At 46.9% G+C, this 71,730-nt stretch overlaps 1 long non-coding RNA gene across 1 annotated transcript; it reads left to right on the top strand.

The window, feature by feature from the left end:
• The first annotated feature begins 29,856 nt into the window (after positions 1-29,856).
• LOC130295466 (uncharacterized) lies at positions 29,857-64,239 on the top strand. Its single transcript, XR_008848843.1, has 3 exons — positions 29,857-30,129; positions 63,371-63,611; positions 64,078-64,239. It is a non-coding gene; the product is annotated as an uncharacterized LOC130295466 (long non-coding RNA).
• Positions 64,240-71,730: the final 7,491 nt, after the last annotated feature.

The following is a 71,730-nucleotide window of genomic DNA, read 5'->3' as shown; positions in this document are numbered from 1 at the left end:
TCAGTTAGTATACTATATCCTGCCTGGTATATCTGTTAGTATACTATATCCTGCCTGGTATATCTGTTAGTATTCTATATCCTGCCTGGTATATCTGTTAGTATACTATATCCTGCCTGGTATATCTGTTAGTATGTTATATCCTGCCTGGTATATCTGTTAGTATGTTATATCCTGTGTTACGCCGAGCGCTCCGGGTCCCCGCTCCTCCCCGGAGCGCTCGCTACACTCCTCTCACTGCAGCGCTCCGGTCGGTTCCACGGACCCGGGGCGCTGCGATACCGCCTCTGGCCGGGATGCGATTCGCGATGCGGGTAGCGCCCGCTCGCGATGCGCACCCCGGCTCCCGTACCTGACTCGCTCTCCGTCAGTTCTGTCCCGGCGCGCGCGGCCCCGCTCCCTAGGGCGCGCGCGCGCCGGGTCTTTGCGATTTAAAGGGCCACTGCGCCGCTGATTGGCGCAGTGGTTCCAATTAGTGTTTACACCTGTGCACTTCCCTATATCACCTCACTTCCCCTTCACTCCCTCGCCGGATCTTGTTGCCTTAGTGCCAGTGAAAGCGTTTCCTTGTGTGTTCCTAGCCTGTGTTCCAGACCTCCTGCCGTTGCCCCTGACTACGATCCTTGCTGCCTGCCCCGACCTTCTGCTACGTCCGACCTTGCTTCTGTCTACTCCCTTGTACCGCGCCTATCTTCAGCAGCCAGAGAGGTTGAGCCGTTGCTAGGGGATACGACCTGGTCACTACCGCCGCAGCAAGACCATCCCGCTTTGCGGCGGGCTCTGGTGAAAACCAGTAGTGACTTAGAACCGATCCTCTAGCACGGTCCACGCCAATCCCTCTCTGGCACAGAGGATCCACTACCTGCCAGCCGGCATCGTGACAGTAGATCCGGCCATGGATCCCGCTGAAGTTCCTCTGCCAGTTGTCGCTGACCTCACCACGGTGGTCGCCCAGCAGTCACAACAGATTGCGCAACAAGGCCAACAGCTGTCTCAACTGACTGTTATGCTACAACAGTTACTACCACAGCTCCAGCAACCATCTCCTCCGCCAGCTCCTGTACCTCCCCCGCAGCGAGTGGCCGCTTCTGGACTACGACTATCCTTGCCGGATAAATTTGATGGGGACTCTAAGTTTTGCCGTGGCTTCCTTTCCCAATGTTCATTACACTTGGAGATGATGTCGGACCAGTTCCCCACTGAAAGGTCTAAGGTGGCTTTCGTAGTCAGCCTGCTGTCTGGAAAAGCCCTGGCTTGGGCCACACCGCTCTGGGACCGCAATGACCCCGTCACTGCCTCTGTACACTCCTTCTTCTCGGAAATTCGAAGTGTCTTTGAGGAACCTGCCCGAGCCTCTTCTGCTGAGACTGCCCTGTTGAACCTGGTCCAGGGTAATTCTTCCGTTGGCGAGTATGCCGTACAATTCCGTACTCTTGCTTCTGAATTATCCTGGAACAATGAGGCCCTCTGCGCGACCTTTAAAAAAGGCCTATCCAGCAACATTAAAGATGTTCTGGCCGCACGAGAAATGCCTGCTAATCTTCATGAACTTATTCACCTAGCCACTCGCATTGACATGCGTTTTTCCGAAAGGCGTCAGGAGCTCCGCCAAGATATGGACTCTGTTCGCACGAGGCGTTTCTTCTCCTCGGCTCCTCTCTCCTCTGGTTCCCTGCAATCTGTTCCTGTGCCTCCCGCCGTGGAGGCTATGCAGGTCGACCGGTCTCGCCTGACATCTCAAGAGAGGACACGACGCCGCATGGAGAACCTCTGCCTGTACTGTGCTAGTACCGAACACTTCCTGAGGGATTGTCCTATCCGCCCTCCCCGCCTGGAAAGACGTACCCTGACTCCGCACAAAGGTGAGACAATCCTTGATGTCCACTCTGCTTCTCCACGTCTTACTGTGCCTGTGCGGATGTCTGCCTCTGCCTTCTCCTTCTCTTCTGTGGCCTTCTTGGACTCTGGATCTGCAGGAAATTTTATTTTGGCCTCTCTCGTCAACAGGTTCAACATCCCAGTGACCAGTCTCACCAGACCCCTTTACATCAATTGTATAAACAATGAAAGATTGGACTGTTCCATACGTTTCCGCACGGAGCCCCTTCTAATGAGCATCGGATCTCATCACGAGAGGATTGAACTTTTGGTCCTCCCCAATTGCACCTCGGAAATTCTCCTTGGACTTCCCTGGCTTCAACTTCATTCCCCAACCCTGGATTGGTCCACTGGGGAGATCAAGAGTTGGGGGCCCTCTTGTTCCAAGGACTGTCTAAAACCGGTTCCCAGTAACCCTTGCCGTAACTCTCTGCTTCCTCCAGTAACCGGTCTCCCTAAGGCCTATATGGACTTCGCGGATGTTTTCTGCAAAAAACAAGCGGAGACTCTACCTCCTCACAGGCCTTATGATTGTCCTATCGACCTCCTCCCGGGCACTACTCCACCCCGGGGCAGAATTTATCCTCTCTCTGCCCCAGAGACTCTTGCCATGTCTGAATACGTCCAGGAGAATCTAAAAAAGGGCTTTATCCGTAAATCCTCCTCTCCTGCCGGAGCCGGATTTTTCTTTGTGTCCAAAAAAGATGGCTCTCTACGTCCTTGCATTGACTACCGCGGACTTAATAAAATCACGGTTAAGAACCGCTACCCCTTACCCCTCATCTCTGAACTCTTTGATCGCCTCCAAGGTGCCCACATCTTTACTAAATTGGACTTAAGAGGCGCCTATAACCTCATCCGCATCAGAGAGGGGGATGAGTGGAAAACAGCATTTAACACCAGAGATGGACACTTTGAGTATCTGGTCATGCCCTTTGGCCTGTGCAACGCCCCTGCTGTCTTCCAAGACTTTGTTAATGAGATTTTTCGTGATCTGTTATACTCCTGTGTTGTTGTATATCTTGATGATATCCTAATTTTTTCGGCCAATCTAGAAGAACACCGCCAGCATGTCCGTATGGTTCTTCAGAGACTTCGTGACAATCAACTCTATGCTAAAATTGAGAAATGTCTGTTTGAATGCCAATCTCTTCCTTTTCTAGGATACTTGGTCTCTGGCCAGGGACTACAAATGGATCCAGATAAACTCTCTGCCGTCTTAGATTGGCCACGCCCCTCCGGACTCCGTGCCATCCAACGTTTTTTGGGGTTCGCCAATTATTACAGGCAATTTATTCCACATTTTTCTACCATTGTGGCTCCTATTGTGGCTTTAACCAAAAAAAATGCCGATCCCAAGTCTTGGCCTCCTCAAGCGGAAGACGCCTTTAAACGACTCAAGTCTGCCTTCTCTTCGGCTCCCGTGCTCTCCAGACCTGACCCATCTAAACCCTTCCTATTGGAGGTTGATGCCTCCTCAGTGGGAGCTGGAGCTGTCCTTCTACAAAAAAACTCTTCCGGGCATGCTGTTACTTGTGGGTTTTTTTCTAGGACCTTCTCTCCGGCGGAGAGGAACTACTCCATCGGGGATCGAGAGCTTCTAGCCATTAAATTAGCACTTGAGGAATGGAGGCATCTGCTGGAGGGATCAAGATTTCCAGTTATTATTTACACCGATCACAAGAACCTCTCATACCTTGAGTCTGCCCAACGGCTGAATCCTCGTCAGGCCAGGTGGTCTCTGTTCTTTGCCCGATTTAATTTTGAAATTCACTTTCGGCCTGCTGATAAGAACATTAGGGCCGATGCTCTCTCTCGTTCCTCAGATGCTTCTGAAATTGAACTCTCTCCTCAACACATCATTCCTCCTGACTGCCTGATTTCCACTTCTCCAGCCTCCATCAGGCAAACTCCTCCAGGAAAGACCTTTGTTTCTCCACGCCAACGCCTCGGAATCCTCAAATGGGGTCACTCCTCCCATCTCGCAGGTCATGCGGGCATCAAGAAATCTGTGCAACTCATCTCTCGCTTCTATTGGTGGCCGACTCTAGAGACTGATGTGGTGGACTTTGTGCGAGCCTGCACTATCTGTGCCCGGGATAAGACTCCTCGCCAGAAGCCCGCTGGTTTTCTTCTTCCTCTGCCTGTTCCCGAACAACCTTGGTCTCTGATTGGTATGGATTTTATTACTGACTTACCCCCATCCCATGGCAACACTGTTATTTGGGTGGTCGTTGATCGATTCTCCAAAATGGCACATTTCATCCCTCTTCCTGGTCTTCCTTCAGCGCCTCAGTTGGCTAAACAATTTTTTGTACACATTTTTCGTCTTCACGGGTTGCCTACGCAGATCGTCTCGGATAGAGGCGTCCAATTTGTGTCTAAATTCTGGAGGGCTCTCTGTAAACAACTCAAGATTAAATTAAATTTTTCTTCTGCATACCATCCTCAATCCAATGGACAAGTAGAAAGAATTAACCAGATCTTGGGTGACTATTTACGACATTTTGTTTCCTCCCGCCAGGATGACTGGGCAGATCTTCTACCTTGGGCCGAATTCTCGTATAATTTCAGAATCTCTGAATCTTCCTCCAAATCCCCGTTTTTCGTGGTGTACGGCCGTCACCCTCTTCCCCCCCTCCCTACCCCCTTGCCCTCTGGTCTGCCCGCTGTGGATGAAATTTCTCGTGATCTTTCCATCATATGGAGAGAGACCCAAAATTCTCTCTTACAGGCTTCTTCACGCATGAAGAGATTCGCGGATAAGAAAAGAAGAGCTCCTCCCATTTTTTCCCCTGGAGACAAGGTATGGCTCTCCGCCAAATATGTCCGCTTCCGTGTCCCTAGCTATAAGTTGGGACCACGCTATCTTGGTCCTTTCAAGATTTTGCGCCAGATTAATCCTGTCTCTTACAAACTTCTTCTTCCTCCTTCTCTTCGTATTCCTAATGCCTTTCATGTTTCTCTTCTTAAACCACTTATCATTAACCGTTTCTCTCCCAAATCTGTTCCCCCCACTCCTGTCTCCGGCTCCTCGGACATCTTCTCCGTCAAAGAAATTTTAGCATCTAAAAAGGTCAGAGGGAAAACCTTCTTTTTAGTGGATTGGGAGGGTTGTGGTCCTGAAGAGAGGTCCTGGGAACCTGAGGACAATATCCTGGACAAAAGTCTGGTCCTCAGGTTCTCAGGCTCCAAGAAGAGGGGGAGACCCAAGGGGGGGGGTACTGTTACGCCGAGCGCTCCGGGTCCCCGCTCCTCCCCGGAGCGCTCGCTACACTCCTCTCACTGCAGCGCTCCGGTCGGTTCCACGGACCCGGGGCGCTGCGATACCGCCTCTGGCCGGGATGCGATTCGCGATGCGGGTAGCGCCCGCTCGCGATGCGCACCCCGGCTCCCGTACCTGACTCGCTCTCCGTCAGTTCTGTCCCGGCGCGCGCGGCCCCGCTCCCTAGGGCGCGCGCGCGCCGGGTCTTTGCGATTTAAAGGGCCACTGCGCCGCTGATTGGCGCAGTGGTTCCAATTAGTGTTTACACCTGTGCACTTCCCTATATCACCTCACTTCCCCTTCACTCCCTCGCCGGATCTTGTTGCCTTAGTGCCAGTGAAAGCGTTTCCTTGTGTGTTCCTAGCCTGTGTTCCAGACCTCCTGCCGTTGCCCCTGACTACGATCCTTGCTGCCTGCCCCGACCTTCTGCTACGTCCGACCTTGCTTCTGTCTACTCCCTTGTACCGCGCCTATCTTCAGCAGCCAGAGAGGTTGAGCCGTTGCTAGGGGATACGACCTGGTCACTACCGCCGCAGCAAGACCATCCCGCTTTGCGGCGGGCTCTGGTGAAAACCAGTAGTGACTTAGAACCGATCCTCTAGCACGGTCCACGCCAATCCCTCTCTGGCACAGAGGATCCACTACCTGCCAGCCGGCATCGTGACATCCTGCCTGGTATATCTGTTAGTATTCTATATCCTGCCTGGTATATCTGTTAGTATACTATATCCTGCCTGGTATATCTGTTAGTATACTATATCCTGCTTGGTATATATGTTAGTATACTATATCCTGCCTGGTATATCTGTTAGTATGTTATATCCTGTCTGGTATATCTGTTAGTATTCTATATCCTGCCTGGTATATCTGTTAGTATACTATATCCTGCCTGGTATATCTGTTAGTATGTTATATCCTGCCTGGTATATCTGTTAGTATTCTATATCCTGCTTGGTATATCTGTTAGTATGTTATATCCTGCCTGGTATATCTGTTAGTATTCTATATCCTGCCTGGTATATCTGTTAGTATACTATATCCTGCCTGGTATATCTGTTAGTATACTATATCCTGCCTGGTATATCTGTTAGTATGTTATATCCTGCCTGGTATATCTGTTAGTATACTATATTCTGCCTGGTATATCTGTTAGTATACTATATCCTGTCTGGTATATCTGTTAGTATACTATATCCTGCCTGGTATATCTGTTAGTATGTTATATCCTGTCTGGTATATCTGTTAGTATGTTATATCCTGCCTGGTATATATGTTAATATACTATATCCTGCCTGGTATATCTGTTAGTATGTTATATCCTGCCTGGTATATCTGTTAGTATACTATATTCTGCCTGGTATATATGTTAGTATACTATATCCTGCCTGGTATATCTGTTAGTATACTATATCCTGCTTGGTATATCTGTTAGTATGTTATATCCTGCCTGGTATATCTGTTAGTATTCTATATCCTGCCTGGTATATATGTTAATATACTATATCCGGCCTGGTATATCTGTTAGTATACTATATCCTGCCTGGTATATCTGTTAGTATACTATATTCTGCCTGGTATATCTGTTAGTATACTATATTCTGCCTGGTATATCTGTTAGTATACTATATCCTGCCTGGTATATCTGTTAGTATGTTATATCCTGCCTGGTATATATCTGTTAGTATACTATATCCTGCCTGGTATATCTGTTAGTATACTATATTCTGCCTGGTATATCTGTTAGTATGTTATATCCTGCCTGGTATATCTGTTAGTATGTTATATCCTGCCTGGTATATCTGTTAGTATACTATATCCTGCCTGGTATATATATGTTAGTATACTATATCATGCCTGGTATATCTGTTAGTATGTTATATTCTGCCTGGTATATATGTTAGTATACTATATCCTGCTTGGTATATCTGTTAGTATACTATATCCTGCCTGGTATATCTGTTAGTATACTATATCCTGCCTGGTATATCTGTTAGTATTATATATCCTGCCTGGTATATCTGTTAGTATGTTATATCCTGCCTGGTATATCTGTTAGTATACTATATCCTGCCTGGTATATCTGTTAGTATACTATATCCTGCCTGGTATATCTGTTAGTATGTTATATCCTGCCTGGTATATCTGTTAGTATACTATATCCTGCCTGGTATATCTGTTAGTATACTATATCCTGCCTGGTATATCTGTTAGTATTCTATATCCTGCCTGGTATATCTGTTAGTATACTATATCCTGCTTGGTATATCTGTTAGTATGTTATATCCTGCCTGGTATATCTGTTAGTATTCTATATCCTGCCTGGTATATATGTTAATATACTATATCCTGCCTGGTATATCTGTTAGTATACTATATCCTGCCTGGTATATCTGTTAGTATGTTATATCCTGCCTGGTATATATGTTAGTATACTATATTCTGCCTGGTATATCTGTTAGTATGCTATATCCTGCCTGGTATATATGTTTGTAGCTTTGTGGTATTCCTGTTATGTTCTTGACTTGTTCCCCAACATTTACAGTTTTGTTTGTTTTGTTTGACTCTGACGCTCCAGCACTGTAGCGAAGTATAGGGTCCGTCCTCATGGTTGTCGATCCGTCGCTTAGGGCAGATGGGCAATAGGTAGGGACAGCAGTTGTAGGGACAGTTAGGGTTCACTACTCCCTGCTCCCCTTTCATGACAATTGTCCTGTATATTTCTTGTATCTTCCTGTATATTTCTTGTATCTTCCTGTATATTTCTTATCATTTCCTTTCTGTTTCTTGTATCTTCCTGTATATTTCTTATCATTTCCTTTCTGTTTCTTGTATCTTCCTGTGTATTTCTTGTATTTTGCTTTCTGTACACTTCTTGTATCTTCTTGTATATTTCTTGTATCTTCCTGTATATTTCTTGTGTCTTATTGTATATTTCTTGTATCTTCCTGTATATTTCTTGTGTCTTATTGTATATTTCTTGTATCTTCCTGTATATTTCTTGTGTCTTATTGTATATTTCTTGTATCTTCCTGTATATTTCTTGTGTCTTATTGTATATTTCTTGTATCTTCCTGTATATTTCTTGTGTCTTATTGTATATTTCTTGTATCTTCTTGTATATTTCTTGTGTCTTCTTGTATATTTATTGTATCTTCCTGTATATTTCTTGTGTCTTATTGTATATTTCTTGTATCTTCTTGTATATTTCTTGTGTCTTATTGTATATTTCTTGTATCTTCCTGTATATTTCTTGTGTCTTATTGTATATTTCTTGTATCTTCCTGTATATTTCTTGTGTCTTATTGTATATTTCTTGTATCTTCCTGTATATTTCTTGTGTCTTATTGTATATTTCTTGTATCTTCTTGTATATTTCTTGTATCTTCCTGTATATTTCCCCCCCATATTGGAGGAGCTGACCCCTCACCTCATACATTACACATGTTGCTCCTCCAGTCGGTGGAGTCCGGTGGTGGAGGCGATTGGGGGCGGCTGAGGACACCCCGCTCCATCAGCGGCTGAGATGCTGCCTAATGTTTATTACTCCACTGTCCCAATGATTCATCCTGCAAATGAGAAGGAATAAATTAAGATTTGAGACAAAACCCTAATCAATCGTCGGCTGCACTGGAAAGTGACCCGGGATGGGACGCTCCGAGGGCGGAAGATGGATCGTCATCCGTTGTGATATATGAAACGGTCCCAGATTCATAAAGTGTTATATTAACAAACAGCATCTGGGCGATACATGAGGATTCGTCATCCAAACAGATCAGCAGATGAGGCCATCACTCACTGTCACAGCAGCTTTGTTACAATGTGTCATTCTGTAAAGAGCTGAGAAAACAATGTAAGTCTGGAGTATAATACAGGATATAACTCAGGATCAGTACAGGATAAGTAATGTAATGTATGTACACAGTGACCTCACCAGCAGAATAGTGAGTACAGCTCTGGAGTATAATACAGGATATAACTCAGGATCAGTACAGGATAAGTAATGTAATGTATATACACAGTGACCTCACCAGCAGAATAGTGAGTACAGCTCTGGAGTATAATACAGGATATAACTCAGGATCAGTACAGGATAAGTAATGTAATGTATGTACACAGTGACCTCACCAGCAGAATAGTGAGTACAGCTATGGAGTATAATACAGGATATAACTCAGGATCAGTACAGGATAAGTAATGTAATGTATGTACACAGTGACCTCACCAGCAGAATAGTGAGTACAGCTCTGGAGTATAACACAGGATATAACTCAGGATCAGTACAGGATAAGTAATGTAATGTATGTACACAGTGACCTCACCAGCAGAATAGTGAGTACAGCTCTGGTGTATAATACTGGATATAACTCAGGATCAGTACAGGATAAGTAATGTAATGTATGTACACAGTGATCTCACCAGCAGAATAGTGAGTACAGCTCTGGAGTATAACACAGGATATAACTCAGGATCAGTACAGGATAAGTAATGTAATGTATGTACACAGTGACCTCACCAGCAGAATAGTGAGTACAGCGCTGGTGTATAATACAGGATATAACTCTGGATCAGTACAGGATATAACTCTGGATCAGTACAGGATAACTAATATAATGTATGTACACAGTGACCTCACCAGCAGAATAGTGAGTACAGCTCTGGGGTATAATACAGGATATAACTCAGGATCAGTACAGGATAAGTAATGTAATGTTTGTGCACAGTGATCCCACCAGCAGAATAGTGAGTACAGCTCTGGAGTATAATACAGGATATAACTCAGGATCAGTACAGGATAAGTAATGTATGTACACAGTGACCTCACCAGCAGAATAGTGAGTGCAGTTCTGGAGTATAATACAGGATATAAGTCAGGATCAGTAAGTAACATAATGTATGTGTCACGATGCCGGCTGGCAGGTAGTGGATCCTCTGTGCCAGAGAGGGATTGGCGTGGACCGTGCTAGTGGATCGGTTCTAAGTCACTACTGGTTTTCACCAGAGCCCGCCGCAAAGCGGGATGGTCTTGCTGCGGCGGTAGTGACCAGGTCGTATCCACTAGCAACGGCTCAACCTCTCTGACTGCTGAAGATAGGCGCGGTACAAGGGAGTAGACAGAAGCAAGGTCGGACGTAGCAGAAGGTCGGGGCAGGCAGCAAGGATCGTAGTCGGGGGCAACGGCAGGAGGTCTGGAACACAGGCTAGGAACACACAAGGAAACGCTTTCACTGGCACAATGGCAACAAGATCCGGCGAGGGAGTGAAGGGGAAGTGAGGTATAAATAGGGAGTGCACAGGTGAACACACTAATTGGAACCACTGCGCCAATCAGCGGCGCAGTGGCCCTTTAAATCGCAGAGACCCGGCGCGCGCGCGCCCTAGGGAGCGGGGCCGCACGCGCCGGGACAGGACAGACGGAGAGCGAGTCAGGTACGGGAGCCGGGATGCGCATCGCGAGCGGGCGCCACCCGCATCGCGAATCGCATCCCGGCTGGAGACGGTATCGCAGCGCACCGGGTCAGTGGAGCTGCCCGGAGCGCTGCGGTAGCGAGAGAGAAGCGAGCGCTCCGGGGAGGAGCGGGGACCCGGAGCGCTCGGCGTAACAGTATGCAGGCGGTTCCTTCCTATCTATGGGGATTACCCATATGTAATGAAATGTATGTACAAAGTGACCTCAGCAGCAGAATAGTGAGTACAGCTCTGGAGTATAATACAGGATCAGTAGAGGATCAGTAATCTAATGTATATACACAGTGACTATCTTAATTCCATATATATGTGACTTGGCCCTGTTCACCTGCAGCCCAGTCATATAATATTCCATGTAGTAACTAATATATGATACATTCTGTATATTGCTGCTATATACAATGACATGTTCTGCTGGTAGACATTACATTCTCCCGCACTCTTCCCGGCTCTTCTCTCCTGTAGACATCTGCTCGGCCGGGATCGGGTTTTTTGTCTTCCGAGTTTTGGGATTTTTCTGCTCCTTGGTTATTAGTTAATAGCAGTTAATTCCACTTTTTGGCCCTTTGGCCGCTGGGCAGGATGAGGTCATGTCTCTCGGAGTCACTAATCCCACCAAGCGGAGCCATGCGCTCAGGTTACTCTGCGGGGCGATGACGTAGGTGGGAAGCTGGCATCCTGCAGATCTATGGGCGCAGTCACCATGTGAGGACCATGTCCCCGCGCTGTTATACTGGAGAGATCTGATTCCGGGGATTAACAGGTTCTGTGATCCAGAAAGATAACAGAAGCATTTACAGTAACAGTGCACGTCATATACAGTAGAGGCTAAACTAGTGGTATACAACAAGTCCAGTACAGGGCATGGTGGGGGACGGAGTTTTGCTATAAATGGAGAACCTCAGGGTGCAGACGATTGGGCTCGGCCTCTAAAGGGCCAGATTTCTCACAGTGATACATTTGGTGCTTTTGTGAATTGTCTAGTGTAAGTACAGATCAACTATTATTTGGCTTCACTTTACTTTTAAACTTTCAGCAAAATGTTGCTGCATTTTTTGCTGCATAAGTAGATATGTATCCATTCTAGACAATACTCTGTGAGCTAAACATCCTGGACCCCAGACTGATACATTGTACATAGCTAGTCCTGCTCTCAGCTGAGAAGTGATACAATTGTATCCAGTCTAGACAATGCTCTGTGAGCTAAACATCCTGGTCCCCAGACTGATACATTGTACATAGCTAGTCCTGCTCTCAGCTGAGAAGTGATACAATTGTATCCAGTCTAGACAATGCTCTGTGAGCTAAACATCCTGGACCCCAGACTGATACATTGTACATAGCTAGTCCTGCTCTCAGCTGAGAAGTGATACAATTGTATCCAGTCTAGACAATGCTCTGTGAGCTAAACATCCTGGACTCCAGACTGATACATTGTACATAGCTAGTCCTGCTCTCAGCTGAGAAGTGATACAATTGTATCCATTCTAGACAATACTCTGTGAGCTAAACATCCTGGACCCCAGACTGATACATTGTACATAGCTAGTCCTGCTCTCAGCTGAGAAGTGATACAATTGTATCCAGTCTAGACAATGCTCTGTGAGCTAAACATCCTGGTCCCCAGACTGATACATTGTACATAGCTAGTCCTGCTCTCAGCTGAGAAGTGATACAATTGTATCCAGTCTAGACAATGCTCTGTGAGCTAAACATCCTGGACCCCAGACTGATACATTGTACATAGCTAGTCCTGCTCTCAGCTGAGAAGTGATACAATTGTATCCAGTCTAGACAATGCTCTGTGAGCTAAACATCCTGGACTCCAGACTGATACATTGTACATAGCTAGTCCTGCTCTCAGCTGAGAAGTGATACAATTATATCCAGTCTAGACAATGCTCTGTGAGCTAAACATCCTGGACCCCAGACTGATACATTGTACATAGCTAGTCCTGCTCTCAGCTGAGAAGTATATACAATTGTATCCAGTCTATACAATGCTCTGTGAGCTAAACATCCTGGACTCCAGACTGATACATTGTACATAGCTAGTCCTGCTCTCAGCTGAGAAGTGATGCAATTGTATCCAGTCTAGACAATGCTCTGTGAGCTAAACATCCTGGACTCCAGACTGATACATTGTACATAGCTAGTCCTGCCCTCAGCTGAGAAGTGATACAATTGTATACAGTCTAGACAATGCTCTGTGAGCTAAACATCCTGGACTCCAGACTGATACATTGTACATAGCTAGTCCTGCTCTCAGCTGAGAAGTGACACAATTGTATCCAGTCTAGACAATACTCTGTGAGCTAATCATCCTGGACTCCAGACTGATATATTGTACATAGCTAGTCCTGCTCTCAGCTGAGAAGTGATACAATTGTATCCAGTCTATACAATGCTCTGTGAGCTAAACATCCTGGACCCCAGACTGATACATTGTTCATAGCTAGTCCTGCCCTCAGCTGAGAAGTGATACAATTGTATCCAGTCTAGACAATGCTCTGTGAGCTAAACATCCAGATTTTACTGGCACTGATGCATTGTAACAAACTACAGGACAGGAGTCAGATTTTTGCTGCTGATGTGTTTAGCTCACAGAGCATTGTCTACATCATAGACCTTTATAGAGGATGTAGAGGTCATAATCACACTTGGGCACAGAGTTTCTTGCCACAAAATAAGACACCCCTTTTATAAATAACACAGGGTAAATGGGGCCCGGTTGTAGATTTTGCATTGGGGCCGAGGAGATTCAGTTTGCACTTCAGGTCTAGACTGGATACAACTGCAACACTGTCCAGAAACAGCGCCACTCCTGTCCTCTGGTTGTGTGTGGCATTGCAGCTCCATTCCATTTCATTGATACAAGTTGTAATACCATATATAATCTGAGGACCGGGGTGGCGCTGTTTCTGGAAAAAAAGCAGCTTTGATTTTCTAATCTTAATAAAAGCCTTTACATCATCAGCATTACTGATCCTTTTTCTACTGTTCTCTCTGAGTCTTCACAATAATTCTATAAATGAACCAGGAGACTGTGACTATAATGGTGAGATTCACCTGTCAGAAGTGTCACCTGTGATCTGGGGGCCCCAGGGGGGTGTTTCATGATAATGGCCCCCTGAGGACCTTACAGCTCAGGGGCCACATTATACTTTGTTTGTCGAATGTAGTTTTTCTTTATTTCTTGAATTTCAGATCCTACATCTTGATAAATATTAATGTCCCGACGCCTCGAAAACAGGATGCGACTCGAAAACAGCGTCTGACACAGAGGAGGGTTTTGATCTTGTAGTTGTCAGGTAACACGACGCGAGTGGATCAGACGCCGCGCGGCTACAAAGTCTCCGTAAATCACATTCTCTACAAGAAGAGTCACCGAAATAAAGCTGCACAACAACCGCGTTCTGAAATTCATTAAGGGCGACGTCTTATCCGGCGCTGCGAATCCGCACGATATCTACACTATTGCTCCAATTGTAAATGTGATGTAATAAACGTGTTATGGTAAAAGTGATGTAATAAACGTGTTATGGTAAATGTGATGTAATAAATGTGTTATGGTAAATGTGATGTAATAAACGTGTTATGGTAAATGTGATGTAATAAATGTGTTATGGTAAATGTGATGTAATAAACGTGTTATGGTAAATGTGATGTAATAAATGTGTTATGGTAAAAGTGATGTAATAAACGTGTTATGGTAAATGTGGTGTAATAAACGTGTTATGGTAAAAGTGGTGTAATAAATGTGTTATGGTAAATGTGGTGTAATAAACGTGTTATGGTAAAAGTGGTGTAATAAATGTGTTATGGTAAATGTGATGTAATAAACGTGTTATGGTAAATGTGATGTAATAAACGTGTTATGGTAAATGTGATGTAATAAATGTGTTATGGTAAATGTGATGTAATAAATGTGTTATGGTAAAAGTGATGTAATAAATGTGTTATGGTAAATGTGATGTAATAAACGTGTTATGGTAAATGTGGTGTAATAAACGTGTTATGGTAAAAGTGATGTAATAAATGTGTTATGGTAAATGTGATGTAATAAACGTGTTATGGTAAATGTGATGTAATAAACGTGTTATGTTAAATGTGGTGTAATAAACGTGTTATGGTAAATGTGGTGTAATAAACGTGTTATGGTAAATGTGATGTAATAAACGTGTTATGGTAAATGTGATGTAATAAACGTGTTATGGTAAATGTGGTGTAATAAACGTGTTATGGTAAATGTGGTGCAATAAATGTGTTATGGTAAATGTGATGTAATAAACGTGTTATGGTAAATGTGATGTAATAAATGTGTTGTGGTAAATGTGATGTAATAAACGTGTTATGGTAAAAGTGGTGTAATAAACGTGTTATGGTAAATGTGATGTAATAAACGTGTTATGGTAAAAGTGGTGTAATAAACGTGTTATGGTAAAAGTGATGTAATAAATGTGTTATGGTAAATGTGATGTAATAAACGTGTTATGGTAAATGTGGTGTAATAAACGTGTTATGGTAAATGTGGTGTAATAAACGTGTTATGGTAAATGTGATGTAATAAACGTGTTATGGTAAAAGTGGTGTAATAAACGTGTTATGGTAAATGTGATGTAATAAATGTGTTATGGTAAATGTGGTGTAATAAACGTGTTATGGTAAATGTGATGTAATAAACGTGTTATGGTAAAAGTGGTGTAATAAACGTGTTATGGTAAAAGTGATGTAATAAATGTGTTATGGTAAATGTGATGTAATAAACGTGTTATGGTAAATGTGGTGTAATAAACGTGTTATGGTAAATGTGGTGTAATAAACGTGTTATGGTAAATGTGATGTAATAAACGTGTTATGGTAAAAGTGGTGTAATAAACGTGTTATGGTAAAAGTGATGTAATAAATGTGTTATGGTAAATGTGATGTAATAAATGTGTTATGGTAAATGTGGTGTAATAAACGTGTTATGGTAAATGTGGTGTAATAAATGTGTTATGGTAAATGTGGTGTAATAAACGTGTTATGGTAAATGTGGTGTAATAAATGTGTTATGGTAAATGTGGTGTAATAAACGTGTTATGGTAAATGTGATGTAATAAATGTGTTATGGTAAATGTAGTGTAATAAACGTGTTATGGTAAAAGTGATGTAATAAATGTGTTATGGTAAATGTGATGTAATAAATGTGTTATGGTAAATGTGATGTAATAAATGTGTTATGGTAAAAGTGATGTAATAAATGTATTATGGTAAAAGTGGTGTAATAAACGTGTTATGGTAAATGTGGTGTAATAAACGTGTTATGGTAAAAGTGATGTAATAAATGTGTTATGGTAAATGTGGTGTAATAAACGTGTTATGGTAAATGTGATGTAATAAACGTGTTATGGTAAATGTGATGTAATAAACGTGTTATGGTAAATGTGATGTAATAAACGTGTTATGGTAAATGTGGTGTAATAAATGTGTTATGGTAAATGTGATGTAATAAACGTGTTATGGTAAATGTGGTGTAATAAACGTGTTATGGTAAATGTGATGTAATAAATGTGTTATGGTAAATGTGGTGTAATAAATGTGTTATGGTAAATGTGATGTAATAAACGTGTTATGGTAAATGTGGTGTAATAAACGTGTTATGGTAAATGTGGTGTAATAAACGTGTTATGGTAAATGTGGTGTAATAAATGTGTTATGGTAAATGTGATGTAATAAACGTGTTATGGTAAATGTGGTGTAATAAACGTGTTATGGTAAATGTGATGTAATAAATGTGTTATGGTAAATGTGGTGTAATAAATGTGTTATGGTAAATGTGATGTAATAAACGTGTTATGGTAAATGTGGTGTAATAAACGTGTTATGGTAAATGTGATGTAATAAACGTGTTATGGTAAATGTGATGTAATAAACGTGTTATGGTAAAAGTGGTGTAATAAACGTGTTATGGTAAATGTGATGTAATAAACGTGTTATGGTAAATGTGATGTAATAAACGTGTTATGGTAAAAGTGGTGTAATAAACGTGTTATGGTAAATGTGGTGTAATAAATGTGTTATGGTAAATGTGGTGTAATAAATGTGTTATGGTAAAAGTGATGTAATAAATGTGTTATGGTAAATGTGGTGTAATAAACGTGTTATGGTAAATGTGGTGTAATAAATGTGTTATGGTAAATGTGGTGTAATAAACGTGTTATGGTAAATGTGATGTAATAAATGTGTTATGGTAAATGTAGTGTAATAAACGTGTTATGGTAAAAGTGATGTAATAAATGTGTTATGGTAAATGTGATGTAATAAATGTGTTATGGTAAAAGTGATGTAATAAATGTATTATGGTAAAAGTGGTGTAATAAACGTGTTATGGTAAAAGTGATGTAATAAATGTGTTATGGTAAATGTGGTGTAATAAACGTGTTATGGTAAAAGTGATGTAATAAATGTGTTATGGTAAATGTGGTGTAATAAATGTGTTATGGTAAAAGTGATGTAATAAACGTGTTATGGTAAATGTGGTGTAATAAATGTGTTATGGTAAAAGTGATGTAATAAATGTGTTATGGTAAAAGTGATGTAATAAACGTGTTATGGTAAAAGTGATGTAATAAATGTGTTATGGTAAAAGTGATGTAATAAACGTGTTATGGTAAATGTGGTGTAATAAACGTGTTATGGTAAAAGTGATGTAATAAACGTGTTATGGTAAATGTGGTGTAATAAACATGTTATGGTTATGGTAAAAGTGATGTAATAAATGTGTTATGGTAAAAGTGATGTAATAAACGTGTTATGGTAAATGTGATGTAATAAACGTGTTATGGTAAAAGTGATGTAATAAACGTGTTATGGTAAATTTGATGTAATAAATGTGTTATGGTAAATGTGGTGTAATAAATGTGTTATGGTAAATGTGGTGTAATAAATGTGTTATGGTAAATGTAGTGTAATAAATGTGTTATGGTAAAAGTGGTGTAATAAATGTGTTATGGTAAATGTGATGTAATAAATGTGTTATGGTAAATGTGGTGTAATAAATGTGTTATGGTAAATGTAGTGTAATAAATGTGTTATGGTAAAAGTGATGTAATAAACGTGTTATGGTAAATGTGATGTAATAAATGTGTTATGGTAAATGTGATGTAATAAACCTGTTATAGTAAAAGTGATGTAATAAATGTGTTATGGTAAATGTGGTGTAATAAATGTGTTATGGTAAATGTGATGTAATAAACGTGTTATGGTAAATGTAGTGTAATAAACGTCTTATGGTAAATGTGATGTAATAAATGTGTTATGGTAAATGTAATATAATAAACGTGTTATGGTAAAAGTGATGTAATAAATGTGTTATGGTAAATGTAGTGTAATAAATGTGTTATGGTAAATGTGATGTAATAAATGTGTTATGGTAAATGTGGTGTAATAAATGTGTTATGGTAAATGTGGTGTAATAAACGTGTTATGGTAGAAGTGATGTAATAAACGTGTTATGGTAAAAGTGATGTAATAAATGTGTTATGGTAAATGTGGTGTAATAAACGTGTTATGGTAGAAGTGATGTAATAAACGTGTTATGGTAAAAGTGATGTAATAAATGTGTTATGGTAAATGTGATGTAATAAACGTGTTATGGTAAAAGTGATGTAATAAATGTGTTATGGTAAATGTGGTGTAATAAATGTGCTATGGTAAATGTGGTGTAATAAACGTGTTATGGTAAATGTGATGTAATAAATGTGTTATGGTAAATGTGATGTAATAAATGTGTTATGGTAAATGTGATGTAATAAATGTGTTATGATAAATGTGGTGTAATAAATGTGTTATGGTAAAAGTGATGTAATAAATGTGTTATGGTAAATGTGGTGTAATAAACGTGTTATGGTAAAAGTGATGTAATAAACGTGTTATGGTAAATGTGGTGTAATAAACGTGTTATGGTAAATGTGGTGTAATAAATGTGTTATGGTAAAAGTGATGTAATAAACGTGTTATGGTAAATGTGGTGTAATAAATGTGTTATGGTAAAAGTGGTGTAATAAACGTGTTATGGTAAATGTGATGTAATAAACGTGTTATGGTAAATGTGGTGTAATAAATGTGTTATGGTAAATGTGATGTAATAAACGTGTTATGGTAAATGTGGTGTAATAAACGTGTTATGGTAAAAGTGATGTAATAAACGTGTTATGGTAAATGTGATGTAATAAACGTGTTATGGTAAATGTGGTGTAATAAATGTGTTATGGTAAATGTGATGTAATAAATGTGTTATGGTAAAAGTGATGTAATAAATGTGTTATGGTAAATGTAGTGTAATAAACGTGTTATGGTAAATGTGATGTAATAAATGTGTTATGGTAAAAGTGATGTAATAAACGTGTTATGGTAAAAGTGATGTAATAAATGTGTTATGGTAAATGTGGTGTAATAAATGTGTTATGGTAAATGTAGTGTAATAATCGTCTTATGGTAAATGTGATGTAATAAACGTGTTATGGTAAATGTGGTGTAATAAACGTGTTATGGTAAAAGTGATGTAATAAATGTGTTATGGTAAATGTAGTGTAATAAACGTGTTATGGTAAATGTGATGTAATAAACGTGTTATGGTAAATGTGGTGTAATAAACGTGTTATGGTAAAAGTAGTGTAATAAACGTGTTATGGTAAAAGTGATGTAATAAATGTGTTATGGTAAAAGTGATGTAATAAACGTGTTATGGTAAAAGTGATGTAATAAATGTGTTATGGTAAAAGTGATGTAATAAATGTGTTATGGTAAAAGTGATGTAATAAACGTGTTATGGTAAAAGTGATGTAATAAATGTGTTATGGTAAATGTGGTGTAATAAATGTGTTATGGTAAATGTGGTGTAATAAATGTGTTATGGTAAATGTGATGTAATAAACGTGTTATGGTAAATGTGATGTAATAAATGTGTTATGGTAAATGTGATGTAATAAATGTGTTATGGTAAATGTGATGTAATAAACGTGTTATGGTAAAAGTGATGTAATAAATGTGTTATGGTAAAAGTGATGTAATAAACGTGTTATGGTAAAAGTGATGTAATAAATGTGTTATGGTAAATGTGGTGTAATAAATGTGTTATGGTAAATGTGGTGTAATAAATGTGTTATGGTAAATGTGATGTAATAAACGTGTTATGGTAAATGTGATGTAATAAATGTGTTATGGTAAATGTGGTGTAATAAATGTGTTATGGTAAATGTGATGTAATAAACGTGTTATGGTAAATGTGATGTAATAAATGTGTTATGGTAAATGTGATGTAATAAATGTGTTATGGTAAATGTGATGTAATAAATGTGTTATGGTAAATGTGGTGTAATAAATGTGTTATGGTAAATGTGATGTAATAAACGTGTTATGGTAAATGTGATGTAATAAATGTGTTATGGTAAATGTGATGTAATAAATGTGTTATGGTAAATGTGATGTAATAAACGTGTTATGGTAAATGTGGTGTAATAAATGTGTTATGGTAAATGTGGTGTAATAAATGTGTTATGGTAAATGTGATGTAATAAATGTGTTATGGTAAATGTGGTGTAATAAATGTGTTATGGTAAATGTGATGTAATAAACGTGTTATGGTAAATGTGGTGTAATAAATGTGTTATGGTAAATGTGGTGTAATAAATGTGTTATGGTAAAAGTGATGTAATAAATGTGTTATGGTAAATGTGATGTAATAAACGTGTTATGGTAAATGTGGTGTCATAAACGTGTTATGGTAAATGTGATGTAATAAATGTGTTATGGTAAAAGTGATGTAATAAATGTATTATGGTAAAAGTGATGTAATAAACGTGTTATGGTAAAAGTGATGTAATAAATGTGTTATGGTAAATGTGATGTAATAAACGTGTTATGGTAAATGTGATGTAATAAATGTGTTATGGTAAATGTGATGTAATAAACGTGTTATGGTAAATGTGATGTAATAAATGTGTTATGGTAAATGTGATGTAATAAACGTGTTATGGTAAATGTGGTGTAATAAATGTGTTATGGTAAATGTAGTGTAATAAACGTGTTATGGTAAATGTGATGTAATAAACGTGTTATGGTAAATGTAGTGTAATAAACGTGTTATGGTAAATGTGATGTAATAAACGTCTTATGGTAAATGTGGTGTAATAAACGTGTTATGGTAAATTTAATGTAATAAACGTGTTATGGTAAATGTGGTGTAATAAACGTCTTATGGTAAATGTGGTGTAATAAACGTTTTATGGTAAATGTGATGTAATAAATGTGTTATGGTAAATGTGATGTAATAAATGTGTTATGGTAAATGTGATGTAATAAATGTGTTATGGTAAAAGTGATGTAATAAACGTATTATGGTAAAAGTGATGTAATAAATGTGTTATGGTAAATGTGATGTAATAAACGTGTTATGGTAAATGTAGTGTAATAAATGTGTTATGGTAAATGTGGTGTAATAAATGTGTTATGGTAAATGTGGTGTAATAAATGTGTTATGGTAAAAGTGATGTAATAAACGTATTATGGTAAAAGTGATGTAATAAACGTGTTATGGTAAATGTAATGTAATAAACGTGTTATGGTAAATGTGGTGTAATAAACGTGTTATGGTAAATGTGGTGTAATAAACGTGTTATGGTAAATGTGATGTAATAAACGTGTTATGGTAAAAGTGATGTAATAAACGTGTTATGGTAAATGTGATGTAATAAATGTGTTATGGTAAATGTGATGTAATAAACGTGTTATGGTAAATGTAGTGTAATAAATGTGTTATGGTAAATGTGATGTAATAAATGTGTTATGGTAAATGTAATGTAATAAACGTGTTATGGTAAATGTGATGTAATAAATGTGTTATGGTAAATGTAGTGTAATAAATGTGTTATGGTAAATGTGATGTAATAAACGTGTTATGGTAAAAGTGATGTAATAAATGTGTTATGGTAAATGTGGTGTAATAAATGTGTTATGGTAAAAGTGATGTAATAAATGTGTTATGGTAAAAGTGATGTAATAAATGTTTTATGGTAAAAGTGATGTAATAAATGTGTTATGGTAAAAGTGATGTAATAAACCTGTTATGGTAAATGTGATGTAATAAACGTGTTATGGTAAATGTGGTGTAATAAATGTGTTATGGTAAATGTGATGTAATAAATGTGTTATGGTAAATGTGGTGTAATAAATGTGTTATGGTAAATGTGATGTAATAAATGTGTTATGGTAAATGTGGTGTAATAAATGTGTTATGGTAAATGTGGTGTAATAAACGTGTTATGGTAGAAGTGATGTAATAAACGTGTTATGGTAAAAGTGATGTAATAAATGTGTTATGGTAAATGTGGTGTAATAAACGTGTTATGGTAGAAGTGATGTAATAAACGTGTTATGGTAAAAGTGATGTAATAAACGTGTTATGGTAAATGTGATGTAATAAACGTGTTATGGTAAAAGTGATGTAATAAACGTGTTATGGTAAATTTGATGTAATAAATGTGTTATGGTAAATGTGGTGTAATAAATGTGTTATGGTAAATGTGGTGTAATAAATGTGTTATGGTAAATGTAGTGTAATAAATGTGTTATGGTAAAAGTGGTGTAATAAATGTGTTATGGTAAATGTGATGTAATAAATGTGTTATGGTAAATGTGGTGTAATAAATGTGTTATGGTAAATGTAGTGTAATAAATGTGTTATGGTAAAAGTGATGTAATAAACGTGTTATGGTAAATGTGATGTAATAAATGTGTTATGGTAAATGTGATGTAATAAACCTGTTATAGTAAAAGTGATGTAATAAATGTGTTATGGTAAATGTGGTGTAATAAATGTGTTATGGTAAATGTGATGTAATAAACGTGTTATGGTAAATGTAGTGTAATAAACGTCTTATGGTAAATGTGATGTAATAAATGTGTTATGGTAAATGTAATATAATAAACGTGTTATGGTAAAAGTGATGTAATAAATGTGTTATGGTAAATGTAGTGTAATAAATGTGTTATGGTAAATGTGATGTAATAAATGTGTTATGGTAAATGTGGTGTAATAAATGTGTTATGGTAAATGTGGTGTAATAAACGTGTTATGGTAGAAGTGATGTAATAAACGTGTTATGGTAAAAGTGATGTAATAAATGTGTTATGGTAAATGTGGTGTAATAAACGTGTTATGGTAGAAGTGATGTAATAAACGTGTTATGGTAAAAGTGATGTAATAAATGTGTTATGGTAAATGTGATGTAATAAACGTGTTATGGTAAAAGTGATGTAATAAATGTGTTATGGTAAATGTGGTGTAATAAATGTGCTATGGTAAATGTGGTGTAATAAACGTGTTATGGTAAATGTGATGTAATAAATGTGTTATGGTAAATGTGATGTAATAAATGTGTTATGGTAAATGTGATGTAATAAATGTGTTATGATAAATGTGGTGTAATAAATGTGTTATGGTAAAAGTGATGTAATAAATGTGTTATGGTAAATGTGGTGTAATAAACGTGTTATGGTAAAAGTGATGTAATAAACGTGTTATGGTAAATGTGGTGTAATAAACGTGTTATGGTAAATGTGGTGTAATAAATGTGTTATGGTAAAAGTGATGTAATAAACGTGTTATGGTAAATGTGGTGTAATAAATGTGTTATGGTAAAAGTGGTGTAATAAACGTGTTATGGTAAATGTGATGTAATAAACGTGTTATGGTAAATGTGGTGTAATAAATGTGTTATGGTAAATGTGATGTAATAAACGTGTTATGGTAAATGTGGTGTAATAAACGTGTTATGGTAAAAGTGATGTAATAAACGTGTTATGGTAAATGTGATGTAATAAACGTGTTATGGTAAATGTGGTGTAATAAATGTGTTATGGTAAATGTGATGTAATAAATGTGTTATGGTAAAAGTGATGTAATAAATGTGTTATGGTAAATGTAGTGTAATAAACGTGTTATGGTAAATGTGATGTAATAAATGTGTTATGGTAAAAGTGATGTAATAAACGTGTTATGGTAAAAGTGATGTAATAAATGTGTTATGGTAAATGTGGTGTAATAAATGTGTTATGGTAAATGTAGTGTAATAATCGTCTTATGGTAAATGTGATGTAATAAACGTGTTATGGTAAATGTGGTGTAATAAACGTGTTATGGTAAAAGTGATGTAATAAATGTGTTATGGTAAATGTAGTGTAATAAACGTGTTATGGTAAATGTGATGTAATAAACGTGTTATGGTAAATGTGGTGTAATAAACGTGTTATGGTAAATGTAGTGTAATAAACGTGTTATGGTAAAAGTGATGTAATAAATGTGTTATGGTAAAAGTGATGTAATAAACGTGTTATGGTAAAAGTGATGTAATAAATGTGTTATGGTAAATGTGGTGTAATAAATGTGTTATGGTAAATGTGGTGTAATAAATGTGTTATGGTAAATGTGGTGTAATAAATGTGTTATGGTAAATGTGATGTAATAAACGTGTTATGGTAAATGTGATGTAATAAATGTGTTATGGTAAATGTGATGTAATAAATGTGTTATGGTAAATGTGATGTAATAAACGTGTTATGGTAAAAGTGATGTAATAAATGTGTTATGGTAAAAGTGATGTAATAAACGTGTTATGGTAAAAGTGATGTAATAAATGTGTTATGGTAAATGTGGTGTAATAAATGTGTTATGGTAAATGTGGTGTAATAAATGTGTTATGGTAAATGTGATGTAATAAACGTGTTATGGTAAATGTGATGTAATAAATGTGTTATGGTAAATGTGGTGTAATAAATGTGTTATGGTAAATGTGATGTAATAAACGTGTTATGGTAAATGTGATGTAATAAATGTGTTATGGTAAATGTGATGTAATAAATGTGTTATGGTAAATGTGATGTAATAAATGTGTTATGGTAAATGTGGTGTAATAAATGTGTTATGGTAAATGTGATGTAATAAACGTGTTATGGTAAATGTGATGTAATAAATGTGTTATGGTAAATGTGATGTAATAAATGTGTTATGGTAAATGTGATGTAATAAACGTGTTATGGTAAATGTGGTGTAATAAATGTGTTATGGTAAATGTGGTGTAATAAATGTGTTATGGTAAATGTGATGTAATAAATGTGTTATGGTAAATGTGGTGTAATAAATGTGTTATGGTAAATGTGATGTAATAAACGTGTTATGGTAAATGTGGTGTAATAAATGTGTTATGGTAAATGTGGTGTAATAAATGTGTTATGGTAAAAGTGATGTAATAAATGTGTTATGGTAAATGTGATGTAATAAACGTGTTATGGTAAATGTGGTGTCATAAACGTGTTATGGTAAATGTGATGTAATAAATGTGTTATGGTAAAAGTGATGTAATAAATGTATTATGGTAAAAGTGATGTAATAAACGTGTTATGGTAAAAGTGATGTAATAAATGTGTTATGGTAAATGTGATGTAATAAACGTGTTATGGTAAATGTGATGTAATAAATGTGTTATGGTAAATGTGATGTAATAAACGTGTTATGGTAAATGTGATGTAATAAATGTGTTATGGTAAATGTGATGTAATAAACGTGTTATGGTAAATGTGATGTAATAAATGTGTTATGGTAAATGTGATGTAATAAACGTGTTATGGTAAATGTGATGTAATAAATGTGTTATGGTAAATGTGATGTAATAAACGTGTTATGGTAAATGTGGTGTAATAAACGTGTTATGGTAAATGTGATGTAATAAACGTGTTATGGTAAATGTGATGTAATAAACGTGTTATGGTAAATGTAGTGTAATAAACGTGTTATGGTAAATGTGATGTAATAAACGTCTTATGGTAAATGTGGTGTAATAAACGTGTTATGGTAAATTTAATGTAATAAACGTGTTATGGTAAATGTGGTGTAATAAACGTCTTATGGTAAATGTGGTGTAATAAACGTTTTATGGTAAATGTGATGTAATAAATGTGTTATGGTAAATGTGATGTAATAAATGTGTTATGGTAAATGTGATGTAATAAATGTGTTATGGTAAAAGTGATGTAATAAACGTATTATGGTAAAAGTGATGTAATAAATGTGTTATGGTAAATGTGATGTAATAAACGTGTTATGGTAAATGTAGTGTAATAAATGTGTTATGGTAAATGTGGTGTAATAAATGTGTTATGGTAAATGTGGTGTAATAAATGTGTTATGGTAAAAGTGATGTAATAAACGTATTATGGTAAAAGTGATGTAATAAACGTGTTATGGTAAATGTAATGTAATAAACGTGTTATGGTAAATGTGGTGTAATAAACGTGTTATGGTAAATGTGGTGTAATAAACGTGTTATGGTAAATGTGATGTAATAAACGTGTTATGGTAAAAGTGATGTAATAAACGTGTTATGGTAAATGTGATGTAATAAATGTGTTATGGTAAATGTGATGTAATAAACGTGTTATGGTAAATGTAGTGTAATAAATGTGTTATGGTAAATGTGATGTAATAAATGTGTTATGGTAAATGTAATGTAATAAACGTGTTATGGTAAATGTGATGTAATAAATGTGTTATGGTAAATGTAGTGTAATAAATGTGTTATGGTAAATGTGATGTAATAAACGTGTTATGGTAAAAGTGATGTAATAAATGTGTTATGGTAAATGTGGTGTAATAAATGTGTTATGGTAAAAGTGATGTAATAAATGTGTTATGGTAAAAGTGATGTAATAAATGTTTTATGGTAAAAGTGATGTAATAAATGTGTTATGGTAAAAGTGATGTAATAAACCTGTTATGGTAAATGTGATGTAATAAACGTGTTATGGTAAATGTGGTGTAATAAATGTGTTATGGTAAATGTGATGTAATAAATGTGTTATGGTAAATGTGGTGTAATAAATGTGTTATGGTAAATGTGATGTAATAAATGTGTTATGGTAAATGTGGTGTAATAAACGTTTTATGGTAAATGTGATGTAATAAACGTGTTATGGTAAATGTGGTGTAATAAATGTAAAAACATTTAAAGGGACAGTGACCAAATACCTATTCATGTACCTTAAGGAGCTTTAAAGGGTTACTCTGCTGTCCCAATGTATGGAACATTTTGTTCCAAACACTTGGAGTCGGCAGCGGGGGTGTTGATGTCACGGTCACGCCTCTCGTGAAGTCATGGCCACACCCTCTCAATGTAAGTCTATGGGAGGGGACATGGCAGCCACCTCGCCCCCTCCTATAGACTTGCATTGAGGGGCGTGATGTGATGTCTTGAGGGGCGTGGCCGGGACATCACGACCCCAGCTGCCCACACCCAGCATTTTAAATGAATGCCGTGTGCTGCAAAGAGATCATGGGGGTCCCAGCGGCAGGACCCCCGCGATCAGACATCTTATCCCCTATCCTTTGTATAGGGGATAAGATGTCTAGGGGCAGAGTACCCCTTTAAGATGCCAAGCTGCAGTGTAACTTTGGATTTCAGTAAAGTTGCTTCATGAAGTCCAAATGTCCAGAGATAGTCGGGTCACAGCGAACATCAGGGAAGCTACACCGCCATGTGACATAACAGTTAAAGGACAACTACTCCCAGCATAACCCTCATTAACCCCATTGCTGCCACAATTATTTGAAGTGGAATCTGCAGTTTACTTCATATAGATTAACTTTTCTTATACTGTAATTTTTTTTTTTAAAGAAGTGAAAATCGTCATTCATGCAGAACATTGCTGAAGGGCGGTGAATGTCAGCGTATTCTGCGCACAGCGAGCACATGATCGCTCCTCATTGTTTAAATTTCCGTGTGCTCTGTTAATATGGCAGAAATTATTCCTCCAGGGTAATGAACGTGCAGAAGATGAATTGGTGTCCTTGCTCCACCGCCGCCGCCTGTCCCCAGGTAGTCACAAAATCCACTGACTGCAAAACTCCCTGCGCCCACCTGTCTGTGTCCGGTCACCGACTGCCCTGAAGACGAAATCCAACAGACACGTAATGAAACCCCCAATCCTGGTGGTGACCCCCCCATTATTATCTGTATCCAGTGGGTGAGGACATCAGTCCATGGTGCGTGTCACATGATCGTATCGGTCACCACCATCACTGATACAGATCCACAATTCAGATATATTACATCATATTGTGTCATCAGTATCGCATCTATATGTCTATACAGTAAATACTTAATTGTACTTAGCTGTGGTCATCACCCCAAGATACAGAACTTACTAATATTGAGTTATCACAGATTGTACCGGCTACAGCAGGATTTAGCGCGATTCATCCTGACAGTAAGTTGTGTAGTCCTCTCACTGTATGTGTAGTGTTGTCTTAGCAGCTCCTCCCTCTCTCCTGACAGGAAGTTGTATAGTCCTTTGATTGTCATTGTGGTGTTGTCTCCAGCTCCTCAGTTCCTCCCTCTCTCCTGACAGGAAGTGGTGTGGTCCTTTCATTGTCAGTGTGGTGTTGTCTCCCCTACATATTTATAAATATCTTAATTGGGACATTTAGGGAGAATGCAATGTGGTTATAGCATGCTTCCTTGTGCTGAACAGTGCCACAGGCAGAGAAGCAGACAGGGAATGAATACAGCAGGTGCTGCTACTTCACCCATTGTGCAATAGTCTGCCAAAGGGTATCTGGTCATGCTGGGAGTTGTAGTTTTACAACAGCTGGAGGCACCCTGATTAAAAAACATTGCTCCAGAGGCTGATCCCCAATTTCTATTATTTATGCAGGAGAAGAGGAGCTCTGACTGGAGAAACAAAAGACAGGACCAAGTACCAAAAACAATTTAACAAGTCAAGTACCAAAAGTGACACACTGTAGCAGCACTTCTGCTCTGCATGCACAAGGATAACGGAACCATCTATATTTTATGAATATCGTCCCTTGTCTCATTGGGTCTAGTTTCTGGCACCTCCACCATCTTGGGCCCCTCATCTGCAGCACACAGTACCAGGGTGCACCCCAGTGGACCCGCTCACCAACTGCAGGCCCTTCATTGTAAAAGCTGATGTTGTCCTAGGAAGTTTTACATGGGACTGCATAATCACTTGAGCCACCTGTGGTGGCCCAGTACAGGAGGTGTTACCCCATGCTCCTGCTGTCCTGTCAGGCAGCCTCCTTCAGTGTCCCCGGGGCCCCTGCACTTGTTTCCCCATTGTAAATATATTTTACCATGTAAAGTGTTATAAAATGTAATGTTGCCTTAAGAGTTATACCATGTGATATGTCATGTGATTGTTACCCAGGAGGTACCAGTGACCAGGTGATCCCCAGGGTGACCTATGGGCTCCCTCTAGTCTCCCTATATAAGTCCTGGGTGGATCATCTTCTGCTGAGGTCCAGTGCAGTCCTGTCTAGTGTGTGTGTCCAGAGTGTTGGGACCTCAAAGTCCAGTCCTGCAGCCGCCATCAAGTCAAGTAAGATAAAGTCCCAGTTTTATGAGTCAAGTCAGTCCCTGTCATCTGTCAAGTCAGCGTGGTCTGCACTCAATTGTCCAGTCCTACTACAAGTCCCAGCACGCCCTTAAGGTCTCTGTGTCACTGGTCGCCTCCTTGGGCCCTGGCTGAACTGTATAGACTTTACCATCTGTCTACCCTCAGTAAAGCTACCGTTGTCCGTAACTTGGCATCAGAGTCATTATTGCCCCCGTGCCTTGCCCCGGATCCAGCGGTATACCTTCGGGTGGTTATAGGCTAAACCACACCCTGGCGTCACAAATACAAGGGGTTAAGGCCATCTGCCCCTAGGGTAACAACATCTGCCCTCACCACACACCCTGCTACCACACACCTGTGACATATTAGATATTAGGAACTACAAGCACCAGCAGACCCACTTCACCCCTGTATCCCCACATAGGGGTTATCCCAATCTCATAAATGGGGAGTCAAATTATGTGGCGTCCTATTATAGTGTCGCTGCCTTCCTATTAAGCAGAGATGATATTGAGCCCCATTTGACACCAGTACCCCCATAACTGTGATCCCCAACATGTTACAAAACAACATGAGAGCAGGGCATGCTGGGAGTTGTAGTTTTGCTACAGCTGAAGGGCCACAGTTGGGGGATCAGTGCCCTATAGTTACATCACTGCATTCTGATCAGCATTCTGATTAACCCTTCTTGTGCTGTATTCTGCGGTAGATCTCTGGGATGCACTCTTTTCTCTCCGATGAAGATCCGTGACAGTCTCAGCCTCCCGGTGATGGATCCCTGCACAGTCCTCATCCCCTCTGATGTCCCTATAAAAGGGTTTAGGGAAGATTTGTGACGTTCATCTCCCCCGGGAGGGGCTGAGCGGATACATTGTATCCTCCCACAGATCATTATTTCTTACTTTGTAACTTTTTGTAACCCGGATCAGGTCGTAGAATTTGTGTCGATTTTATCTCCGCTACAGAACATTCTGGGGATTGACATACATCACAGTATACGAGAGAGAAGAGCAGCCTCAGCAGAGCTGTCAGCGGAGGAGCTGTAACAATGTGTCAGGAGGTGGAAGGTAATTGTCACATCCACTGACGGGGAAATCATCTCCCAATTTGGCAGATCTGGCAGAACGAGACTCCTCTGCGGCCGGACACTTTGTATCTTCTCATGTGCGGAGGATCAGCGGTGGGAAACCACAAAGGATGACTAGAACAGTGTTTCCCAGCCAAGATGCCTCCAGCTGTTGCAAAACTACTACTCCCAGCATGCCCAGACAGCCAACAGCTCTGTGTCGGCCCCTCTGCTCTGTGTCGGCCTCTCTGCTCTGTGTTGGCTTCTCTGCTCTGTGTTGGCCCCTCTACTCTGTGTTGGCTCCTCTGTTCTGTGTTGGCCCCTCTACTCTGTGTTGGCTCCTCTGTTCTGTGTTGGCCCCTCTACTCTGTGTTGGCTTCTCTGCTCTGTGTTGGCCCCTCTACTCTGTGTTGGCCTCTCTGCTCTGTGTTGGCCCCTCTGCTCTGTGTTGGCCCCTCTGCTCTGTGTTGGCCCCTCTACTCTGTGTTGGCTTCTCTGCTCTGTGTTGGCCCCTCTGCTCTGTGTTGGCCCCTCTACTCTGTGTTGGCTTCTCTGCTCTGTGTTAGCCCCTCTGCTCTGTGTTGGCCCCTCTGCTCTGTGTTGGCCCCTCTACTCTGTGTTGGCTCCTCTGTTCTGTGTTGGCCCCTCTACTCTGTGTTGGCTTCTCTGCTCTGTGTTGGCCCCTCTACTCTGTGTTGGCCTCTCTGCTCTGTGTTGGCCCCTCTGCTCTGTGTTGGCCCCTCTGCTCTGTGTTGGCCCCTCTACTCTGTGTTGGCCCCTCTACTCTGTGTTGGCTCCTCTGCTCTGTGTTGGCCCCTCTACTCTGTGTTGGCTTCTCTGCTCTGTGTTGGCCCCTCTGCTCTGTGTTGGCCCCTCTGCTCTGTGTTGGCCCCTCTACTCTGTGTTGGCTTCTCTGCTCTGTGTTGGCTTCTCTGCTCTGTGTTGGCCCCTCTACTCTGTGTTGGCTTCTCTACTCTGTGTTGGCCCCTCTGCTCTGTGTTGGCTTCTCTGCTCTGTGTTGGCCCCTCTGCTCTGTGTTGGCCTCTCTGCTCTGTGTTGGCCCCTCTGCTTTGTATTGGCCCCTCTACTCTGTGTTAGCTTCTCTGCTCTGTGTTGGCCCCTCTGCTCTGTGTTGGCCCCTCTAGTCTGTGTTGGCTCCTCTGCTCTGTGTTGGCCCCTCTACTCTGTGTTGGCTTCTCTGCTCTGTGTTGGCTCCTCTGCTCTGTGTTGGCCCTCTACTCTGTGTTGGCTTCTCTGCTCTGTGTTGGCCCCTCTGCTCTGTGTTGGCCCCTCTACTCTGTGTTGGCTTCTCTGCTCTGTGTTGGCTTTTCTGCTCTGTGTTGGCCCCTCTACTCTGTGTTGGCTTCTCTGCTCTGTGTTGGCCCCTCTGCTCTGTGTTGGCCCCTCTGCTCTGTGTTGGCCCCTCTGCTCTGTGTTTGCCCCTCTTCTCTGTGTTGGCTTCTCTGCTCTGTGTTGGCTTTTCTGCTCTGTGTTAGCCCCTCTACTCTGTGTTGGCTTCTCTGCTCTGTGTTGGCCCCTCTGCTCTGTGTTGGCCCCTCTGCTCTGTGTTGGCCCCTCTGCTCTGTGTTTGCCCCTCTACTCTGTGTTGGCTTCTCTGCTCTGTGTTGGCCCCTCTGCTCTGTGTTGGCCCCTCTACTCTGTGTTGGCTTCTCTGCTCTGTGTTGGCTTCTCTACTCTGTGTTAGCCCCTCTACTCTGTGTTGGCCCCTCTGCTCTGTGTTGGCCCCTCTGCTCTGTGTTGGCCCCTCTACTCTGTGTTGGCTTCTCTGCTCTGTGTTGGCTTCTCTGCTCTGTGTTGGCTTCTCTGCTCTGTGTTGGCCCCTCTACTCTGTGTTGGCCCCTCTGCTCTGTGTTGGCCCCTCTGCTCTGTGTTGGCCCCTCTGCTCTGTATTGGCCCCTCTACTCTGTGTTGGCTTCTCTGCTCTGTGTTGGCCCCTCTGCTCTGTGTTGGCCCCTCTACTCTGTGTTGGCTTCTCTGCTCTGTGTTGGCCCCTCTGCTCTGTATTGGCCCCTCTACTCTGTGTTGGCTTCTCTGCTCTGTGTTGGCCCTTCTGCTCTGTGTTGGCCCCTCTACTCTGTGTTGGCTTCTCTGCTCTGTGTTGGCCCCTCTGCTCTGTGTTGGCCCCTCTGCTCTGTGTTGGCCCCTCTACTCTGTGTTGGCTCCTCTGTTCTGTGTTGGCCCCTCTACTCTGTGTTGGCTTCTCTGCTCTGTGTTGGCCCCTCTACTCTTTGTTGGCCTCTCTGCTCTGTGTTGGCCCCTCTGCTCTGTGTTGGCCCCTCTGCTCTGTGTTGGCCCCTCTACTCTGTGTTGGCCCCTCTACTCTGTGTTGGCTCCTCTGCTCTGTGTTGGCCCCTCTACTCTGTGTTGGCTTCTCTGCTCTGTGTTGGCCCCTCTGCTCTGTGTTGGCCCCTCTGCTCTGTGTTGGCCCCTCTACTCTGTGTTGGCTTCTCTGCTCTGTGTTGGCTTCTCTGCTCTGTGTTGGCCCCTCTACTCTGTGTTGGCTTCTCTACTCTGTGTTGGCCCCTCTGCTCTGTGTTGGCTTCTCTGCTCTGTGTTGGCTTCTCTGCTCTGTGTTGGCCCCTCTACTCTGTGTTGGCTTCTCTGCTCTGTGTTGGCCCCTCTGCTCTGTGTTGGCCTCTCTGCTCTGTGTTGGCCCCTCTGCTTTGTATTGGCCCCTTTACTCTGTGTTAGCTTCTCTGCTCTGTGTTGGCCCCTCTGCTCTGTGTTGGCCCCTCTAGTCTGTGTTGGCTCCTCTGCTCTGTGTTGGCCCCTCTACTCTGTGTTGGCCCCTCTGCTCTGTGTTGGCCCCTCTACTCTGTGTTGGCTTCTCTGCTCTGTGTTGGCTCCTCTGCTCTGTGTTGGCCCTCTACTCTGTGTTGGCTTCTCTGCTCTGTGTTGGCCCCTCTGCTCTGTGTTGGCCCCTCTACTCTGTGTTGGCTTCTCTGCTCTGTGTTGGCTTTTCTGCTCTGTGTTGGCCCCTCTGCTCTGTGTTGGCTTCTCTGCTCTGTGTTGGCCCCTCTGCTCTGTGTTGGCCCCTCTGCTCTGTGTTGGCCCCTCTGCTCTGTGTTTGCCCCTCTACTCTGTGTTGGCTTCTCTGCTCTGTGTTGGCTTTTCTGCTCTGTGTTGGCCCCTCTACTCTGTGTTGGCTTCTCTGCTCTGTGTTGGCCCCTCTGCTCTGTGTTGGCCCCTCTGCTCTGTGTTGGCCCCTCTGCTCTGTGTTTGCCCCTCTACTCTATGTTGGCTTCTCTGCTCTGTGTTGGCCCCTCTGCTCTGTGTTGGCCCCTCTACTCTGTGTTGGCTTCTCTGCTCTGTGTTGGCTTCTCTACTCTGTGTTAGCCCCTTGTTACGCCGAGCGCTCCGGGTCCCCGCTCCTCCCCGGAGCGCTCGCTACACTTCCCTCACTGCAGCGCCCCGGTCGGTTCCACGGACCCGGGGCGCTGCGTTACCACCTCCGGCCGGGATGCGATTCGCGATGCGGGTAGCGCCCGCTCGCGATGCGCACCCCGGCTCCCGTACCTTACTCGCTCCCCGTCAGTTCTGTCCCGGCGCGCGCGGCCCCGCTCCCTAGGGCGCGCGCGCGCCGGGTCTTTGCGATTTAAAGGGCCACTGCACCGCTGATTGGTGCAGTGGTTCCAATTAGTGTTTACACCTGTGCACTTCCCTATATCACCTCACTTCCCCTTCACTCCCTCGCCGGATCTTGTTGCCCTAGTGCCAGTGAAAGCGTTCCTTGTGTGTTCCTTGCCTGTGATTCCAGACCTTCTGCCGTTGCCCCTGACTACGATCCTTGCTGCCTGCCCCGACCTTCTGCTACGTCCGACCTTGCTTCTGTCTACTCCCTTGTACCGCGCCTATCTTCAGCAGCCAGAGAGGTTGAGCCGTTGCTAGGGGATACGACCTGGTCACTACCGCCGCAGCAAGACCATCCCGCTTTGCGGCGGGCTCTGGTGAAAACCAGTAGTGACTTAGAACCGATCCTCTAGCACGGTCCACGCCAATCCCTCTCTGGCACAGAGGATCCACTACCTGCCAGCCGGCATCGTGACAGTAGATCCGGCCATGGATCCCGCTGAAGTTCCTCTGCCAGTTGTCGCTGACCTCACCACGGTGGTCGCCCAGCAGTCACAACAGATTGCGCAACAAGGCCAACAGCTGTCTCAACTGACTGTTATGCTACAACAGTTACTACCACAGCTCCAGCAATCATCTCCTCCGCCAGCTCCTGTACCTCCTCCGCAGCGAGTGGCCGCTTCTGGAATACGACTATCCTTGCCGGATAAATTTGATGGGGACTCTAAGTTTTGCCGTGGCTTTCTTTCCCAATGTTCATTACACTTGGAGATGATGTCGGACCAGTTCCCCACTGAAAGGTCTAAGGTGGCTTTCGTAGTCAGCCTGCTGTCTGGAAAAGCCCTGGCTTGGGCCACACCGCTCTGGGACCGCAATGACCCCGTCACTGCCTCTGTACACTCCTTCTTCTCGGAAATTCGAAGTGTCTTTGAGGAACCTGCCCGAGCCTCTTCTGCTGAGACTGCCCTGTTGAACCTGGTCCAGGGTAATTCTTCCGTTGGCGAGTATGCCGTACAGTTCCGTACCCTTGCTTCAGAATTATCCTGGAATAATGAGGCACTCTGCGCGACCTTTAAAAAAGGCCTATCCAGCAACATTAAAGATGTTCTGGCCGCACGAGAAATCCCTGCTAACCTACATGAACTCATCCATCTTGCCACTCGCATTGACATGCGTTTTTCCGAACGGCGTCAGGAGCTCCGCCAGGATATGGACTCTGTTCGCACGAGGCGTTTCTTCTCCCCGGCTCCTCTCTCCTCTGGTCCCCTGCAATCTGTTCCTGTGCCTCCCGCCGTGGAGGCTATGCAGGTCGACCGGTCTCGCCTGACACCCCAAGAGAGGACACGACGCCGCATGGAGAATCTCTGCCTGTACTGTGCTAGTACCGAACACTTCCTGAAGGATTGTCCTATCCGTCCTCCCCGCCTGGAAAGACGTCCGCTGACTCCGCACAAAGGTGAGACAGTCCTTGATGTCTACTCTGCTTCTCCACGTCTTACTGTGCCTGTGCGGATGTCTGCCTCTGCCTTCTCCTTCTCTGCTGTGGCCTTCTTGGACTCTGGATCTGCAGGAAATTTCATCTTAGCCTCTCTCGTCAACAGGTTCAACATCCCGGTGACCAGTCTCGCCAGACCCCTCTACATCAATTGTGTAAACAATGAAAGATTGGACTGTACTATACGTTTCCGCACGGAGCCCCTTCTAATGTGCATCGGATCTCATCACGAGAGGATTGAACTGTTGGTCCTCCCCAATTGCACTTCTGAAATCCTTCTTGGACTTCCCTGGCTTCAACTCCATTCCCCAATCCTGGATTGGTCCACTGGGGAGATCAAGAGTTGGGGGCCCTCTTGTTCCAAGGACTGCTTAAAACCGGTTCCCAGTAAACCTTGCCGTGTCCCTGTGCTTCCTCATGTAACCGGTCTCCCTAAGGCCTATATGGACTTTGCGGACGTTTTTTGCAAAAAACAAGCTGAGACTCTACCTCCTCACAGGCCTTATGATTGTCCCATTGACCTCCTCCCGGGTACTACTCCACCCCGGGGCAGAATCTATCCTCTGTCCGTCCCAGAGACTCTTGCCATGTCTGAATACGTCCAAGAAAATTTAAAAAAGGGCTTTATCCGTAAATCCTCCTCTCCTGCCGGAGCCGGATTTTTCTTTGTGTCCAAAAAAGATGGCTCTCTACGTCCTTGCATTGACTACCGCGGTCTTAATAAAATCACGGTTAAGAACCGCTACCCCCTACCCCTCATCTCTGAACTCTTTGATCGTCTCCAAGGTGCCCATATTTTTACCAAACTGGACTTAAGAGGTGCTTATAATCTCATCCGCATCAGAGAGGGGGATGAATGGAAAACGGCATTTAACACCAGAGATGGACACTTTGAGTATCTGGTCATGCCCTTTGGTCTATGCAACGCCCCTGCCGTCTTCCAAGACTTTGTTAATGAAATTTTTCGTGATCTACTATACTCCTGTGTTGTTGTATATCTGGACGATATCCTGATTTTTTCTGCCAATCTTGAAGAACACCGCCAGCATGTCCGTATGGTTCTTCAGAGACTTCGTGATAATCAACTCTATGCCAAAATAGAGAAATGTCTGTTTGAATGCCAATCTCTTCCTTTTCTAGGATACTTGGTCTCTGGCCAGGGACTACAAATGGACCCAGATAAACTCTCTGCCGTCTTAGATTGGCCACGCCCCTCCGGACTCCGTGCCATCCAACGTTTTTTGGGGTTCGCCAATTATTACAGGCAATTTATTCCACATTTTTCTACCATTGTGGCTCCTATTGTGGCTTTAACAAAAAAAAATGCCGATCCCAAGTCTTGGCCTCCTCAAGCGGAAGACGCCTTTAAACGACTCAAGTCTGCCTTTTCTTCGGCTCCCGTGCTCTCCAGACCTGACCCATCTAAACCCTTCCTATTGGAGGTTGATGCCTCCTCAGTGGGAGCTGGAGCTGTCCTTCTACAAAAAAACTCTTCCGGGCATGCTGTTACTTGTGGTTTTTTTTCCAGGACCTTCTCTCCGGCGGAGAGGAACTACTCCATCGGGGATCGAGAGCTTCTAGCCATTAAATTAGCACTTGAGGAATGGAGGCATCTGCTGGAGGGATCAAGATTTCCAGTTATTATTTACACCGATCACAAGAACCTCTCCTACCTCCAGTCTGCCCAACGGCTGAATCCTCGTCAGGCCAGGTGGTCTCTGTTCTTTGCCCGATTTAATTTTGAAATTCACTTTCGGCCTGCTGATAAAAACATTAGGGCCGATGCTCTCTCTCGTTCCTCAGATGCCTCTGAAATTGAACTCTCTCCTCAACACATCATTCCTCCTGACTGCCTGATTTCCACTTCTCCAGCCTCCATCAGGCAAACTCCTCCAGGAAAGACCTTTGTTTCTCCACGCCAACGCCTTGGGATCCTCAAATGGGGTCACTCCTCCCATCTCGCAGGTCATGCGGGCATCAAGAAATCTGTGCAACTCATCTCTCGCTTCTATTGGTGGCCGACTCTAGAGACTGATGTGGTGGACTTTGTGCGAGCCTGCACTATCTGTGCCCGGGATAAGACTCCTCGCCAGAAGCCCGCTGGTTTTCTTCATCCTCTACCTGTCCCCGAACAACCTTGGTCTCTGATTGGTATGGATTTTATTACTGACTTACCCCCATCCCATGGCAACACTGTTATTTGGGTGGTCGTTGATCGATTCTCCAAAATGGCACATTTCATCCCTCTTCCTGGTCTTCCTTCAGCGCCTCAGTTGGCTAAACAATTTTTTGTACACATTTTTCGTCTTCACGGGTTGCCTACACAGATCGTCTCGGATAGAGGCGTCCAATTTGTGTCTAAATTCTGGAGGGCTCTCTGTAAACAACTCAAGATTAAATTAAATTTTTCTTCTGCATACCATCCTCAATCCAATGGACAAGTAGAGAGAATTAACCAGATCTTGGGTGACTATTTACGACATTTTGTTTCCTCCCGCCAGGATGACTGGGCAGATCTTCTACCTTGGGCCGAATTCTCGTATAATTTCAGAATCTCTGAATCTTCCTCCAAATCTCCGTTTTTCGTGGTGTACGGCCGTCACCCTCTTCCCCCCCTCCCTACCCCCTTGCCCTCTGGTCTGCCCGCTGTGGATGAAATTTCTCGTGATCTTTCCACCATATGGAAAGAGACCCAAAATTCTCTCTTACAGGCTTCTTCTCGCATGAAGAGATTCGCAGATAAGAAAAGAAGAGCTCCTCCCATTTTTTCCCCTGGAGACAAGGTATGGCTCTCCGCTAAATATGTCCGTTTCCGTGTCCCGAGCTATAAGTTGGGACCACGCTATCTTGGTCCTTTTAAAGTTTTGTGTCAAATTAATCCTGTCTCTTACAAACTTCTTCTTCCTCCTTCTCTTCGTATCCCTAATGCCTTTCACGTCTCTCTTCTTAAACCTCTCATCCTCAACCGTTTTTCTCCTAAATCTGTTCCTCCCACTCCTGTTTCCGGCTCCTCGGACATCTTCTCTGTCAAAGAGATTTTGGCCTCTAAAAAGGTCAGGGGAAGAACTTTTTTTTTAGTGGATTGGGAGGGTTGTGGTCCAGAAGAGAGATCCTGGGAACCTGAGGACAACATCCTGGACAAAAGTCTGATCCTCAGGTTCTCAGGCCCCAAGAAGAGGGGGAGACCCAAGGGGGGGGGTACTGTTACGCCGAGCGCTCCGGGTCCCCGCTCCTCCCCGGAGCGCTCGCTACACTTCCCTCACTGCAGCGCCCCGGTCGGTTCCACGGACCCGGGGCGCTGCGTTACCACCTCCGGCCGGGATGCGATTCGCGATGCGGGTAGCGCCCGCTCGCGATGCGCACCCCGGCTCCCGTACCTTACTCGCTCCCCGTCAGTTCTGTCCCGGCGCGCGCGGCCCCGCTCCCTAGGGCGCGCGCGCGCCGGGTCTTTGCGATTTAAAGGGCCACTGCACCGCTGATTGGTGCAGTGGTTCCAATTAGTGTTTACACCTGTGCACTTCCCTATATCACCTCACTTCCCCTTCACTCCCTCGCCGGATCTTGTTGCCCTAGTGCCAGTGAAAGCGTTCCTTGTGTGTTCCTTGCCTGTGATTCCAGACCTTCTGCCGTTGCCCCTGACTACGATCCTTGCTGCCTGCCCCGACCTTCTGCTACGTCCGACCTTGCTTCTGTCTACTCCCTTGTACCGCGCCTATCTTCAGCAGCCAGAGAGGTTGAGCCGTTGCTAGGGGATACGACCTGGTCACTACCGCCGCAGCAAGACCATCCCGCTTTGCGGCGGGCTCTGGTGAAAACCAGTAGTGACTTAGAACCGATCCTCTAGCACGGTCCACGCCAATCCCTCTCTGGCACAGAGGATCCACTACCTGCCAGCCGGCATCGTGACACCCCTCTACTCTGTGTTGGCCCCTCTGCTCTGTGTTGGCCCCTCTGCTCTGTGTTGGCCCCTCTACTCTGTGTTGGCTTCTCTGCTCTGTGTTGGCTTCTCTGCTCTGTGTTGGCCCCTCTACTCTGTGTTGGCCCCTCTGCTCTGTGTTGGCCCCTCTGCTCTGTGTTGGCGCCTCTGCTCTGTGTTGGCCCCTCTACTCTGTGTTGGCTTCTCTGCTCTGTGTTGGCCCCTCTGCTCTGTGTTGGCCCCTCTGCTCTGTGTTGGCTTCTCTGCTCTGTGTTGGCCCCTCTGCTCTGTGTTGGCCTCTCTGCTCTGTGTTGGCCCCTCTGCTTTGTATTGGCCCCTCTACTCTGTGTTAGCTTCTCTGCTCTGTGTTGGCCCCTCTGCTCTGTGTTGGCCCCTCTAGTCTGTGTTGGCTCCTCTGCTCTGTGTTGGCCCCTCTACTCTGTGTTGGCTTCTCTGCTCTGTGTTGGCTCCTCTGCTCTGTGTTGGCCCTCTACTCTGTGTTGGCTTCTCTGCTCTGTGTTGGCCCCTCTGCTCTGTGTTGGCCCCTCTACTCTGTGTTGGCTTCTCTGCTCTGTGTTGGCTTTTCTGCTCTGTGTTGGCCCCTCTACTCTGTGTTGGCTTCTCTGCTCTGTGTTGGCCCCTCTGCTCTGTGTTGGCCCCTCTGCTCTGTGTTGGCCCCTCTGCTCTGTGTTTGCCCCTCTTCTCTGTGTTGGCCCCTCTGCTCTGTGTTGGCCCCTCTGCTCTGTGTTGGCCCCTCTACTCTGTGTTGGCTTCTCTGCTCTGTGTTGGCCCCTCTGCTCTGTGTTGGCCCCTCTACTCTGTGTTGGCTTCTCTGCTCTGTGTTGGCCCCTCTGCTCTGTATTGGCCCCTCTACTCTGTGTTGGCTTCTCTGCTCTGTGTTGGCCCCTCTGCTCTGTGTTGGCCCCTCTACTCTGTGTTGGCTTCTCTGCTCTGTGTTGGCCCCTCTGCTCTGTGTTGGCCCCTCTGCTCTGTGTTGGCCCCTCTACTCTGTGTTGGCTCCTCTGTTCTGTGTTGGCCCCTCTACTCTGTGTTGGCTTCTCTGCTCTGTGTTGGCCCCTCTACTCTGTGTTGGCCTCTCTGCTCTGTGTTGGCCCCTCTGCTCTGTGTTGGCCCCTCTGCTCTGTGTTGGCCCCTCTACTCTGTGTTGGCCCCTCTACTCTGTGTTGGCTCCTCTGCTCTGTGTTGGCCCCTCTACTCTGTGTTGGCTTCTCTGCTCTGTGTTGGCCCCTCTGCTCTGTGTTGGCCCCTCTGCTCTGTGTTGGCCCCTCTACTCTGTGTTGGCTTCTCTGCTCTGTGTTGGCTTCTCTGCTCTGTGTTGGCCCCTCTACTCTGTGTTGGCTTCTCTACTCTGTGTTGGCCCCTCTGCTCTGTGTTGGCTTCTCTGCTCTGTGTTGGCTTCTCTGCTCTGTGTTGGCCCCTCTACTCTGTGTTGGCTTCTCTGCTCTGTGTTGGCCCCTCTGCTCTGTGTTGGCCTCTCTGCTCTGTGTTGGCCCCTCTGCTTTGTATTGGCCCCTTTACTCTGTGTTAGCTTCTCTGCTCTGTGTTGGCCCCTCTGCTCTGTGTTGGCCCCTCTAGTCTGTGTTGGCTCCTCTGCTCTGTGTTGGCCCCTCTACTCTGTGTTGGCCCCTCTGCTCTGTGTTGGCCCCTCTACTCTGTGTTGGCTTCTCTGCTATGTGTTGGCTCCTCTGCTCTGTGTTGGCCCTCTACTCTGTGTTGGCTTCTCTGCTCTGTGTTGGCCCCTCTGCTCTGTGTTGGCCCCTCTACTCTGTGTTGGCTTCTCTGCTCTGTGTTGGCTTTTCTGCTCTGTGTTGGCCCCTCTACTCTGTGTTGGCTTCTCTGCTCTGTGTTGGCCCCTCTGCTCTGTGTTGGCCCCTCTGCTCTGTGTTGGCCCCTCTGCTCTGTGTTTGCCCCTCTACTCTGTGTTGGCTTCTCTGCTCTGTGTTGGCTTTTCTGCTCTGTGTTGGCCCCTCTACTCTGTGTTGGCTTCTCTGCTCTGTGTTGGCCCCTCTGCTCTGTGTTGGCCCCTCTGCTCTGTGTTGGCCCCTCTGCTCTGTGTTTGCCCCTCTACTCTGTGTTGGCTTCTCTGCTCTGTGTTGGCCCCTCTGCTCTGTGTTGGCCCCTCTACTCTGTGTTGGCTTCTCTGCTCTGTGTTGGCTTCTCTACTCTGTGTTAGCCCCTCTACTCTGTGTTGGCCCCTCTGCTCTGTGTTGGCCCCTCTGCTCTGTGTTGGCCCCTCTACTCTGTGTTGGCTTCTCTGCTCTGTGTTGGCTTCTCTGCTCTGTGTTGGCCCCTCTACTCTGTGTTGGCCCCTCTGCTCTGTGTTGGCCCCTCTGCTCTGTGTTGGCGCCTCTGCTCTGTGTTGGCCCCTCTACTCTGTGTTGGCTTCTCTGCTCTGTGTTGGCCCCTCTGCTCTGTGTTGGCCCCTCTGCTCTGTGTTGGCTTCTCTGCTCTGTGTTGGCCCCTCTGCTCTGTGTTGGCCTCTCTGCTCTGTGTTGGCCCCTCTGCTTTGTATTGGCCCCTCTACTCTGTGTTAGCTTCTCTGCTCTGTGTTGGCCCCTCTGCTCTGTGTTGGCCCCTCTAGTCTGTGTTGGCTCCTCTGCTCTGTGTTGGCCCCTCTACTCTGTGTTGGCTTCTCTGCTCTGTGTTGGCTCCTCTGCTCTGTGTTGGCCCTCTACTCTGTGTTGGCTTCTCTGCTCTGTGTTGGCCCCTCTGCTCTGTGTTGGCCCCTCTACTCTGTGTTGGCTTCTCTGCTCTGTGTTGGCTTTTCTGCTCTGTGTTGGCCCCTCTACTCTGTGTTGGCTTCTCTGCTCTGTGTTGGCCCCTCTGCTCTGTGTTGGCCCCTCTGCTCTGTGTTGGCCCCTCTGCTCTGTGTTTGCCCCTCTTCTCTGTGTTGGCTTCTCTGCTCTGTGTTGGCTTTTCTGCTCTGTGTTGGCCCCTCTACTCTGTGTTGGCTTCTCTGCTCTGTGTTGGCCCCTCTGCTCTGTGTTGGCCCCTCTGCTCTGTGTTGGCCCTTCTGCTCTGTGTTTGCCCCTCTACTCTGTGTTGGCTTCTCTGCTCTGTGTTGGCCCCTCTGCTCTGTGTTGGCCCCTCTACTCTGTGTTGGCTTCTCTGCTCTGTGTTGGCTTCTCTACTCTGTGTTAGCCCCTCTACTCTGTGTTGGCCCCTCTGCTCTGTGTTGGCCCCTCTGCTCTGTGTTGGCCCCTCTACTCTGTGTTGGCTTCTCTGCTCTGTGTTGGCTTCTCTGCTCTGTGTTGGCCCCTCTACTCTGTGTTGGCCCCTCTGCTCTGTGTTGGCCCCTCTGCTCTGTGTTGGCCCCTCTACTCTGTGTTGGCTTCTCTGCTCTGTGTTGGCCCCTCTGCTCTGTGTTGGCCCCTCTACTCTGTGTTGGCTTCTCTGCTCTGTGTTGGCCCCTCTGCTCTGTATTGGCCCCTCTACTCTGTGTTGGCTTCTCTGCTCTGTGTTGGCCCCTCTGCTCTGTGTTGGCCCCTCTACTCTGTGTTGGCTTCTCTGCTCTGTGTTGGCCCCTCTGCTCTGTGTTGGCCCCTCTACTCTGTGTTGGCTTCTCTGCTCTGTGTTGGCTTCTCTACTCTGTGTTAGCCCCTCTACTCTGTGTTGGCCCCTCTGCTCTGTGTTGGCCCCTCTGCTCTGTGTTGGCCCCTCTACTCTGTGTTGGCTTCTCTGCTCTGTGTTGGCTTCTCTGCTCTGTGTTGGCCCCTCTACTCTGTGTTGGCCCCTCTGCTCTGTGTTGGCCCCTCTGCTCTGTGTTGGCGCCTCTGCTCTGTGTTGGCCCCTCTACTCTGTGTTGGCTTCTCTGCTCTGTGTTGGCCCCTCTGCTCTGTGTTGGCCCCTCTGCTCTGTGTTGGCTTCTCTGCTCTGTGTTGGCCCCTCTGCTCTGTGTTGGCCTCTCTGCTCTGTGTTGGCCCCTCTGCTTTGTATTGGCCCCTCTACTCTGTGTTAGCTTCTCTGCTCTGTGTTGGCCCCTCTGCTCTGTGTTGGCCCCTCTAGTCTGTGTTGGCTCCTCTGCTCTGTGTTGGCCCCTCTACTCTGTGTTGGCTTCTCTGCTCTGTGTTGGCTCCTCTGCTCTGTGTTGGCCCTCTACTCTGTGTTGGCTTCTCTGCTCTGTGTTGGCCCCTCTGCTCTGTGTTGGCCCCTCTACTCTGTGTTGGCTTCTCTGCTCTGTGTTGGCTTTTCTGCTCTGTGTTGGCCCCTCTACTCTGTGTTGGCTTCTCTGCTCTGTGTTGGCCCCTCTGCTCTGTGTTGGCCCCTCTGCTCTGTGTTGGCCCCTCTGCTCTGTGTTTGCCCCTCTTCTCTGTGTTGGCTTCTCTGCTCTGTGTTGGCTTTTCTGCTCTGTGTTGGCCCCTCTACTCTGTGTTGGCTTCTCTGCTCTGTGTTGGCCCCTCTGCTCTGTGTTGGCCCCTCTGCTCTGTGTTGGCCCTTCTGCTCTGTGTTTGCCCCTCTACTCTGTGTTGGCTTCTCTGCTCTGTGTTGGCCCCTCTGCTCTGTGTTGGCCCCTCTACTCTGTGTTGGCTTCTCTGCTCTGTGTTGGCTTCTCTACTCTGTGTTAGCCCCTCTACTCTGTGTTGGCCCCTCTGCTCTGTGTTGGCCCCTCTGCTCTGTGTTGGCCCCTCTACTCTGTGTTGGCTTCTCTGCTCTGTGTTGGCTTCTCTGCTCTGTGTTGGCCCCTCTACTCTGTGTTGGCCCCTCTGCTCTGTGTTGGCCCCTCTGCTCTGTGTTGGCCCCTCTACTCTGTGTTGGCTTCTCTGCTCTGTGTTGGCCCCTCTGCTCTGTGTTGGCCCCTCTACTCTGTGTTGGCTTCTCTGCTCTGTGTTGGCCCCTCTGCTCTGTATTGGCCCCTCTACTCTGTGTTGGCTTCTCTGCTCTGTGTTGGCCCCTCTGCTCTGTGTTGGCCCCTCTACTCTGTGTTGGCTTCTCTGCTCTGTGTTGGCCCCTCTGCTCTGTGTTGGCCCCTCTGCTCTGTGTTGGCCCCTCTACTCTGTGTTGGCCCCTCTACTCTGTGTTGGCTCCTCTGCTCTGTGTTGGCCCCTCTACTCTGTGTTGGCTTCTCTGCTCTGTGTTGGCCCCTCTGCTCTGTGTTGGCCCCTCTGCTCTGTGTTGGCCCCTCTACTCTGTGTTGGCTTCTCTGCTCTGTGTTGGCTTCTCTGCTCTGTGTTGGCCCCTCTACTCTGTGTTGGCTTCTCTACTCTGTGTTGGCCCCTCTGCTCTGTGTTGGCTTCTCTGCTCTGTGTTGGCTTCTCTGCTCTGTGTTGGCCCCTCTACTCTGTGTTGGCTTCTCTGCTCTGTGTTGGCCCCTCTGCTCTGTGTTGGCCTCTCTGCTCTGTGTTGGCCCCTCTGCTTTGTATTGGCCCCTTTACTCTGTGTTAGCTTCTCTGCTCTGTGTTGGCCCCTCTGCTCTGTGTTGGCCCCTCTAGTCTGTGTTGGCTCCTCTGCTCTGTGTTGGCCCCTCTACTCTGTGTTGGCCCCTCTGCTCTGTGTTGGCCCCTCTACTCTGTGTTGGCTTCTCTGCTCTGTGTTGGCTCCTCTGCTCTGTGTTGGCCCTCTACTCTGTGTTGGCTTCTCTGCTCTGTGTTGGCCCCTCTGCTCTGTGTTGGCCCCTCTACTCTGTGTTGGCTTCTCTGCTCTGTGTTGGCTTTTCTGCTCTGTGTTGGCCCCTCTACTCTGTGTTGGTTTCTCTGCTCTGTGTTGGCCCCTCTGCTCTGTGTTGGCCCCTCTGCTCTGTGTTGGCCCCTCTGCTCTGTGTTTGCCCCTCTACTCTGTGTTGGCTTCTCTGCTCTGTGTTGGCTTTTCTGCTCTGTGTTGGCCCCTCTACTCTGTGTTGGCTTCTCTGCTCTGTGTTGGCCCCTCTGCTCTGTGTTGGCCCCTCTGCTCTGTGTTGGCCCCTCTGCTCTGTGTTTGCCCCTCTACTCTGTGTTGGCTTCTCTGCTCTGTGTTGGCCCCTCTGCTCTGTGTTGGCCTCTCTACTCTGTGTTGGCTTCTCTGCTCTGTGTTGGCTTCTCTACTCTGTGTTAGCCCCTCTACTCTGTGTTGGCCCCTCTGCTCTGTGTTGGCCCCTCTGCTCTGTGTTGGCCCCTCTACTCTGTGTTGGCTTCTCTGCTCTGTGTTGGCTTCTCTGCTCTGTGTTGGCCCCTCTACTCTGTGTTGGCCCCTCTGCTCTGTGTTGGCCCCTCTGCTCTGTGTTGGCGCCTCTGCTCTGTGTTGGCCCCTCTACTCTGTGTTGGCTTCTCTGCTCTGTGTTGGCCCCTCTGCTCTGTGTTGGCCCCTCTACTCTGTGTTGGCTTCTCTGCTCTGTGTTGGCCCCTCTGCTCTGTATTGGCCCCTCTACTCTGTGTTGGCTTCTCTGCTCTGTGTTGGCCCCTCTGCTCTGTGTTGGCCCCTCTACTCTGTGTTGGCTCCTCTGCTCTGTGTTGGCCCCTCTACTCTGTGTTGGCTTCTCTGCTCTGTGTTGGCTCCTCTGCTCTGTGTTGGCCCCTCTACTCTGTGTTGGCTTCTCTGCTCTGTGTTGGCCTCTCTGCTCTGTGTCAGCCCCTCTGCTCTGTGTTGGCTCCTCTGCTCTGTGTTGGCTCCTCTGCTCATTGTTGGCCTCTCTGCTCTGTGTTGGCCCCTCTGCTCTGTGTTGGCCCCTCTGCTCTGTGTTGGCCCCTCTGCTCTGTGTTGGCCCTTTTGCTCTGTGTTGGCTCCTCTGCTCATTGTTGGCCTCTCTGCTCTGTGTTGGCTCCTCTGCTCTGTGTTGGCCCCTCTGCTTTGTGTTGGCTCCTCTGCTCATTGTTGGCCCCTCTGCTCTGTGTTGGCTCCTCTGCTCATTGTTGGCCTCTCTGCTCTGTGTTGGCCCCTCTGCTCTGTGTTGGCCCCTCTGCTCTGTGTTGGCTCCTCTGCTCATTGTTGGCCCCTTTGCTCATTGTTGGCCCCTCTGATCTGTGTTGGCCCCTCTGTTCTGTGTTGGCCCCTCTGCTCTGTGTTGGCCCCTCTGCTCTGTGTTGGCCCCTCTGCTCTGTGTTGGCCCCTCTGTTCTGTGTTGGCCCCTCTGCTCTGTGGAGACCCCTCTGCTCTGTGTTGGCCCCTCTGCTTTGTGTTGGCTCCTCTGCTCATTGTTGGCCTCTCTGCTCTGTGTTGGCTCCTCTGCTCATTGTTGGCCCCTCTGCTCATTGTTGGCCCCTCTGATCTGTGTTGGCCCCTCTGTTCTGTGTTGGCCCCTCTGCTCTGTGTTGGCCCCTCTGCTCTGTGTTGGCCCCTCTGCTCTGTGTCGGCCCCTCTGTTCTGTGTTGGCCCCTCTGCTCTGTGGCGACCCCTCTGCTTTGTGTTGGCCCCTCTGCTTTGTGTTGGCTCCTCTGCTCATTGTTGGCCCCTCTGCTCTGTGTTGGCCCCTCTGCTCTGTGTTGGCCCCTCTGCTTTGTGTTGGCTCCTCTGCTCATTGTTGGCCCCTCTGCTCATTGTTGGCCCCTCTGATCTGTGTTGGCCCCTCTGTTCTGTGTTGGCCCCTCTGCTCTGTGTTGGCCCCTCTGCTCTGTGTTGGCCCCTCTGCTCTGTGTTGGCTTCTCTGCTCTGTGTTGGCCCCTCTACTCTTTGTTGGCCTCTCTGCTCTGTGTTGGCCCCTCTGCTCTGTGTTGGCCCCTCTGCTCTGTGTTGGCCCCTCTACTCTGTGTTGGCCCCTCTACTCTGTGTTGGCTCCTCTGCTCTGTGTTGGCCCCTCTACTCTGTGTTGGCTTCTCTGCTCTGTGTTGGCCCCTCTGCTCTGTGTTGGCCCCTCTGCTCTGTGTTGGCCCCTCTACTCTGTGTTGGCTTCTCTGCTCTGTGTTGGCTTCTCTGCTCTGTGTTGGCCCCTCTACTCTGTGTTGGCTTCTCTACTCTGTGTTGGCCCCTCTGCTCTGTGTTGGCTTCTCTGCTCTGTGTTGGCTTCTCTGCTCTGTGTTGGCCCCTCTACTCTGTGTTGGCTTCTCTGCTCTGTGTTGGCCCCTCTGCTCTGTGTTGGCCTCTCTGCTCTGTGTTGGCCCCTCTGCTTTGTATTGGCCCCTTTACTCTGTGTTAGCTTCTCTGCTCTGTGTTGGCCCCTCTGCTCTGTGTTGGCCCCTCTAGTCTGTGTTGGCTCCTCTGCTCTGTGTTGGCCCCTCTACTCTGTGTTGGCCCCTCTGCTCTGTGTTGGCCCCTCTACTCTGTGTTGGCTTCTCTGCTCTGTGTTGGCTCCTCTGCTCTGTGTTGGCCCTCTACTCTGTGTTGGCTTCTCTGCTCTGTGTTGGCCCCTCTGCTCTGTGTTGGCCCCTCTACTCTGTGTTGGCTTCTCTGCTCTGTGTTGGCTTTTCTGCTCTGTGTTGGCCCCTCTGCTCTGTGTTGGCTTCTCTGCTCTGTGTTGGCCCCTCTGCTCTGTGTTGGCCCCTCTGCTCTGTGTTGGCCCCTCTGCTCTGTGTTTGCCCCTCTACTCTGTGTTGGCTTCTCTGCTCTGTGTTGGCTTTTCTGCTCTGTGTTGGCCCCTCTACTCTGTGTTGGCTTCTCTGCTCTGTGTTGGCCCCTCTGCTCTGTGTTGGCCCCTCTGCTCTGTGTTGGCCCCTCTGCTCTGTGTTTGCCCCTCTACTCTGTGTTGGCTTCTCTGCTCTGTGTTGGCCCCTCTGCTCTGTGTTGGCCCCTCTACTCTGTGTTGGCTTCTCTGCTCTGTGTTGGCTTCTCTACTCTGTGTTAGCCCCTCTACTCTGTGTTGGCCCCTCTGCTCTGTGTTGGCCCCTCTGCTCTGTGTTGGCCCCTCTACTCTGTGTTGGCTTCTCTGCTCTGTGTTGGCTTCTCTGCTCTGTGTTGGCCCCTCTACTCTGTGTTGGCCCCTCTGCTCTGTGTTGGCCCCTCTGCTCTGTGTTGGCGCCTCTGCTCTGTGTTGGCCCCTCTACTCTGTGTTGGCTTCTCTGCTCTGTGTTGGCCCCTCTGCTCTGTGTTGGCCCCTCTGCTCTGTGTTGGCTTCTCTGCTCTGTGTTGGCCCCTCTGCTCTGTGTTGGCCTCTCTGCTCTGTGTTGGCCCCTCTGCTTTGTATTGGCCCCTCTACTCTGTGTTAGCTTCTCTGCTCTGTGTTGGCCCCTCTGCTCTGTGTTGGCCCCTCTAGTCTGTGTTGGCTCCTCTGCTCTGTGTTGGCCCCTCTACTCTGTGTTGGCTTCTCTGCTCTGTGTTGGCTCCTCTGCTCTGTGTTGGCCCTCTACTCTGTGTTGGCTTCTCTGCTCTGTGTTGGCCCCTCTGCTCTGTGTTGGCCCCTCTACTCTGTGTTGGCTTCTCTGCTCTGTGTTGGCTTTTCTGCTCTGTGTTGGCCCCTCTACTCTGTGTTGGCTTCTCTGCTCTGTGTTGGCCCCTCTGCTCTGTGTTGGCCCCTCTGCTCTGTGTTGGCCCCTCTGCTCTGTGTTTGCCCCTCTTCTCTGTGTTGGCCCCTCTGCTCTGTGTTGGCCCCTCTGCTCTGTGTTGGCCCCTCTACTCTGTGTTGGCTTCTCTGCTCTGTGTTGGCCCCTCTGCTCTGTGTTGGCCCCTCTACTCTGTGTTGGCTTCTCTGCTCTGTGTTGGCCCCTCTGCTCTGTGTTGGCCCCTCTACTCTGTGTTGGCTTCTCTGCTCTGTGTTGGCCCCTCTGCTCTGTGTTGGCCCCTCTGCTCTGTGTTGGCCCCTCTACTCTGTGTTGGCTCCTCTGTTCTGTGTTGGCCCCTCTACTCTGTGTTGGCTTCTCTGCTCTGTGTTGGCCCCTCTACTCTGTGTTGGCCTCTCTGCTCTGTGTTGGCCCCTCTGCTCTGTGTTGGCCCCTCTGCTCTGTGTTGGCCCCTCTACTCTGTGTTGGCCCCTCTACTCTGTGTTGGCTCCTCTGCTCTGTGTTGGCCCCTCTACTCTGTGTTGGCTTCTCTGCTCTGTGTTGGCCCCTCTGCTCTGTGTTGGCCCCTCTGCTCTGTGTTGGCCCCTCTACTCTGTGTTGGCTTCTCTGCTCTGTGTTGGCTTCTCTGCTCTGTGTTGGCCCCTCTACTCTGTGTTGGCTTCTCTACTCTGTGTTGGCCCCTCTGCTCTGTGTTGGCTTCTCTGCTCTGTGTTGGCTTCTCTGCTCTGTGTTGGCCCCTCTACTCTGTGTTGGCTTCTCTGCTCTGTGTTGGCCCCTCTGCTCTGTGTTGGCCTCTCTGCTCTGTGTTGGCCCCTCTGCTTTGTATTGGCCCCTTTACTCTGTGTTAGCTTCTCTGCTCTGTGTTGGCCCCTCTGCTCTGTGTTGGCCCCTCTAGTCTGTGTTGGCTCCTCTGCTCTGTGTTGGCCCCTCTACTCTGTGTTGGCCCCTCTGCTCTGTGTTGGCCCCTCTACTCTGTGTTGGCTTCTCTGCTATGTGTTGGCTCCTCTGCTCTGTGTTGGCCCTCTACTCTGTGTTGGCTTCTCTGCTCTGTGTTGGCCCCTCTGCTCTGTGTTGGCCCCTCTACTCTGTGTTGGCTTCTCTGCTCTGTGTTGGCTTTTCTGCTCTGTGTTGGCCCCTCTACTCTGTGTTGGCTTCTCTGCTCTGTGTTGGCCCCTCTGCTCTGTGTTGGCCCCTCTGCTCTGTGTTGGCCCCTCTGCTCTGTGTTTGCCCCTCTACTCTGTGTTGGCTTCTCTGCTCTGTGTTGGCTTTTCTGCTCTGTGTTGGCCCCTCTACTCTGTGTTGGCTTCTCTGCTCTGTGTTGGCCCCTCTGCTCTGTGTTGGCCCCTCTGCTCTGTGTTGGCCCCTCTGCTCTGTGTTTGCCCCTCTACTCTGTGTTGGCTTCTCTGCTCTGTGTTGGCCCCTCTGCTCTGTGTTGGCCCCTCTGCTCTGTGTTGGCGCCTCTGCTCTGTGTTGGCCCCTCTACTCTGTGTTGGCTTCTCTGCTCTGTGTTGGCCCCTCTGCTCTGTGTTGGCCTCTCTGCTCTGTGTTGGCCCCTCTGCTTTGTATTGGCCCCTCTACTCTGTGTTAGCTTCTCTGCTCTGTGTTGGCCCCTCTGCTCTGTGTTGGCCCCTCTGCTCTGTGTTTGCCCCTCTGCTCTGTGTTGGCCCCTCTACTCTGTGTTGGCCCCTCTGCTCTGTGTTGGCCCCTCTGCTCTGTGTTGGCGCCTCTGCTCTGTGTTGGCCCCTCTACTCTGTGTTGGCTTCTCTGCTCTGTGTTGGCCCCTCTGCTCTGTGTTGGCCCCTCTGCTCTGTGTTGGCTTCTCTGCTCTGTGTTGGCCCCTCTGCTCTGTGTTGGCCTCTCTGCTCTGTGTTGGCCCCTCTGCTTTGTATTGGCCCCTCTACTCTGTGTTAGCTTCTCTGCTCTGTGTTGGCCCCTCTGCTCTGTGTTGGCCCCTCTAGTCTGTGTTGGCTCCTCTGCTCTGTGTTGGCCCCTCTACTCTGTGTTGGCTTCTCTGCTCTGTGTTGGCTCCTCTGCTCTGTGTTGGCCCTCTACTCTGTGTTGGCTTCTCTGCTCTGTGTTGGCCCCTCTGCTCTGTGTTGGCCCCTCTACTCTGTGTTGGCTTCTCTGCTCTGTGTTGGCTTTTCTGCTCTGTGTTGGCCCCTCTACTCTGTGTTGGCTTCTCTGCTCTGTGTTGGCCCCTCTGCTCTGTGTTGGCCCCTCTGCTCTGTGTTGGCCCCTCTGCTCTGTGTTTGCCCCTCTTCTCTGTGTTGGCTTCTCTGCTCTGTGTTGGCTTTTCTGCTCTGTGTTGGCCCCTCTACTCTGTGTTGGCTTCTCTGCTCTGTGTTGGCCCCTCTGCTCTGTGTTGGCCCCTCTGCTCTGTGTTGGCCCTTCTGCTCTGTGTTTGCCCCTCTACTCTGTGTTGGCTTCTCTGCTCTGTGTTGGCCCCTCTGCTCTGTGTTGGCCCCTCTACTCTGTGTTGGCTTCTCTGCTCTGTGTTGGCTTCTCTACTCTGTGTTAGCCCCTCTACTCTGTGTTGGCCCCTCTGCTCTGTGTTGGCCCCTCTGCTCTGTGTTGGCCCCTCTACTCTGTGTTGGCTTCTCTGCTCTGTGTTGGCTTCTCTGCTCTGTGTTGGCCCCTCTACTCTGTGTTGGCCCCTCTGCTCTGTGTTGGCCCCTCTGCTCTGTGTTGGCCCCTCTACTCTGTGTTGGCTTCTCTGCTCTGTGTTGGCCCCTCTGCTCTGTGTTGGCCCCTCTACTCTGTGTTGGCTTCTCTGCTCTGTGTTGGCCCCTCTGCTCTGTATTGGCCCCTCTACTCTGTGTTGGCTTCTCTGCTCTGTGTTGGCCCCTCTGCTCTGTGTTGGCCCCTCTACTCTGTGTTGGCTTCTCTGCTCTGTGTTGGCCCCTCTGCTCTGTGTTGGCCCCTCTACTCTGTGTTGGCTTCTCTGCTCTGTGTTGGCTTCTCTACTCTGTGTTAGCCCCTCTACTCTGTGTTGGCCCCTCTGCTCTGTGTTGGCCCCTCTGCTCTGTGTTGGCCCCTCTACTCTGTGTTGGCTTCTCTGCTCTGTGTTGGCTTCTCTGCTCTGTGTTGGCCCCTCTACTCTGTGTTGGCCCCTCTGCTCTGTGTTGGCCCCTCTGCTCTGTGTTGGCGCCTCTGCTCTGTGTTGGCCCCTCTACTCTGTGTTGGCTTCTCTGCTCTGTGTTGGCCCCTCTGCTCTGTGTTGGCCCCTCTGCTCTGTGTTGGCTTCTCTGCTCTGTGTTGGCCCCTCTGCTCTGTGTTGGCCTCTCTGCTCTGTGTTGGCCCCTCTGCTTTGTATTGGCCCCTCTACTCTGTGTTAGCTTCTCTGCTCTGTGTTGGCCCCTCTGCTCTGTGTTGGCCCCTCTAGTCTGTGTTGGCTCCTCTGCTCTGTGTTGGCCCCTCTACTCTGTGTTGGCTTCTCTGCTCTGTGTTGGCTCCTCTGCTCTGTGTTGGCCCTCTACTCTGTGTTGGCTTCTCTGCTCTGTGTTGGCCCCTCTGCTCTGTGTTGGCCCCTCTACTCTGTGTTGGCTTCTCTGCTCTGTGTTGGCTTTTCTGCTCTGTGTTGGCCCCTCTACTCTGTGTTGGCTTCTCTGCTCTGTGTTGGCCCCTCTGCTCTGTGTTGGCCCCTCTGCTCTGTGTTGGCCCCTCTGCTCTGTGTTTGCCCCTCTTCTCTGTGTTGGCTTCTCTGCTCTGTGTTGGCTTTTCTGCTCTGTGTTGGCCCCTCTACTCTGTGTTGGCTTCTCTGCTCTGTGTTGGCCCCTCTGCTCTGTGTTGGCCCCTCTGCTCTGTGTTGGCCCTTCTGCTCTGTGTTTGCCCCTCTACTCTGTGTTGGCTTCTCTGCTCTGTGTTGGCCCCTCTGCTCTGTGTTGGCCCCTCTACTCTGTGTTGGCTTCTCTGCTCTGTGTTGGCTTCTCTACTCTGTGTTAGCCCCTCTACTCTGTGTTGGCCCCTCTGCTCTGTGTTGGCCCCTCTGCTCTGTGTTGGCCCCTCTACTCTGTGTTGGCTTCTCTGCTCTGTGTTGGCTTCTCTGCTCTGTGTTGGCCCCTCTACTCTGTGTTGGCCCCTCTGCTCTGTGTTGGCCCCTCTGCTCTGTGTTGGCCCCTCTACTCTGTGTTGGCTTCTCTGCTCTGTGTTGGCCCCTCTGCTCTGTGTTGGCCCCTCTACTCTGTGTTGGCTTCTCTGCTCTGTGTTGGCCCCTCTGCTCTGTATTGGCCCCTCTACTCTGTGTTGGCTTCTCTGCTCTGTGTTGGCCCCTCTGCTCTGTGTTGGCCCCTCTACTCTGTGTTGGCTTCTCTGCTCTGTGTTGGCCCCTCTGCTCTGTGTTGGCCCCTCTGCTCTGTGTTGGCCCCTCTACTCTGTGTTGGCCCCTCTACTCTGTGTTGGCTCCTCTGCTCTGTGTTGGCCCCTCTACTCTGTGTTGGCTTCTCTGCTCTGTGTTGGCCCCTCTGCTCTGTGTTGGCCCCTCTGCTCTGTGTTGGCCCCTCTACTCTGTGTTGGCTTCTCTGCTCTGTGTTGGCTTCTCTGCTCTGTGTTGGCCCCTCTACTCTGTGTTGGCTTCTCTACTCTGTGTTGGCCCCTCTGCTCTGTGTTGGCTTCTCTGCTCTGTGTTGGCTTCTCTGCTCTGTGTTGGCCCCTCTACTCTGTGTTGGCTTCTCTGCTCTGTGTTGGCCCCTCTGCTCTGTGTTGGCCTCTCTGCTCTGTGTTGGCCCCTCTGCTTTGTATTGGCCCCTTTACTCTGTGTTAGCTTCTCTGCTCTGTGTTGGCCCCTCTGCTCTGTGTTGGCCCCTCTAGTCTGTGTTGGCTCCTCTGCTCTGTGTTGGCCCCTCTACTCTGTGTTGGCCCCTCTGCTCTGTGTTGGCCCCTCTACTCTGTGTTGGCTTCTCTGCTCTGTGTTGGCTCCTCTGCTCTGTGTTGGCCCTCTACTCTGTGTTGGCTTCTCTGCTCTGTGTTGGCCCCTCTGCTCTGTGTTGGCCCCTCTACTCTGTGTTGGCTTCTCTGCTCTGTGTTGGCTTTTCTGCTCTGTGTTGGCCCCTCTACTCTGTGTTGGTTTCTCTGCTCTGTGTTGGCCCCTCTGCTCTGTGTTGGCCCCTCTGCTCTGTGTTGGCCCCTCTGCTCTGTGTTTGCCCCTCTACTCTGTGTTGGCTTCTCTGCTCTGTGTTGGCTTTTCTGCTCTGTGTTGGCCCCTCTACTCTGTGTTGGCTTCTCTGCTCTGTGTTGGCCCCTCTGCTCTGTGTTGGCCCCTCTGCTCTGTGTTGGCCCCTCTGCTCTGTGTTTGCCCCTCTACTCTGTGTTGGCTTCTCTGCTCTGTGTTGGCCCCTCTGCTCTGTGTTGGCCCCTCTACTCTGTGTTGGCTTCTCTGCTCTGTGTTGGCTTCTCTACTCTGTGTTAGCCCCTCTACTCTGTGTTGGCCCCTCTGCTCTGTGTTGGCCCCTCTGCTCTGTGTTGGCCCCTCTACTCTGTGTTGGCTTCTCTGCTCTGTGTTGGCTTCTCTGCTCTGTGTTGGCCCCTCTACTCTGTGTTGGCCCCTCTGCTCTGTGTTGGCCCCTCTGCTCTGTGTTGGCGCCTCTGCTCTGTGTTGGCCCCTCTACTCTGTGTTGGCTTCTCTGCTCTGTGTTGGCCCCTCTGCTCTGTGTTGGCCCCTCTACTCTGTGTTGGCTTCTCTGCTCTGTGTTGGCCCCTCTGCTCTGTATTGGCCCCTCTACTCTGTGTTGGCTTCTCTGCTCTGTGTTGGCCCCTCTGCTCTGTGTTGGCCCCTCTACTCTGTGTTGGCTCCTCTGCTCTGTGTTGGCCCCTCTACTCTGTGTTGGCTTCTCTGCTCTGTGTTGGCTCCTCTGCTCTGTGTTGGCCCCTCTACTCTGTGTTGGCTTCTCTGCTCTGTGTTGGCCTCTCTGCTCTGTGTCAGCCCCTCTGCTCTGTGTTGGCTCCTCTGCTCTGTGTTGGCTCCTCTGCTCATTGTTGGCCTCTCTGCTCTGTGTTGGCCCCTCTGCTCTGTGTTGGCCCCTCTGCTCTGTGTTGGCCCCTCTGCTCTGTGTTGGCCCTTTTGCTCTGTGTTGGCTCCTCTGCTCATTGTTGGCCTCTCTGCTCTGTGTTGGCTCCTCTGCTCTGTGTTGGCCCCTCTGCTTTGTGTTGGCTCCTCTGCTCATTGTTGGCCCCTCTGCTCTGTGTTGGCTCCTCTGCTCATTGTTGGCCTCTCTGCTCTGTGTTGGCCCCTCTGCTCTGTGTTGGCCCCTCTGCTCTGTGTTGGCTCCTCTGCTCATTGTTGGCCCCTTTGCTCATTGTTGGCCCCTCTGATCTGTGTTGGCCCCTCTGTTCTGTGTTGGCCCCTCTGCTCTGTGTTGGCCCCTCTGCTCTGTGTTGGCCCCTCTGCTCTGTGTTGGCCCCTCTGTTCTGTGTTGGCCCCTCTGCTCTGTGGAGACCCCTCTGCTCTGTGTTGGCCCCTCTGCTTTGTGTTGGCTCCTCTGCTCATTGTTGGCCTCTCTGCTCTGTGTTGGCTCCTCTGCTCATTGTTGGCCCCTCTGCTCATTGTTGGCCCCTCTGATCTGTGTTGGCCCCTCTGTTCTGTGTTGGCCCCTCTGCTCTGTGTTGGCCCCTCTGCTCTGTGTTGGCCCCTCTGCTCTGTGTCGGCCCCTCTGTTCTGTGTTGGCCCCTCTGCTCTGTGGCGACCCCTCTGCTTTGTGTTGGCCCCTCTGCTTTGTGTTGGCTCCTCTGCTCATTGTTGGCCCCTCTGCTCTGTGTTGGCCCCTCTGCTCTGTGTTGGCCCCTCTGCTTTGTGTTGGCTCCTCTGCTCATTGTTGGCCCCTCTGCTCATTGTTGGCCCCTCTGATCTGTGTTGGCCCCTCTGTTCTGTGTTGGCCCCTCTGCTCTGTGTTGGCCCCTCTGCTCTGTGTTGGCCCCTCTGCTCTGTGTTGGCCCCTCTGCTCTGTGTCGGCCCCTCTGTTCTGTGTTGGCCCCTCTGCTCTGTGGCGACCCCTCTGCTCTTTGTTGGCCCTCTGCTCTGTGTCGGCCCCTCTGTTCTGTGTTGGCCCCTCTGCTCTGTGGCGACCCCTCTGCTCTGTGTTGGCCCCTCTGCTCTGTGTCGGCCCCTCTGCTCTGTGTTGGCCCCTCTGCTCTGTGTTGGCTCCTCTGCTCTGTGTCGGCCCCTCTGCTCTGTGTTGGCCCCTCTGCTCTGTGTCGGCCCCTCTGTTCTGTGTTGGCTCCTCTGCTCTGTGTTGGCCCCTCTGCTCTGTATTGGCTCCTCTGCTCTGTGTCGGCCCCTCTGCTCTGTATTGGCTCCTCTGCTCTGTGTCGGCCCCTCTGCTCTGTGTCGGCCCCTATTATTTCTCTGTAGGGATTGTCTTTGGTTATAAATAGAAGTCACCTGGAAGCTCCTGATCCTCCTTCACTGGGTAATAAATGTCACCATCAGTCATCAGGAGGCGGAACAAGAGGGATTTAACCATTTATCCATTAACGTTCCTTTATTAAGTGAAGATGAGGGAAGATCAGTAATTACTGCACAATGTGCACACGGCTCTATGTATAGAATAAGAAGCGATGGATAGAATTAATAGAAGACTCAGGGAGGGAGGAATGGAGTCAGGTGGTATCTAATGAAAGTAATGTCATATAATGTAACCAGACAGACACCAAGGGGGATGGGACTGTACATCATATCTATCTATCTCATATCTATCTATCTATCTATCTATCTATCTATCTATCTATCTCATATCTATCTATCTCATATTTATCTCATATCTATCTATCTCATATCTATCTATCTATCTCTCTATCTATCTCATATCCATCTATCTCATATCTATCTATCTCATATCCATCTATCTATCTCATATCTATCTATCTCATATCTATCTATCTATCACCTATCTCATATCTATCTATATCTCATATCCATCTATCTATCTATCTATCTATCTATCTATCTATCTATCTATCTATCTATCTCATATCTATCTCATATCTATCTCATATCTATCTCATATCTATATATCTCATATATAACATTAATGCTTATGCAGAATTATAAAACTACATCCCTTTCCCTTATCCCCTTACATCCTTCCCTTCAATCCCCTGGTTGGACTTGATGGACGTATGTCTTTTTTCAACCATACTAACTATGTAACTATGTAACATATCTGTGACGCCGAGGGCTCCGGGTCCCATATCCATCCCAGAGTGCTCGCGGCGTCTGGTCTCCTGCAGCGCCCCGGTCTCTCACTCTGACCGGGAGCGCTGCTACAATGCTGCCGACGGGGATGCGATCCGCATGGCGGCACTAGTACGCTTGCAGATCGCATCCCGTTCTGATTACCTGCCCCGTCCTCTGTCTCAGCCCCGACGCGCGCGGTCCCGCTCTCTAGGGCGCGCGCGCGCTGGGTCTCTCAGATTTAAAGGGCCAGTGCACCATTAATTGGTGCCTGGCCCAATCTGTTCCTAATCAGTCCTAATTACTGTGAATACTATATTAACTCACTTCCCCTTCCTGTCCCTGCCGGATCTTGTTGCCTAGTGCCTTGTGAAAGCGTTTAGTATGTGCCATAACCTGTGTATCCAGACCTACTGCTGTTGCCCCTGACTATGTACCATTGCCGCCTGCCCTGACCTTCTGCGACGTCTGACCTCGCCTCTGTCTAGTCCTTCTGTACCACGCCTATTTCAGCTGTCAGTGAGGTCGAGTCGCTATCGGGGGATACGACCTGGGAGTTACCGCCGCAGCAAGCCCATCCCGCCTCTCTCTGGTGAAAACCAGTAACTCCTTAGAACCGGTCCCCCGGTACGGTCCACATCATTGCCTCACTGACCAGAGGATCCACTACTTGCTTACCAGTCCGGATAGTGACAATATCTATCTATCTCATATCTATCTATCTCTCTCATATCTATCCATATCTCATATCTATCTATCTATCTCATATCTATCTCATATCTATCTATCTCATATTTATCTATCTCATATCCATCTATCTATATATCTATCTCATATCTATCTATCTATCTCATATCTATCTATATATCTATCTATCTCATATCTATCTCATATCTATCTCATATCTATCTATCTCATATTTATCTATCTCATATCCATCTATCTATATATCTATCTCATATCTATCTATCTATCTCATATCCATCTATCTATATATCTATCTCATATCTATCTATCTCATATCTATCTATCTATCTCATATCTATCTATCTATCTATCTATCTCATATCTATCTATATATCTATCACTCCTCATAAACTGTAAGCTCTTGTGATCAGGACCCTCAATGAATATTATTATCTTTTTATTTATCTGAATATCTATCTCTCTCTCTCTCTATCTCTGTTACATGATATTTGTTGTTTTTTACTCAGTTGACAACCAGTAAACAGAAATTTTCATAAAATTTTCAGCAGCCGTCAGTGGAGATGAAGGCGCGGTATTTTTTTTAGACTGACATATGGAATTTTGTTATAGTTTATTACACTAAGTGATACCTTAAGATTTACAGAGCTTTCTCTTGCTCCAGATCCTCCAGTCTATAAACTCATGCGTCTCCATAAAATATACATAATCTCCATGAGCTGCGGCTGTAACATGTTGTACTCAGGTAGTTATCACAGCGGGCGTCCAATCACTGAAAACTTTCATGGAACGTAAATAAGCGCAAGGTATAGAAAGCGGCGGGGGAGGGTGGAACACTATATCTCGCTGGAATCCATGATGGTTGGAAGAAGCTTATGGAGGAGCCCAGCAGCTGCACTAGACGACGTATTATTATATTAAGTTACATTGTTACATTCTTTCTGTGTCCCTCTTACTCCTAAAAATCACAGCAGCTCATGGGCCTGTGGTGCTGAGGATTTCTGTATAGGATGGTCCCATTTCATAAACAGGAACTACAAGTCTAAGAACACCCAATCACACAGCCAACCTTTTGTTCTATGAGATTTTTTCAGAGTTTTTTATTGAATCAGCATCCAAAGCCACCACCAGGGGGAGCTAAGGAGCAGATTGCATACAGATGTATTATAATGGTCAATAGGAAATGCAAAATCTGTATACACGGAGTGACCCCTGGTGGTGAAATCTGGAAGATGCATTTTTTTCATGTCATTTTATGACCATGTGAAGGAAAGCAGAGGAGGCGCTATAGAGATTATTTTGTAAACTTAATCAGGTCAACATTTTGTACCTGAAAATAATTGAATTGTAAAGGTAGAAGTGCATTTTTAGCACAGTTTTACTGCAGGTTTTTCATGTTTTTTTTAATTTTTTTTCCAAAATGTTTGTAGTTTTCTGTTCTACCCATGTGATTCGCACCGATGCTACTTTACTATCGTACCATTCAGACAATGCTCACAGCCCCTTATAATGCGGTGTTATCATCAGACCATGTGTCATGTCAGACCCAACCCCCCTCCCCCATCACCGGAAATCTCATCATCTGATCTGATACTTTGTAGCATCTTCTTTCTTTTGTCATTTTTCCTTATATAAAGAAGCCAAATGATGAAAAGAAAAATTCTGATATCTGACTTTGATAAATGACGGCCTCTCCGAACAGACAGAAAGCTGCGGTTATTTCATTGTGATGTTGATGAATGATCCCGTCCCGTAATGGACACGGCGTAGACTGCGACTTCTGGGATTAGGGCCCCAATTTCATTTTAGTTCACATTTCAATTTCATTTCTTTTTACTTATTTATTTATTTTTTGCAGAAGAGACATTAAATAATAAATAAATAACAAACAAAAAAAAAGTAATAAAAAAATAATGCATACATAATAAAAAAAAATAAGCAACAACAGTAACAACAACAACAAGAATACATAAAAAAAAAACTACTGGTAAATAATTTAAAATTCATAAATTACAAATAAAGCAAAACAATAAAAATAATGTATACATAATAGAAAAGTAAAAATGTATCAATAAAATAATAATAAATAAACAATCAACATAAATAGAAAAACAACAACTGAATAATAAGTAAATACAATGAGGAATGAATAAATTGCACATGATTTACAACTAATAATACAAGTATTAATGTAAACATAATAAATAATAAACTGTTACCATGAAAATAAAAGTAAAATGACAAATAAACAAAAAAAAGAACAATAACTTGTAAATAAATACAGTAAGTAATTACTACAATGCAAATAAATTAAAACAAATAATAAAAGTAGTAATATATACATAATCAAAAATAAAGTTATCACGAAAATGATAAAAATGACACATAAACAATAAAAACAAATAGAAAACAATAACTGATCAACAAATAAATACCAGAAAAAATTGATTACCTCAAAATGTATACTAAAAGTAATATTGCATATATAATCAAAAATAAAGTTACCAAGAAAATATAAAAAATTACAATCAGAACAAATAAAACAATAAATGATAAATAAATACAAATAAAAAATGTAACAAAATCAAAATGTAAGCATAATAATAAATATAAAATACATAATCAATAATTCATTAATTCATTACATACATTAATAAAGACTATAAATAAATCATATTAAATAAATAAGGAAAGTCGCAACAAAAAAAGTTATAAATAAGCAAACAACTAAACAATAACAATAAATAAGTAACAAGTGAATGAAAAAATAATGATATTCACATTTTTAATACATCAACAATTAATTTTTTAACAAAAAATTATTTAAGTCTCTCATCAACCTCAACACCGCTCCCCTTCCCCCACAATAAATGGATAAATAAATAAATTTATAAATAAATAACTAAGTAAATAAAAGCAAATGAACAATAAAAGTAAATAAATTAAGAAATTAATTTAGAAATAAACTAAATAAACATGGCATATACGATTTTCTCATCTTACTGTGTGCAGATATTTTGTTTCATCATCAGTTTCTGGAGACACCTGTTGCTAGGCAACAGCTTTAACTTATTTTGCGAAGCGCAAATATACAACTGCCCTTGATTATAATTGAGGCCGCAGAGTTTGCCTTGCAGTCTTTTTGGGTGTTTCTTATACTTAGAACATTTGTACAACATGCGTGATGAAGTGTAACTCAATTAACAACAGACACGATACGCCTTGAAGCAGTGTTTCCCAACCAGGGTGCCTCCAGCTGTTGCAGAACTACAAGTTCCAGCATGCCTTGACAGCCTTTGGTCATCTCTTATAGATAGAACCTATGAGCAACATACGTGATGACTTGTAACTCAGTTCACAATAGACATGACACCCCTTAAACCAGTGGTTCATAACCAGGGTGTTGCAAAACTACAATTCTCAGCATGCCCAGACGGCCGTTGGCTGTTAGGGCATGCTGGAATTTGTAGTTTTGCTACAGCTGAAGGCACCCTGGTTGGAAAACACTGCCTTATAGGATTAACAGGTAAAACATTTCCCTACTGATGGAAGAGAGTCAGTGACTACCAGGGCCGGCTCCACCTATAGGCAAAATAGGCAGCTGCCTAGAGCGCCCTCTTGATGGGGGTGCCGCTCTGCCCTCCACAAGAGAGTTATTTCTTCAGGTCCTGAAATCTGCTAAACTCTCACCCCAGCAGTAAGGTGATAACATGGGGAGGAGGTTTGTTACAGTGTGTCACCCCAATAGTAAGGAGATTACATCAGGATGAGGTTTGTTACAGTGTGTCACCCCAGTAGTAAGGAGATTACATGAGGAGGAGGTTTGTTACCGTGTATCACCCCAGTAGTAAAGAGATTACATGAGGAGGAGGTTTGTTACAGTGTGTCACCCCTGTAGTAAGGAGATTACATGAGGAGGAGGTTAGTTACAGTGTGTCACCCCAGTAGTAAGGAGACTACATGAGGAGGAGGTTTGTTACAGTGTGTCACCCCAATAGTAAGGAGATTACATAAGGAGGAGGTTTGTTACAGTGTGTCACCCCAATAGTAAGGAGATTACACGAGGGGGAGGTTTGTTACAGTGTGTCACCCTAGTAGTAAGGAGATTACATAAGGAGGAGGTTTGTTACAGTGTGCCTCCCCAGTAGTAAGGAGATTACATAAGGAGGAGGAGGTTGGTTACAGTGTGTCACCCTAGTAGTAAGGAGATTACATGAGGGGAGGTTTGTTACAGTGTGTCACCCCTGTAGTAAGGAGATTACATGAGGAGGAGGTTAGTTACAGTGTGTCACCCCAGTAGTAAGGAGATTACATGATGAGGTTTGTTACAGTGTGTCACCCCAGTAGTAAGGAGACTACATGAGGAGGAGGTTTGTTACAGTGTGTCACCCCAGTAGTAAGGAGATTACATGAGGAGGAGGTTTGTTACAGTGTGTCACTCCAGTAGTAAGGAGATTACATGAGGAGGGGGTTTGTTACAGTGTGTCACCCCAGTAGAAAGGTGATTACATGAGGAGGGGGTTTGTTACAGTGTGTCACCCCAGTAGTAAGGAGATTACATGAGGAGGGGGTTTGTTACAGTGTGTCACCCCAGTAGTAAGGAGATTACATGAGGAGGAGGTTTGTTACAGTGTGTCACCCCAGTAGTAAGGAGATTACATGAGGAGGAGGTTTGTTACAGTGTGCCACCCCAGTAGTAAGGAGATTACATGAGGAGGAGGTTTGTTACAGTGTGTCACCCCTGTAGTAAGGAGATTACATGAGGAGGAGGTTTGTTACAGTGTGTCACCCCAGTAGTAAGGAGATTACATAAGGAGGAGGAGGTTAGTTACAGTGTGTCACCCTAGTAGTAAGGAGATTACATGAGGGGAGGTTTGTTACAGTGTGTCACCCCAGTAGTAAGGAGATTACATGAGGAGGAGGTTTGTTACAGTGTGTTACCCCAGTAGTAAGGAGATTACACGAGGGGGAGGTTTGTTACAGTGTGTCACCCCAGTAGTAAGGAGATTACATGAGGAGGAGGTTTGTTACAGTGAGTCACCCCAGTAGTAAGGAGATTACATGAGGAGGAGGTTTGTTACAGTGTGTCACCCCTGTAGTAAGGAGATTACATAAGGAGGAGGTTAGTTACAGTGTGTCACCCCAATAGTAAGGAGATTACATAAGGAGGAGAATTGTTACAGTGTGTCACCCCAGTAGTAAGGAGATTACATGGGGAGGAGGTTTGTTACAGTGTATCACCCCAGTAGTAAGGAGATTACATGAGGAGGAGGTTTGTTACAGTGTGCCACCCCAGTAGAAAGGTGATTGCACGAGAAGGGGGTTTGTTACAGTGTGTCACCCCAGTAGTAAGGAGATTACATGAGGAGGAGGTTTGTTACAGTGTGCCACCCCAGTAGTAAGGTGATTACATGAGGAGGAGGTTTGTTACAGTGTGTCACCCCAGAAGTAAGGAGATTACATGAGGAGGAGGTTTGTTACAGTGTGTCACCCCAGTAGTAAGGAGATTACATGAGGAGGGGGTTTGTTACAGTGTGTCACCCCAGTAGTAAGGTGATTACATGAGGAGGAGGTTTGTTACAGTGCGTCACTCCAGTAGTAAGAAGATTACATGAGGAGGAGGTTTGTTACAGTGCATCACTCCAGTAGTAAGAAGATTACATGAGGAGGAGGTTTGTTACAGTGTGTCACCCCAGTAGTAAGAAAATTACATGAGGAGGAGGTTTATTACAGTGTGTCGCCCCAGTAAGAAGAAAATTACATGAGGAGGAGGTTTGTTACAGTGTGTCGCCCAGTAATAAGGTAGGGCGTGTCAATGGGAGGAGTCAACGGGGCAGTAAAATTAGCTTTTGCCTTGGTTAGCAAAAATCCTACCACCAGTCATGGTGACTACATAAATTCAAGAGCCTCAGCAGTGACCCCTGCAGGCCAGTTGTATGTTTTGCACCCCCTTATAAATAACTGATACGGAGAACAGTCTTGGAGATTTATGTGACTCTTTTTCCTTTGCAGATTTCTATTTAACGTTACACGACATGTTGCAAGGAATGTTACATCCATGATTGTAAGGAAATCTTCAGATTTACAAGCAAATAAAAAAATGAGATGCAGATGGTGACATCTTTATGGTGAAATAAAATACAAAACTGCTCAAATTCAGACTCAACAAACCGCAGAGGATGAGAACCCGACCCAGAGCCGCACACGAGAGCGGAGAACATCCGATCAATGTGAACAGTGACATAAGCAATAAGTATGTGAACCCAGCATCTGTCCACTACAGTGTAGTAGAGGAGACAGCACCACGACATACAGGTGTTACATAGGACTGCAGGTCACATCTATACATTATCTGTACTCAGAGAGTTATCACTGTGTTATCTGTGGTGTTACATAGGACTGCAGGTCACATCTACTACATTATCTGTACTCAGAGAGTTATCACTGTGTTATCTGTGGTGTTACATAGGACTGCAGGTCACATCTACTACATTATCTGTACTCAGAGTTATCACTGTGTTATCTGTGGTGTTACATAGGACTGCAGGTCACATCTACTACATTATCTGTACTCAGAGAGTTATCACTGTGTTATCTGTGGTGTTACATAGGACTGCAGGTCACATCTATATCTCTAATATCACCCATGTGTAAAAGTAGTTGCCCTTTGGCTAGAATATTCCTAATGTTGGTAACTGACTGGAAAATTCTTCATCCAGACAGAACTTTCCGGTTGCCTTGGGCATTGGACACTTCCTCCGTTGAGCTGTGACCCGGCACCTGGCCGACTCTGAGCTGTAACCCTCTACCTGACCGACTATGAGCTGTGACGCTGCACCTGACCGACTATGAGCTGTGACCCTGCACCTGATTGGCTCTGAGCTGTAACCCTGCACCTGACCGACTATGAGCTGTGACCCTGCACCTGACCGACTATGAGCTGTGACCCTGCACCTGACCGACTATGAGCTGTGACCCTGCACCTGACCGACTATGAGCTGTGACCCTGCACCTGGCTGACTATGAGCTGTGACCCTGCACCTGGCTGACTATGAGCTGTGACCATGCACCTGGCTTACTATGAGCTGTGACCATGCACCTGGCTTACTATGAGCTGTGACCCTGCACCTGGCTGACTAGGAGCTGTGACCCTGCACCTGACTGACTAGGAGCTGTGACCCTGCACCTGACTGACTATGAGCTGTGACCCTGCACCTTAGTGACTATGAGCTGTGACCCTGCACCTGACTGACTATGAGCTGTGACCCTGCACCTGGCTTACTATGAGCTGTGACCATGCACCTGGCTTACTATGAGCTGTGACCCTGCACCTGACTGACTATGAATTGTGACCCTGCACCTGACTATGAGCTGTGACCCTGCACCTGGCTGACTATGAGCTGTGACCCTGCACCTGACCGACTATGAGCTGTGACCCTGCACCTGACCGACTATGAGCTGTGACCCTGCACCTGACCGACTATGAGCTGTGACTCTGCACCTGGCTGACTATGAGCTGTGACCCTGCACCTGGCTTACTATGAGCTGTGACCATGCACCTGGCTTACTATGAGCTGTGACCATGCACCTGGCTTACTATGAGCTGTGACCCTGCACCTGGCTGACTAGGAGCTGTGACCCTGCACCTGACTGACTAGGAGCTGTGACCCTGCACCTGACTGACTAGGAGCTGTGACCCTGCACCTGACTGACTATGAGCTGTGACCCTGCACCTGAGGGACTATGAGCTGTGACCCTGCACCTGACTGACTATGAGCTGTGACCCTGCACCTGGCTTACTATGAGCTGTGACCATGCACCTGGCTTACTATGAGCTGTGACCCTGCACCTGACTGACTATGAATTGTGACCCTGCACCTGACTATGAGCTGTGACCCTGCACCTGGCTGACTATGAGCTGTGACCCTGCACCTTACTGACTATGAGCTGTGACCCTGCACCTGACTATGAGCTGTGACCCTGCACCTGACTATGAGCTGTGACCCTGCACCTGGCTGACTATGAGCTGTGACCCTGCACCTGACTGACTATGAGCTGTGACCCTGCACCTGGCTGACTAGGAGCTGTGACCCTGCACCTGACTGACTATGAGCTGTGACGCTGCACCTGGCTGACTATGAGCTCTGACCCTGCACCTGGCTGACTATGAGCTGTGACCCTGCACCTGACTGACTATGAACTGTTACCCTGCACCTGACTGACTATGAGCTGTGACCCTGCACCTGGCTGACTATGAGCTGTGACCCTGCACCTGGCTGACTATGAGCTGTGACCCTGCACCTGACTGACTATGAGCTGTGACCCTGCACCTGACTATGAGCTGTGACCCTGCACCTGGCTGACTATGAGCTCTGACCCTGCACCTGGCTGACTATGAGCTGTGACGCTGCACCTGGCTGACTATGAGCTGTGACGCTGCACCTGGCTGACTATGAGCTCTGACCCTGCACCTGGCTGACTATGAGCTGTGACCCTGCACCTGGCTGACTATGAGCTCTGACCCTGCACCTGGCTGACTATGAGCTCTGACCCTGCACCTGGCTGACTATGAGCTCTTACCCTGCACCTGGCTGACTATGAGCTCTGACCCTGCACCTGGCTGACTATGAGCTGTGACCCTGCACCTGACTGACTATGAACTGTTACCCTGCACCTGACTATGAGCTGTGACCCTGCACCTGGCTGACTATGAGCTGTGACCCTGCACCTGACTGACTATGAGCTGTGACCCTGCACCTGACTATGAGCTGTGACCCTGCACCTGGCTGACTATGAGCTCTGACCCTGCACCTGGCTGACTATGAGCTGTGACGCTGCACCTGGCTGACTATGAGCTGTGACGCTGCACCTGGCTGACTATGAGCTCTGACCCTGCACCTGGCTGACTATGAGCTGTGACCCTGCACCTGGCTGACTATGAGCTCTGACCCTGCACCTGGCTGACTATGAGCTCTGACCCTGCACCTGGCTGACTATGAGCTCTTACCCTGCACCTGGCTGACTATGAGCTCTGACCCTGCACCTGGCTGACTATGAGCTCTGACCCTGCACCTGGCTGACTATGAGCTCTGACCCTGCACCTGGCTGACTATGAGCTCTGACCCTGCACCTGGCTGACTATGAGCTCTGACCCTGTACCTGGCTGACTAGGAGCTGTGACCCTGCACCTGACTGACTAGGAGCTGTGACCCTGCACCTGGCTGACTATGATCTGTGACCCTGCACCTGACTATGAGCTGTGACCCTGCACCTGGCTGACTATGAGCTGTGACCCTGCACCTGGCTGACTATGAGCTCTGACCCTGCACCTGACTGACTATGAGCTGTGACGCTGCACCTGGCTGACTAGGAGCTGTGACCCTGCACCTGGCTGACTATGATCTGTGACCCTGCACCTGACTGACTATGAGCTGTGACGCTGCACCTGGCTGACTATGAGCTGTGACCCTGCACCTGGCTGACTATGAGCTCTGACCCTGCACCTGGCTGACTATGAGCTCTGACCCTGCACCTGGCTGACTATGAGCTCTGACCCTGCACCTGGCTGACTATGAGCTCTGACCCTGCACCTGGCTGACTAGGAGCTGTGACCCTGCACCTGACTGACTAGGAGCTGTGACCCTGCACCTGGCTGACTATGATCTGTGACCCTGCACCTGACTATGAGCTGTGACCCTGCACCTGACTGACTATGAGCTGTGACCCTGCACCTGGCTGACTATGAGCTGTGACCCTGCACCTGGCTGGGACTGATGTCATCCAATCAGTCTGATTCCAATGAGCAGTAAAAAGGATCAGCGTTGCTCGCCATCCTGGGAGGAATCGCAGTTATGGCGGCTGACAGTAAATGAGTTTCACAGACAAGATTTTTAATTATTTGGAATGATCGTCTCCTGACGAAGATGAGAAGTGACGGACGGATTAAAGTGTCCTCTGAGGAGCCGCAACTACAAAGATCACAGCGACCGAAAGGCGAATGGTGGAAAGAAAGAGAACACCCGGACCGACGCAGAAATACGACCGCCAGATCACAATAATGATCTGCCGCCGTGTGAAGGGTTAACCCCCTGTATGCGAGGAGTCACATGATCTGTTATCAGCAGGTTTGTTTGTTTTTGGTGTCACTATCAATAGTAAGAAGTTGATACAAATTTTGTAACAATGTAACACCTTAGCCCCGCCCACATAAGGCCCAAATAAGGAGCCCAGGACTATATACATCACATAAGGGACCTGATGGAGGTTTTACCTGTAAGATCAAGAACTGGGTGACCTGGGGTCAGGGATGATGGGAGTGATACATTGTATGATAGGAGATTAGATTGTGATCTCCTGGGGTCAGGGATGATGGGAGTGATACATTGTATGATGGGAGATTAGATTGTGAGCTCCTGGGGTCAGGGATGATGGGAGTGATACATTGTATGATAGGAGATTAGATTGTGAGCTCCTGAGGTCAGGGATGATGGGAGTGATACATTGTATGATAGGAGATTAGATTGTGATCTCCTGGGGTCAGGGATTATGGGAGTGATACATTGTATGTGATAGGAGATTAGATTGTGATCTCCTGGGGTCAGGGATGATGGGAGTGATACATTGTATATGATAGGAGATTAGATTGTGATCTCCTGGGGTCAGGGATGATGGGAGTGATACATTGTATGATAGGAGATTAGATTGTGAGCTCCTGGGGTCAGGGATGATGGGAGTGATACATTGTATATGATAGGAGATTAGATTGTGATCTCCTGGGGTCAGGGATGATGGGAGTGATACATTGTATGTAATAGGAGATTAGATTGTGAGCTCCTGAGGTCAGGGATGATGGGAGTGATACATTGTATGTGATAGGAGATTAGATTGTGATCTCCTGGGGTCAGGGATGATGGGAGTGATACATTGTATATGATAGGAGATTAGATTGTGATCTCCTGGGGTCAGGGATGATGGGAGTGATACATTGTATGATAGGAGTTTAGATTGTGAGCTCCTGGGGTCAGGGATGATGGGAGTGATACATTGTATGATAGGAGATTAGATTGTGAGCTCCTGGGGTCGGGGATGATGGGAGTGATACATTGTGTAATAAACACAGTAGCTGAGGTCAGCATTTTCTCTTAGGCCCCAGATCAGAATTTGTACCAGGGCCCCTGCTGGCCAATTATAGAACTGTAATTTCTTATATTGTGGCCTTTGGGGCCCAGTTGTGATTCGTCCTCTGCGCCGCTCATGTTGCGCCCCTGCTCTGCGCCTTCATTAACAGACTGGGCCCCGCAGCCATTATATATTATGCGATGCCTTCATGTTTTCCAACAGCTGGAGGCTCACTGTTTCGGAAACACTGGGTTAGTTCCATCAGACAGTCCTGTCCCGTCCATCATGGCGGCTCATGATGAAGCGTTATCCACCCGCCACACAACCAGGACGATGGCGCCGCAGGGAACCCAACTCATCCACAAACAGATGAATATGTCCCCAGAACACGTATTAGGAGGCGGCGGCCGCTGTCACGTATCACTCACTGCGCCCAATAATCAGTAAAACGCTGGAAAAATGTGTCAGCGCCGGCGACCTGGAGCGGAACGCAGATCCTAACACCCCGACTCCTGATCAATTGGTCGAGTCTGAGAAACTTTATTACATTATTCACAAAGTGGCCAAAATAACCGTCATTAATCTGCGTGATGTGCGGCTCCTGGAGGAGAGAACGGCGCTTAACTATCCGGAAAGAATAAATGAGCGCCGGCCGCGGAGAATGCATGAAAATCTAACGTCTAACACTGCTCTGTAATACAGCCGCGTAGGGTGTGGGGCCCCGCACTGTTCTGTAATACAGCCGCGTAGGGTGTGGGGCCCCGCACTGTTCTGTAATACAGCCGGATGGGGTGTGGGGCCCCGCACTGTTCTGTAATACAGCTGATGGGGTGTGGGGCCCAGCACTGTTCTGTAATACAGCTGACGGGGTGTGGGGCCCCGCACTCCTCTGTAATACAGCTGATGGGGTGTGGGGCCCCGCACTGCTCTGTAATACAGCTGATGGGGTGTGGGGCCCCGCACTGCTCTGTAATACAGCTGATGGGGTGTGGGGCCCCGCACTGCTCTGTAATACAGCTGATGGGATGTGGGGCCCCGCACTGTTCTGTAATACAGCTGGATGGGGTGTGGGGCCCCGCACTGCTCTGTAATACAGCTGGATGGGGTGTGGGGCCCCGCACTCCTCTGTAATACAGCTGGATGGGGTGTGGGGCCCCGCACTGTTCTGTAATACAGCTGATGGGGTGTGGGGCCCCGCACTCCTCTGTAATACAGCTGGATGGGGTGTGGGGCCCCGCACTGCTCTGTAATACAGCTGATGGGGTGTGGGGCCCCGCACTGCTCTGTAATACAGCTGATGGGGTGTGGGGCCCCGCACTGCTCTGTAATACAGCTGGATGGGGTGTGGGGCCCCGCACTCCTCTGTAATACAGCTGGATGGGGTGTGGGGCCCCGCACTCCTCTGTAATACAGCTGGATGGGGTGTGGGGCCCCGCACTGCTCTGTAATACAGCTGGATGGGGTGTGGGGCCCCGCACTGCTCTATAATACAGCCGGATGGGGTGTGGGGCCCCGCACTCCTCTGTAATACAGCTGGATGGGGTGTGGGGCCCCGCACTGCTCTGTAATACAGCCGGATGGGGTGTGGGGCCCCGCACTCCTCTGTAATACAGCTGGATGGGGTGTGGGGCCCCGCACTGCTCTATAATACAGCCGGATGGGGTGTGGGGCCCCGCACTCCTCTGTAATACAGCTGGATGGGGTGTGGGGCCCCGCACTGCTCTGTAATACAGCCGGATGGGCTGTGGGGCCCCGCACTGCTCTGTAATACAGCTGATGGGGTGTGGGGCCCCGCACTCCTCTGTAATACAGCTGGATGGGGTGTGGGGCCCCGCACTGCTCTGTAATACAGCTGATGGGGTGTGGGGCCCCGCACTGCTCTGTAATACAGCTGATGGGGTGTGGGGCCCCGCACTGCTCTGTAATACAGCTGGATGGGGTGTGGGGCCCCGCACTCCTCTGTAATACAGCTGGATGGGGTGTGGGGCCCCGCACTCCTCTGTAATACAGCTGGATGGGGTGTGGGGCCCCGCACTGCTCTGTAATACAGCTGGATGGGGTGTGGGGCCCCGCACTGCTCTATAATACAGCCGGATGGGGTGTGGGGCCCCGCACTCCTCTGTAATACAGCTGGATGGGGTGTGGGGCCCCGCACTGCTCTGTAATACAGCCGGATGGGGTGTGGGGCCCCGCACTCCTCTGTAATACAGCTGGATGGGGTGTGGGGCCCCGCACTGCTCTATAATACAGCCGGATGGGGTGTGGGGCCCCGCACTCCTCTGTAATACAGCTGGATGGGGTGTGGGGCCCCGCACTGCTCTGTAATACAGCCGGATGGGCTGTGGGGCCCCGCACTGCTCTGTAATACAGCTGGATGGGGTGTGGGGCCCCGCACTGTTCTGTAATACAGCTGATGGGGTGTGGGGCCCCGCACTGCTCTGTAATACAGCTGGATGGGGTGTGGGGCCCCGCACTGCTCTGTAATACAGCTGGATGGGGTGTGGGGCCCCGCACTGCTCTGTAATACAGCTGGATGGGGTGTGGGGCCCCGCACTCCTCTGTAATACAGCTGGATGGGGTGTGGGGCCCCGCACTGCTCTGTAATACAGCTGGATGGGGTGTGGGGCCCCGCACTGCTCTGTAATACAGCCGGATGGGGTGTGGGGTCCCGCACTGCTCTGTAATACAGCCGAATGGGGTGTGGGGCCCCGCACTGCTCTGTAATACAGCTGATGGGGTGTGGGGCCCCGCACTGTTCTGTAATACAACTGATGGGGTGTGGGGCCCCGCACTGCTCTGTAATACAGCTGGATGGGGTGTGGGGCCCCGCACTGTTCTGTAATACAGCCGGATGGGGTGTGGGGCCCCGCACTGCTCTATAATACAGCTGGGTAGGGTGTGGGGCCCCGCACTGCTCTGTAATACAGCTGGATGGGGTGTGGGGCCCCGCACTGTTCTGTAATACAGCTGGATGGGGTGTGGGGCCCCGCACTGCTCTGTAATACAGCTGGATGGGGTGTGGGGCCCCGCACTGCTCTGTAATACAGCTGATGGGGTGTGGGGCCCCGCACTGCTCTGTAATACAGCTGGATGGGGTGTGGGGCCCCGCACTGCTCTGTAATACAGCTGGATGGGGTGTGGGGCCCCGCACTGTTCTGTAATACAGCCGGATGGGGTGTGGGGCCCCACACTGCTCTATAATACAGCTGGGTAGGGTGTGGGGCCCCGCACTGCTCTGTAATACAGCCGGATGG

This window comes from Hyla sarda, chromosome 11, assembly GCF_029499605.1.
Source record: "Hyla sarda isolate aHylSar1 chromosome 11, aHylSar1.hap1, whole genome shotgun sequence".
Classification (NCBI taxonomy): Eukaryota; Metazoa; Chordata; class Amphibia; order Anura; family Hylidae; genus Hyla; species Hyla sarda.
Note: the sequence above shows the minus strand (reverse complement) of the source record. Positions and strands in the feature narration are given on the sequence as shown.